At 42.5% G+C, this 71,548-nt stretch overlaps 2 protein-coding genes and 1 non-coding gene across 4 annotated transcripts; 1 reads left to right on the top strand and 2 right to left on the bottom strand.

Moving 5' to 3' along the window:
* Nucleotides 1-3,370: 3,370 nt before the first annotated feature.
* LOC135275539 (small Cajal body-specific RNA 11) lies at nt 3,371-3,500 on the top strand. Its single transcript, XR_010343161.1, has one exon. It is a non-coding gene; the product is annotated as a small Cajal body-specific RNA 11 (non-coding RNA).
* A 4,979-nt stretch (nt 3,501-8,479) lies between these two features.
* On the bottom strand, nt 8,480-19,607 carry AICDA (activation induced cytidine deaminase). Of its 2 annotated transcripts, XM_064377460.1 has the most exons (5): nt 19,507-19,607; nt 13,518-13,665; nt 11,884-12,154; nt 11,092-11,207; nt 8,480-10,609 (listed from the first exon to the last, which is right to left on the bottom strand). In XM_064377460.1, exons 1-5 carry the CDS (start codon nt 19,512-19,514, stop codon nt 10,556-10,558), a joined length of 597 nt encoding a protein of 198 aa, XP_064233530.1. In that variant the 5' UTR covers nt 19,515-19,607; the 3' UTR covers nt 8,480-10,555. The 2 variants fall into 2 exon arrangements, with proteins under 2 accessions (XP_064233530.1, XP_012313810.1); XM_012458387.2 differs by lacking the exon at nt 19,507-19,607 and having other exon boundaries at nt 8,622-10,609; nt 13,518-14,609.
* Nucleotides 19,608-43,524: 23,917 nt separating this feature from the next.
* Nucleotides 43,525-63,081, bottom strand: MFAP5 (microfibril associated protein 5). The gene is made up of 11 exons (XM_064377459.1): nt 63,014-63,081; nt 62,618-62,750; nt 62,034-62,093; nt 60,842-60,877; nt 54,823-54,867; nt 54,141-54,173; nt 52,098-52,133; nt 48,373-48,402; nt 47,086-47,173; nt 46,110-46,183; nt 43,525-44,463 (listed from the first exon to the last, which is right to left on the bottom strand). Exons 3-11 carry the CDS (start codon nt 62,089-62,091, stop codon nt 44,351-44,353), a joined length of 513 nt encoding a protein of 170 aa, XP_064233529.1. The 5' UTR covers nt 62,092-62,093; nt 62,618-62,750; nt 63,014-63,081; the 3' UTR covers nt 43,525-44,350.
* Between the last annotated feature and the right edge of the window lie 8,467 nt (nt 63,082-71,548).

The raw sequence follows: 71,548 nt of genomic DNA, 5'->3' as shown, positions 1-71,548 counted from the left end.
TTGAGTACAGCGGCACAGTCATGGCTCATTGCAGCCTCAATTTCTCGGGCTCAGGTAATCCTCCTACATCAGCCTGAGTAGCCAGACCACAAACACATGCCAGCACACCCAGCTAATTTTTTTTTTTTTTTCTTGAGACAGAGTCTCACTCTGTCACCCAGTCTGGAGTGCAGTGGCAAGATCTTAGCTCACTGCAACCTCCACCTCTGGGTTCAAGCACTTCTCATGCCTCAGCCTCCTGAGTAGCTGGGATTACAGGCACCTGCCACCGTGCCTGGCTAATTTTTGTATTTTTAGTAGAGACAGAGTTCACCACGTTGGCCAGGCTGTTCTTGAACTCCTGACCTCAAGTGATCCTCCCACCTCAGCTTCCCAAAGGGCTGGGATTACAGGCACAAGTCACTGCATCTGGCTGAATCTGATCTTTTAGATGTTGGCTTTTTTTTTTTTTTTTTTTTTTTGAGACAGAGTTTCGCTCTTGTTACCCAGGCTGGAATGCAATGGCACGATCTCGGCTCACCACAACCTCCGCCTCCTGGGTTCAAGCAATTCTCCTGCCTCAGTCTCCTGAGTAGCTGAGACTACAGGCATGCGCCACCACGCCTAGCTAATTTTTTGTATTTTTAGTAGAGACGGGGTTTCACCACGTTGACCGGGATGGTCTCGATCTCTCGACCTCGTGATCCACTTGCCTCGGCTTCCCAAAGTGCTGGGATTATAGACGTGAGCCATCACGCCCGGCCAAGACGTTGGCTTTTCAAGATGAAAAATCTGGCTGATCCAAAGGTAGCAAGTTACCTCAATTGACTGTTCATAGTTACAGATGGACCTCCTTGTTCTATTCTTTCCCTCCTTCCTGCCACTGCACGTGATTAGTCTTCAAAAATAAGTCTTTAACATAGACCAGGCATGGTGGCAGTATTACAGGCGCCCACCACCATGCCCAGCTAATTTTTGTATTTTTACAAAAAAGTTTTAAAATGAAAGTTGCCTGGCCATCAACTTCCGTTTTGAAACTTCCTATAGTATTTTCTACGTGTGCATGGATTGCCAAAGCTTCTTGAAAGCAGAGACTTTTTTTAATTAAAAGTTTTCTTCACATATCTTCATGACGTTGTCACAATGCTATGCACACAGTACAGTTAATCAGCAAATATTTGGAAGAGTGAATAAATAATTAAACTCTATTTCTCATGAAATCTTAAAAATAGTCATTGTTGGCTGGGCATGGTGGCTCATGCCTGTAATCCCAGCACTTTGGAAGGCCGAGGTGGGTGGATCATTTGAGGTCGGGAGTTCAAGACCAGCCTGGCCAACATGGTGAAATCCTGTCTCTACTAAAAACACAAAACTTAGCCAGGCAGTAGTGGTGCTTGACTGTAATCCCAGCTACTTGGGAGGCTGAGGCAGGAGAATCACTTGAACCCAGGAGGCATAGGTTACAGTGAGCTGAGATCATGCTACTGCACTCCAGCCTGGGTGACAGAGCAAGACTGTCTCAAAAAATAATAATACAATAATAAGCATTGTCTCTACTACAGAGTGATTCCCTGTAATGTATGAGAAATGGTGAACATTATAAGCTATTGCAATAGACTAAGCAAGAGTTATTGATGGCTTAAACTAAAGTGTGTCAATGGCTTCCAGCCAGAAGGTACCAGGAGCACACCTGGAGCTGAACACATTAGGTCTATTACTCATTGCAGTGAGGGAGAATACACATCATGGGGAGATATGAGCTACGAGTTGTCTCAGTAAGAGGGTGTTAGAAAGAACCAGTAATAGAATTTGGGCTTTAGTTAGTGTATAGAGTACCCTTGATATAACTAACTTTGGCTGGGTGCGGTGGCTCATGCCTGTAATCCCAGCACTTCGGGAGGCCAAGGTAGGTGGATCACTGGAAGTCAGGAATTCGAAAGCAGCCTGGCCAATATGGTGAAACCCTGTCTCTACTAAAACAAACAAACAAACAAAAATTAGCTGAGTATGGTGGTGCATGACTGTAATTCCAGCTACTCAGGAGGCTGAGGCAGGAGAATCGCTTGAATACTGAAGGCAGATGTTGCAGTAAGCAGAGATCAAGCCATTGCACTACAGCCCGGGTGACAGAGCAAGACTCCATCTCAAAAACACAACAACAAAAAATACATAACTCCATCTTATTAAAAAAGACGCCATTTTACATTTCATAGGGCACTTTGCTGGTAGGAATAACACGTTCCATTTAGTACATAAAAAAAAGAGCTGCATACAACCAGACAAAAACACAAACAAACACACTCTTCCACTATCAGTTCTCACCAAATACTCTATGACTATAAAAAGATTAGGTCTTCAACAACTCAAAACAGTCATCCAAACTGATATTTTCTTGCATTCACTCATGACAAAAACCTGGCATCTGCCACCAAAGACTCTGCCGCCTTAGTCTTCCTACATGACAAGCAAACCACCCAGTCCAAACCTGGACTCCTTTGGTCATCTTCACTCCCACTAAACTAGTTTACTGACCATTTCTCCTAGCTCTTTTTTTTTTTTTTTTGAGATGGAGTTTCGCTCTTGTTACCCAGGCTGGAGTGCAATGATGCGATCTTGGCTCACCGCAACCTCCACCTCCTGGATTCAAGCAATTCTCCTGCCTCAGCCTCCTGAGTAACTGGGACTACAGGCACGCGCCACCATGCCCTGTTAATTTTTGTATTTTTAGTAGAGACGGGGTTTCACCATGTTGACCACGATGGTCTCGATCTCTTGACCTTGTGATCCACCCGCCTCGGCCTCCCAAAGTGCTGGGATTACAGGCGTGAGCCACCGTGCCCGGCCTCTTTTTTTTTTTTTTTTAACGTTAAATGTTACTTTGTTTATTGTAAAATTCTTAACCTATAATATATGGTTGGCAATATTGACTGACTTATAATAAAGTGACTTGAGCCTGTGTGCCTGCGGCTCTGACCACCAAAGAAACAAAAAGTAATTTAAAAAATGGACTCCTTAAGAACTCCGTGTAATTTGTAACTTTTGTGATTAAAATAACAACGACAAAATCCTAACATGGTAAAAACACACAAACATTCATAGACTTGATTATTTCTCACCTTACACCACTCATGACAGTCGGGTGATTTGCAGGGAAGGTCAAATAACATGAAGACTTGCTCTTGATCAGATGTCAGGGAATCAGGTCAATTCTTCTCACCTTACACCACTCATGACAGTCGGGTGATTTGCAGGGAAGGTCAAATAACATGAAGACTTGCTCTTGATCAGATGTCAGGGAATCAGGTCAATTCTGTGTATGAATAGATATTATCTCAGAGAAGGCAGATTAGAACAAGGATAAAGCTGTAATTGGTGAAGAAGTAGCAGTCCCTAGTCCTGGCCTATGCCATTTCTACTCCCCCGTGCTCAGTCCTAACAGGGTAGTCTGGCAGGGCACACAGCAATCTCCCTCTCAGTTTAGGAGGGCTGTCCAAAGAATAGGGCTGGCAAGAGAGTACAATTTAAGATTCAAAGAGAAAAAGTAGCAGTCATTCATTTTTAGCCAAGAGAACGAGTGTTTGATATTTTGTGGGTGACACAGTAACCTTGTTTAATTTTTGTCTATATTTAGAAAAACCTATGAAGAGACTTTACTTTCTCTTGTTTTATCACAGTCTTAGAGTAACTTTTTCTGAGGTTGGGAGACTGTTTATGTCTAATAGGAAAATAATTTGTCTTAGCTATGTGTATCAAGCCAGCTTTCAACCGCCAGGAGCTGCTTTCTTTTCATCTTTCTCAGGGGATAGTAGAAGAGACAGAGAAAAGTAAATTCAAGAGTTATTTAGAAAACAAAGTCTATACGACTAGCTACGTGGGTAGAAATGAGGTCAGGGGAGATTTCTAAGTTTCCGCCTTGCAAACAGAAAGGATGGCTATGCCATTCATTGAGACAGCACCAGCTTTCTATTATCATCTAATTTAATACTTACCAAAAATAGTATTATTATTATTTTGAGACAGAGTCTCACCCTGTCATCCAGGTTGGCGTGCAGTGGTGTGATCATGGCTCACTGCAGCCTCCGCCTCCTGGGCTCAAGCAATCCTCCCACCTCAGCCCTCCTGAGTAGCTGAAACTACAAGTGCACATCACCAAGCCCAGCTAATTTTTGTAATTTTTGTGCAGATGGGGTTTCACTCTGTTGCTCAGGTTGGTCTCAAACTCCTGGGCTCAAGCAAACCACCCTCCTCAGCCTCCTAAAGTGCTGAGATTACAGGCATGAGCCATATTCATGGCTCCTGAAGTGCTGAGATACAAGCATGAGCCAAAGATAGGTGAAATGTTAATATTAAGGACCCATTTTACAGAAGGGAAAGAAATTAAGGCTTCATAGAGGTTAACTATCTAACCCATTGTCACATGGAACCAGAACTCAAATTTAGGTTTGTTTGACTTGAAAGTCTTAGTGACAGGCCAGGCACAGTAGCTCACTCCTGTAATCCCAGCACTTTGGGAGGCTGAGGCAGACAGATCACTTGAGGCCAAGAGTTCAAGACCAGCTTGGCCAACATCATGAAACCCCGTCTCTACTAAAAATACAAAAATTAGCCAGGTGTGGTGGCACATACCTGTAATCCCAGCTACTTGAGAGGCTGAGGCGCAAGAATCACTTGAGCACAGGAGGCAGAGATTGCAGTGAGCTAATATCATGCCACTGCACTCTAGCCTAGGTGATAAAGTAAGACTCTGTCTCAAAAAAAAAAAAGGCATACTGACTTTTAAAATTTTTATATAATTCTGCTATCTAGTTCCAGGCTATTTTCATCACCCTCAAAAAAAAAATCTCAATATTGATTCTTCCTAACCATGAGCATGGAATGTTTTTCCATCTGTTTGCATCATTTCTTATTTCATTGAGAAGTGGTCTGTAGTTCTCTTTGAAGAGGTCCTTTACATTCTTTGTTAGTTCTATTCCTAGGTATTTTATTCTCTTTGTAGCAATTGTGAATGGGAGTTTGCTCTTGATTTGGCTCTCTTTAAGTCTGTTATTGGTGTATAGGAATGCTTGTGATTTCTGCACATTGATTTTGTATCCTGAGACTTTGCTGAAGTTGAGCGGGGGGTAGAGAGTTGGGGTGGGATAACATAGGGAGAAATGCCAGGTATAGGTGACAGGGATGGAGGCAGCAAACCACATTGCCATGTATGTACCTATGCAATAATCCTGCATGTTCTGCACATGTACCCCAGAACCTAAAGTACAATAATATACATATATTTATATAAACAATCTCATACCCATTAAGTAGACACTCCTCATTTCCCCTCCCTCCAGTCCATGACAACCACAAATCTTTCTGTCTCTATGGATTTTCCTATTTTGGACATTTCATATAAATGGAATCATGCAAGGAGTAACTTTTTGTGTCTAAATTATTTCACATAGCACAATGTTTGCAAGGTTCATCCATGTCGTAGCAAGTATCAGCACTTCATTCATTTTTATGACTGAATAAAATTCCATTGTATGGACATACCACCTTTTGTTTATCTGTTCATTAGTTGATAGTGTGCCTGCATTTTGGCCATTATGAATATGCCTTTTTGAACATTCATGTACAAGTTTTTGTTTGAACAAATGTATCTAATTCTCTTAGATATATACCCAGGAGTAGAATTGCTGGGTCATATGGTAATTCTGTGTTTAACTTTAGAGGAACTGCTAACTGTTTTCCACAACTGCTGCATCATTTTATATTTTCATCAGCCAATATATGAGGGTTCCAATTTCTACAGCACTCATGACCGGGTTTGTGTGTGTGTTAGTTTGTTTATAGCCACCCCAGTGGGTATAGTGTCTCGTGGTTTTAGTTTACATGCCCCTAGTGACTAATGATATTGAGCATCTTTTCATGTGCTTATTGACCATTTGTAAATATTTAGAGAAATGTCTACTTAAGTCTCTTAAGTGGCCATTTGGCCATTTTTAAATGAGGTTGTTTGCCTTTTGTTGTTGAATTATAAGAGTTTTCTTCTCTTTCCTTTTTTTTTTTTTTGAGACAGAGTCTTGCTCTATCATCTAGGCTAGAGTGCAGTGGTGTGAACATGGCTCACTGTAGCCTCGGCTTGCTGGGCTCAAGAGAGCCTCCTGCCTCTGCCTTCCATGTATCTGGGGCCACAAGCTCATAGCACCCTGCCCGGCTAATTTCTTTAATTTTTTTATAGAGATGGGGTCTCACCATCTCAGGTTAGTCTTGAACTCCTTGGCTCAAGCAATGCCCCCTCTTCAGCTTCCCAAAGTGTTGGAATTACAGACATTCCCCATTGTATCCAACCTAAGAGTTCTTTATATGTTCTGGATATTAGACCCTTGAGTAGAAAAAATACATAAACTGTTTTTCCCTCTGTTCTCATACCACAGTAACAATCAACACAGAAGACTTCTGTAATCAACGCAAGCAATGTATTCTGCAGCAGATATAAACTGGGTATTCTCTAGTTCAATTCAGATGCTATCTACCTGGACATAGTGTCAGATTTCACAGGTTGAGGGCTCAGTCCCACAAGATCATCCCCTCCCTCCCACCAGTCACAAGTCCAGGCCTCTGGAACATCCGACCAGTCACTTCAAGTTGGGGTTCCCAGGACCTTTGTTGGGTTTGATTAATTTGTTAGCACTGCCCACAGATCTCAGGGAAATACTTATGTTTACTGGTTTATTACAAGGGATAAGGACACAAATAAACAGCCAGAGGAAGAGCTACATAGGGCGAAGTCTAGAAGGATCCTGAGTACAGAAGCTTCTGTCCCCCAAGAGTTGGGGTATGCTACCCCTCCCATCACATGGATGAGTTTGGATTTTTTTTGTTTTTGTATTTTTCTGTAGACATGGATGAGTTTTGTTTACCTTCTTGTGTTTAGTTCTCTGGAAGCTCCCCAAACCCTGTCCTCTTGGACTTTATAGAGACTTCATTGGATAGACATGTCTGAAGCATGGATAACCATGTAGAAATGTGGTAAGAAAAAAGGGTATGATCAAGGCTGGACGCAGTGGCTCACACCTGTAATCCCAACACTTTGGGAGGCCGAGGCAGGCGGATCACCTAAGGTCAGGAGTTCGAGACCAGCCTGACCAATATGGGGAAAACCCGTCTCTAATATAAATACAAAAATTAGCCAGGCATGGTGGCAGGCGCCTGTAGTCCCAGCTACTCAGGAGGTTGAGACAGGAGAGTTACTTCAGCCCAGGAGGCGAAGGTTGCAGTGAACCGAGATCGTGCCACTGCACTTCAGCCTGGACAACAGGCTATCTCAAAAAAAAAAAAAAAAGAAAAGAAAAAGAAAAAAAGATATGATCTAATACCTTTTTTTAGATCATACCTAGACTGGGGAAACCCAGCAAAGTCTGTCTGTTCAGATTCTTCTTGGCCTCTCTGTGCGCCATTCCTTCACCCAGGATATGGGCAGGACCCTCTCTGGAATGAGGGTCTCATGATCTACCATCCAACAAGGTAGGTCAGATTTTGTGTTTGTTTGTTTTTTTTGTTTTTGAGACAGCCTCCTGAGTAGCTGGGACTACCGATGTGTGCTACCATGCCTGACTAAGTTCTGTAGAGATGGACCTGTTGCCCAGGCTGGTCTTGAACTCCAGTGCTTGGGCCATCGGCCTGACTGGGCCTCCCAAAGTGCTGAGATTACAGCATGAGCCATCGTGCCCAGTCAGATTATTTCTTTATAGCCAGTTTTTATATGGAAAGGAAGGGGAATTAGAGTAATAATTTTAGGTTTTATGACAGGTTTGGGGGAAAGGAGGTGCTGGTTTCTATGACTGCCTTGTGAAAAAGAGATTCTAGTTTGTATGGCTGGCCTCAGGGGAGAATGAAGGACCAGAGACAGGAGAGCAAGAGAAGGCCAGAGAGACAGTTGTGCTTCTGAGGCCTAAAGTATCCAATCTTATAACAAATGACTGTAATGAGGGTTAGGGGGGTTATAAGCCAGGAACTATGGGGAAAAAAACAATACATATATAAGCTAGGAACTATGGGAAAAAACATATATATGTATATATATCACAACCCTTATCAAATACATGATTTGCAAGTGTTTTCTCCATTTCTGTGGGTTGTCTTTTCACTTTCTTACACGTGTCTTTTGATGCACAAAGATTTTTAATTTTGATGAAGTTCGACTTATTTTTTTCTTCATTTGCTTGTGCTTTTGGTGTCATAATTAAGAAATTGTTGCCTAATCTAAAGTCATAAAAATTTTCACCTATGTTTCTTTCTAAGAGCTTATAATTCAGGCTCTATTATTTAGGTATTCGATAAATTTTTAATTTTTGTATATAGTGTGTAGTAGAGACTCAGATTCATTCTTTTGCATGTGATATCCAATTAGCTCAGCACCATTTGTTGAGAAGATCATTTTTTCTCCATTGAATGGTCCTCACACCCTTGTGAGAAATTAGTTGACTACAGATGGGTTAACTTCCAGACTCTCAAGTTTATTCCATCATATTGACTTTTTATTTTAACTTCATATCAATCACTTTTATATTATTTTATTTGGTATTTTATGTTCAAAACTTCCAAAATTATTTATCATTTATTTAATTGATTGAAAGTGAGCCAGAAGCAAATTTGCTGCCATAAAAGTTTATTAAAAATCAAGAGAAATGGCTTCATAGCACCATTACTGCAATGTTACAATTACATACATTATTATTAGAATCATTTCTAAAGTTATAAATTTATGAAGCTTTGGGAATCCATTTCAATATTTCAGAAAAGGAAATCATGTTAATAAAAATATCATTAGACACAATATAATATATAAATGAATATATGAAGTAACAATTTTTAATATTTAACTCTTTTACAAACTTCTGTACAATAAGATTAAAATAAGACAATTGTGCATACAAGTTTCCCAATGGATCTGTTCATCTTTATTGCAAGGGTTGCTAGGTCATAACTGCACAGGAATGTGGTTGCTCTGAATATTTTCTCACTATCAAAGACAGTTGTTAGGGACAAACAGGCTCCAAGAGAAACAAATAGGGACCCCTATTGGCTCCTTACATTTCATTGAATAAAGCACAATTTCCTTGCAATGTTTTCCCATTCTTCTTTCCCAAATATTATTTTCTTTCTCTCTCAACCTCTCTCTCTCTCTCTCTCTTTTGAGATGGAGTCTTACTCTTGTCACTCAGGCTGGAGTGCAATGGCATGATCTTGGCTCACTGCAACCTCCGCCTCCTGGGGTCAAGCGATTCTCCTGCCTCAGTCCCCTGAGTAGATGGGATTACAAGTGTTGCCACCACGCCTGGCTAATTTTTGTCTTTTTGGTAGAGACGGGGTCTCGCCATGTTGGCCAGGCTGGTCTCGAACTCCTGACCTCGTGATCCACCCGCCTCGGCCTCCCAAAGTGCTGGGATTACAGGCGTGAGCCACCGCGCCCAGCCCTTTCTCTCTTTTTCTTAAGAGGTAGGGTCTTGCTATGTTGCCCAGGCTGCTCTAAGCCATCCTCCCTCCTCAGCCTCCCAAGCAGCTGAACTATAAGTGTGTGCCACAGTTCCCAGCTTTATCATTAGTTTTGTCACAATTCTCTTATATAGTTAACATAGCTTTGGGAGAAGCATCACACACATACAAAAAATAGCCAACCTTGACCTGATTGGCATTTCTGAGATTAAAAGACCCTGGAGAGACAATAGATTTTTCTCTTCTCAACATTCAAGCAACTCCCTTCTAATTGTTTGCTAATCATGACATGTGAAGTTTGTGGGTGTTTCTAAATTAGGGACTTCCTTAAAAGAGTCTGTGTTTCCAGAAGATTTGCTACTTGAGATATCAACCCATTATTAGGATGTCTTCTTTACAGTCCTCCTGTCCATTTTAAGATCCTTTACTAAAATAGCTTGAAGGTGACCATGCATGGTCTATACCTCCATCCCCACCCAGAAAACCTTCTTTTGTACAAACATAAAAACATGCCTCAGCTGATTAAAACATACAGCACGTGCTTAGATATTAATGCTTTGAAGAGACGGTTTGGGGTCACAATCATACAGATACTCTCATTAGGAAGTTCTACAGATCATGGCCTGATGGAAGAGCTTGTGTTACTTGAAAGTAAACGTCAAGGGAAAAGAGTAGAAAAATCTATCACTAGCACCATTGTCAACTCAAATGATTCAAGTAATAAAGGATGTTGATATAAAAACATTTGATCCTCTCACCATGCTTTTTAGGATCTACCTTCCGCTCTCCTTTTGTCTAAAAGTCATAGAAAACTGACACTTTGGATGCTCCCAAGCCCTGCAGTTCTGTTATTCCCAGTAGGGGACAATGTTGCATTTAAAACTGCACCAGTTGCTGCATGTCCCTGGCTGGGCCTGTGTTCCTTCTCTATTTTCAAGACATAGATCTTTTTAAAGAGTCATATATAAATATTTTTTTCTCTAAACTCTAAGAAGAAAACGAGAGCTGAAGAAGAAAAAGACTCGAAGGATTGTTTTTTATCCACTGTCTTCAGCAGAGATACTTCATCGTGTGTGACATTCCTTGGAAGTTGCTATCAAAGTCCCAACGTACGAAATGCGTCTCGTAAGTCATCAACCTCATACAAGGGCTGTAGAGAAAGAGAGAGGCAAACTGAGTCAATGGCTTCAAAACTGGGTTGGGGATCGACGGGGCCTGGGAGGCTTCTAAACTGAGTGGATGACTTTGTAACATTTTGGAAGAAAGTAAATTGGGAAAGAGGTTTGTTTGTTTTGTTTGTTTGTTTCAAAAAATAAATAAATAAATTTTTTAAAAGGGAGATAAAAGAACAAAAGAATTCTGACCAGGAAGGAAACACAACCCTGAGGAGAGACAGAAATTTAAAAATATGAAACAACAAAAGAAAGAAAAGGGAGAGAAAGGAACCTTAGCAGAGGGCTCTGAATGGTGAAATAGCGGAAGAAAAAAACTGATGTGGAGGAGAAATAAAGTTTTCATTAGATGAAAACCGAGAATGATTAAACAATAAGAAAATATGAGAAATATACGAAGCTCCAGAACAAGACTATACAGAAATAAAGAAAATTTAAAAAGCAAAGAAGCTTCCCTTACCAAAAGGATGCGCCGAAGCTGTCTGGAGAGACGAACTGAATTTTCATGCAGCCCTTCCCAGGCTTTGAACGTTCTTTCACCATTTTCTACAAAAGTATTCCAGCAGTAAAAATAATCTTAAAAAAAAAAATAAATGGTGAGGATATGAGGGTGGAAGGTAATTCAGCTTCCAAATCGAGGGGAAAGAAAGCAAGGCCTGACCCCATTTTCTCATTTCCTCAGGGCCTTGTCTCCGAGCCATTCACTTTTTTTTTTTTTAATTTATTTATTTTACTTTAGGCATTTTTCTCTACTTTTTTTTTTTTTTTTTTGAGACGGAGTCTTGCTCTGTCGCCCAGGCTGGAGTGCAGAGACGCCCAGGCTGGAGTGCAGAGGCGCAATCTCAGCTCACTGCAACCTCTGCCTCCTGGGTTCAAGCGATTCTTCCGCCTCAGCATCCCGAGTAGCTGGGACAACACGCACGTGCCACCATGCCCGGCTATTTTTTGTATTTTTAGTAGAGACGGGGTTTCACCATGTTGGCCAGGATGGTCTCGATCTCTTGACCTCGTGATCCACCCGCCTCGGCCTCCCAAAGTGCTGGGATTACAGGCGTGAGCCACTGCGCCCGGCCTTTTTCTCTACTTCTAATCTTTAATTTCGGCTCCAAAAGTGAACCAGAATCCCCGCCCCCGTCTTCCCCTCAAGCTTCCTCACGGATTGATTCATTCTGCATCGCAATCCGAATTCGGGCTGCTGCACTGCGCCTGCGCGGAGGGTCGCACTGCGCCTGCGCGGAAGGCCCTCCCGCACCTTTGAAGGTCATGATGGCGATTTGCACCCCAGCGCGGTGTAGCCGCCGCAGCCCCTCGGGCTCGGCTTTGCGGTCCTCACAGAAGTAGAGGCGCGCAGTGAAGATCCTCAGACTGAGGTTGGGGTTCCCTCGCAGAAAGTCGGCCACATGTCGGGCACAGTCGTAGCAGGGGCTCCAGGAGGTGAACCAGGTGACGCGGTAGCACCGGCCAGGGTCCAGGTCCCAGTCCGAGATGTAGCGGAGGAAGAGCAATTCCACGTGGCAGCCATTCTGGGAACACAGAGAGGACCCCGCGGAAATTCATTGATTTTATTGCGATTCTGGTAGCCTTACTCGTTCTCTCCTACAGTGATCTTTGAGGATGTTTGCAGCTATTGTCCTCGTGTTACAGAGAAGCGAAGCAACTTGCTCAAAAGAACACACCATTACGTGGAGCTGAACCCTTGGCGGCACTAGTCCTACAGAGTGAAGGAAGGCTATGTGTTTTGGTGTAATGAGGAAGATGAAGTGCGCTGAGTTGGAAGTGGCATGACACTACCTCAGTGAAGATTTGTGTTTATGAAGTTACTGTTTGCACCTTTTGAGAAGAAAAATGACTAGAAGTACCCGTTGATGTGACGTTGTGAAAATATACCTGGACCACTAGGTAGAGGTAGGACAGTTTATGAGGACCAGTTGGGAGGATCTGAAAACAGGAAGTCGATTTGGTAAAGCAGACAGATTGGGTGTTGTAAGAGAAGTAATAGGCACTGCCATGAGAAGTAAATGAAAGCGCTTGGTAATATCAACGCCTTCTGAAATAGAATGTGTCATGTCATCATATAGGAAGGAGACTGGGATATACTCAAACAAATGTAGGCAAAGAAAATTGCATGGTAACGCAACTACCAAACAATGAGCCAGACGATGACCTTCCACCCCATGGATGCTTCACCGAGATTTCACCAAGACTAGATGACACAGCATGTTAGGAGAGAGGAGATACCCACGGGCAGAAGTTTATGTAAACCCATCTGGATTTTGGTGAAGAAGTCTCTTGGAAATGTAATTCTCTCGGGTAGCTGAAAGATCAATTTAATTAATCAATCAGCAGAGGCTTCTCTGAGTTTTCTGGGGATCACCATGTTGAATATTCACTGTCCTACGATTCATGTGAGTAGGAGGGAAATCATTTGGAAAACAGAATTGAGTCACTGTTAATTAATTTTTTCCCAAATTATTCTTCCTGAATTTTCAAAAATGCTAAAGACACAATTTGTTTTTCACATTTAAAATGTTTGCTTGAACAAGCTGATAATACTGTCCCAAATCAAAATGCTTTCAGCTTGATTAATCTCAAAGGCAATTCAGATGCTGAGGAAAGTCGGTGGAAAGTTTGGGAGCAGTTGTTCCTGGTTTTGAAGGAAGGTGTGGCATTAGGGTGCCCAGCATTATTGGGGAGGAATTAAATCACATATTTTGGGCCCTATCTAATATGGGTGCATGGACATGGAAAAAGAAAGAAAAAAGGGATTTGAGGAATGTAATAGAGACGCAAATGAAAAAAGGATGGAAGTAATACCATCAACCGGTGCCTCTAAAAGCACTCACAGTTGACCATTAAACTGCTTGCAAAGCCGTGTTTAACTGATACCTTATTGCGAAGATGACCAAAGTCCAGTGAAAAGGAAGTAGCACTGTCCCGCCTCTTCACTACATAGCACAGGTAGGTCTCATGCCGACCCTTAGCCCAGCGGACATTTTTGAAATGGTAAAGGAACTTCTTCTGGTTCATCAAGAGGCTGTGGGTGAGAGGAGGAAGAGGAAATGCAAGAGAACAGTTCCTCATCTGGTCACTCTGTATTTTCCTTCAACTTTTTAAAGAAATCATTACTTGGGCTAAACCAGAGAAGATTCTCTGGATTCCTCTGCTGAATACCTAAGCCATACCGAGCCCTACTGAGCAATCCGTCATAAACTCCTTTTCCTGCTTATATTTAAGGCCAATTGAGATACTCATCAAGGACCCCGAACCCTTACCCACAAGACAGTTACATCCTGCCTTCTAGATGCTGATGACTTGGAATTACAATTAATTTGTTCTTCAACAAGAAAACAAAACAAAAAATAAAATAAATTTCTTCCTCAGTCCCATAATTATATTTTCAGATTTTTCCCTCCAGCCTCTACCTAAGTGTCCAATTTGTACATCAAACTCAAAATGATCAAAACAATATTCCTCAACTGCCCCCGTCCTAATCTGCCTCTCCTCCTGATTTTGCCACCTCAGGTAAGCAGGCTAGCAACTTGGAACCATCCTTGATTCATTTCTTCTTTCTCAGTCCTCATATTTAATTAATTATCTAAATGTGTTGATTCAAACCCCCAAGTATTTCTTGAATGTATATCTTCTCTGTTTGCTCTGTTCTCTGCTTTGGTCCAAGCCCTCATCTTCTTCCGCCTTATCTGTTGTGCTGGCCTCTTAACTGGTCACTCTGCCTCCAGTCCCTCCAAAATAACATTCTCCACACTGTCACCACCATGATCTCACAAAAACTCAGGTGCACCATGCCATCCCCATGCTGAAGACCCCCGATGGTTCTCTTCTGTCTGCAGAATAAACTCCAAACTCTTTAATGTGGTGTTTAGGCCACTTTTTACAGTTGGACCTCAATCTAAATTTCTCCTTTTTTTTCTTTTTTTTTGAGATAGGTTCCCACTTTGTTGCCCAGGCTGAAGTACAGTGGCATGATCTTGGCTTACTGTGGCCTCAACCTCCCAGGCTCAGGCAAATCTCCCAGTCTCAGGGGATCCTCCCCCATCAGCCTCCTGAGTGGCTGGGATTACAGGCACAGGCCACTACGCCCAGGTAATGTTTGTATTTTTCGTAGAGATTGGGTTTCACCATTTTGGCCAGGCTAGTCTCAAACTCCTCATCTCAGGTGATTCACCCACCTCAGCCTCCCAAAGTGCTGGGATTACAGGCGTGAGCACCTGGCCTATTTTTTAATGTATAAGAGCAATACCCAGCCAGGTATTGCTCCATCTCAAAACAAAAAAACAAAAAAACAAGGCCAAAACTCCATCTCAAAAAAAAAAAAAAAAAAAGAATAATACTTGATTGTTGTCAAACTTGAATACCATGGAAAAATAGAAGAGCTCTAAATTTTAAAATATTAAAGATGTTTTTAATCTAGATTATCAGTGTCTAATAATCATAATTAGACATAGTGTCTAATGACAATGACTGCTAAGATTCTTGTGTTTATTCCTCTTGTCTTTCTATGGTACATATTTACATGATTTGGATTATACTGATTGCATGTGTGATTTTGCACTCTGCTGCTTTTTTAACTAAGCAAAATAATCTAAATATCTTGCTATGTTGTTCCCGCATAGTGACTGATTTCTCCTCCTCTGTTTTCTGGCTCCTAGCAGAGTGTCTTGCATATCAGAAGTACTAACTTGAATAGTATTTGTGGAAATACTCTGGTAACCCAAGCTTCTTTAAAGAAATCAAGAGTCCCCATTGCAGCTGCAAACAGCAACACAAGCTGTACAGCGTGGTTGATAAGAAAGCACAAGTGGTGCCTGGTTTTTGTCCCTAGACTTTACCAGAAATGCATTTATCCGATTTGTGGAGCTAGTGCTGTCACCTAATGGTATGAGGCAGAAGTGCAGAGAATTTGCGAGTAAAGGGATCAGGAATTTGAATAACGTTTGCTAGCAAGAGAATTGAAACTTTTCTTACTCATTACTTTTTCTTACATTGAGGTATAATTTACATACAGTAAACTTCACCCATTTAAGATGCACAATTCTACGATTCAAGGATTCTAATATTGTTGGGTGTAAACACCCCAAATAGCTACTACAGTCAGAATACAGAACCTGCTCACGCCTGTAATCCTAGCACTTTGAGAGGCCGAGGTGGATGGATCACCTGAAGTCAGGAGTTCAAGAATACAGAACCTGAATCACCACCCTCACCCCACCAGAGTTTATTCCTCCCCCTTTGCAGTCCTTCCCCTCCCCACAAGGCAACACTGATTTGCTTTCTTTTTCCCCTTTTTTTGTGGAGAATTGGGTTTCACTGTGTTGCCCAGGCTGGTCTTGAACTCCTGAGTTCTAGAAATCCTCCCACCTTGGCCTCTCAAAGTGGTGGGATTAAGTATGAGCCACTATGCCTGCCCCGATTTGCTTTCTATAACTGTAAGTTACTTTCATTTTCTAGAATTTTGTATGGCATACATTTATCTCCTCCTTCAAGTCTGACTTCTTTCATTTAGCATAATGACTTTGGGATTAATCCCAAAGCAGCTTGTTCCTTTGTACTGAAGGGTAGTATTCTATTGCATGGATATAACACATTTTGTTTATTCATTCACCTATTGATGGGCGTTTGGATAGTTTCCACCTTAGGGCTTTCATGAATAAAGGTACTGTGAACATTCATGTACCAGTCTTTATGTGGATATACATTGAGAATTGATATTTTAATAATGTAATACAGGTGATAGACCCTAACTTTTAAAGTTAACTACCAAAATATCAACCGAATTAAGTCGATCATCTAGGACAGCAGCTCTTTGTAGCTGTCTCAATTAATTCTTTTAGTTTTTCTTATTATTCCTTTGAGGCAAGACCTTGCTCAGTCACCCAGGCTGGAGTGCAGTGGTGTGAGTATGATTCAGTGCAGCCTTGACCTCCTGGGCTCCAACAGTTCTCCTGCCTCGGCTCCCTAGTAGCTGGGACCACAGGCACGTGCCACCACACCTGGCAAATTCTTGAATTTTTTTGTAAAAACAGGATTTTGCCATGTTGCTCAGGCTGGTCTTGAACTCCTGGGCTCAAGCGATCCACCCACCTCAGCCTCCCAAGGTGCTGGGATTACAAGCATGAGCCACCACACCCAGCCATCTGTTTCAATTTAAATATCTCATCATACATGAAGCTTATTGGAAAGCACTTTAAACCTTAGGCAGCAAATTAGATTTATTACCAGTATACACATTATGTAAGGTAAAAATTAGCCATGTTATTTTAAAATTAAAAGTGCATAATTGGCTGGAATCCAAAATGGATACTAGGCCAGATACAAGGGCTCATGACTGTAATCCCAACACTTTGGGAGGGCCAAGGCGGGAGGATTCCTTGAGCCCAGGAGTTCAAGACTGCAGACAAGCTATGATCGCACCACTGCACTCCAGCCTGGGCAGCAGGGTGAGATTGTCTCTAAAAAAATAAAAAATATATAAAACAAAATGAATACTAACAAAGATCCAATAATAATTAGTTTTATTTTAAAATTATAATTTTTTATGTGAATTACCATAGTACCAACCACCATTACTATTACTATATTAGCATATAATAACCCTTTGTATATATATAAGCTCAACACATAATAGGTGCTTAATAAGTACAGAAGAAAAAGAAAATAAATTCACTCTTTGAGGCCCAATGTTAAACAGATTAAGCATCCTCTCTTACCAATAAATTCCTTTTACATTTAACCTACTCTCCTGGGCTGTATAGATGAGAAAGGCAGAGGAAAGTACATCTTTTTACCTGCACCTTGGTGTGTGTGTGTGTGTGTGTGTGTGTGTGTGTGTCTGTGTGTGGAGAGAGAGAGAGCCTGTTACCATAAGGAAGGAAAAGTGTCCTGGAAGTATAGATAAGAAGTATATGGCATAGATAAAGGACTTCAGTGGACTTTTGGGTTCTACTCTACATGAAAATACCATAGGCCTGCACTGTTTCTGCACATGGTACCCGTCAGAGTGAAATGAATTGCATGATCCTAACCTTCCAGTTAACTTCGTTGATCCATTATTTCCCTTCTCTGGTTAGAAGCCTGTTTCCAGCACCCTGTTCTCATGATTTCTCTCCTGGGTAGGAAGGACTTGCCGAGGGAGTGTTTCAGACCTTTGGGCTGACAGCTGCTCTGGACAGCTGTGCTCCCTGAGGCAGAACCCTAGCTGCATCCCCAGCCGGGCAAATCAGAAACAACTGGGTTAAAAATAATCCTGACGAAGTCATTTTGCCATCACTAATGAGCTCTATGGATAGTCTCCTCCTTAATGATGATATTTTTACCTTTTGTCCTGTTGAATTTCATCTTTTCTCCTTTTCTGTCTTTCTCTGAATTTCAACTGCTGGTTTTAACTTTGCTTTGCATTTTACTTTGATAAAACAAGTATTTCCAATGGACCCTTCACCAGGACCTATACCTCAGACTTGTTTTCAAAATCTCACTGTAAACTGAGGAGACATTTGACATTGTTTGCCCTCAAGAAAATTTTCTCAAGAACATTAAACCCTCCATTAAAAATCTTTTTTCTGGCCAGGCTCAGTGGCTCACACCTATAATCCCAGCACTTTGGAAGACTGAGATGGGAGGACCACAAGGTCAGGAGTTTGAGACCAGCCTGGCCAGCATGGTGAAACCCTGTCTCTACTAAAAATACAAAAAATTAGCTGGGCATGGTGGCGTGCACCTGCGATCCCAGCTACTTGGAAGGCTGAGGCAGGAGAATTGCTTGAACCCTGCAGGCAGAGGTTGCAGTGAGCCGAGATTGCACCACTGCACTTCAGCCTGGGCGACAGAGGGAGACTCCATCTCAGAGCAAAAAAAATTTATTCTGTACACTAGGTGTGATGGCTTATGCCTGTAATTCCAGCACATTAGGAGGCCCAGCGGGGAGGATTGCTTGAGACCAGGAGTTAGAGACCAGCCTGGGCAAGAGAGTGAGACCCTATCTTTACAAATATTTTTTAAAAAACCTTTATTTTGTAATGTAAGTTCTTTATAAAGTAATTAAATGGAGGTAAAGTATATGGATTAGGTATTATTCTCATATATTCATAGTAATCATAAATGTAGGAATAGAATAACATCTATGACAACAACTTATCGAAAGCTGCACATAAAGACTTTGTGAGGACCTTAACCAGAGTCACACTTCAGAGGTGAGTTAAGCTATGTCTGAACAAATGGAAAGGGTAGTTAACAGTAAAAGTGCCATTAGCTGCCTAACAGTTGGGTCTTCAACATGAAATAACTTGCTTGAATGAATTTTTCTCCTTATAATGGACACAATCATAGTGACTTTCAAGCAATTAATTTAGAACGTTTGGCATTTCTAAAAAGTACAAATTTTGTTACTATAGCTAAATTATTTTTAACATCTCCCTAGGAAAGTGTGTCTTCAAGTTGTTTTATTGTTGAATACTTACAAAATTATTATGAAAATTACCACTACCGTTTTTAGTACAGTATTGCTATTACCTTTTCGTGATTTGAGTCTCTAAAGATTCGCTATGTTAATATTATTACCATAAATTAGTTTCAACCACGGTGCAAATCTCAGGACAAATCAGTACATTGTACACACTATTTCTTTTGCAAAATGAAAAAGAAATCGAGAGAGGTCGGAAACAGAAAGAATTGGGCTGACAGCATTTAAGATCTTAATAGAAGAAAAGGAGACGGATCCAAAAAATAAATATGCATATTGGCCAAGCTGATCTTATGAGGCAGACAGTTATATGAGAGAAAGGGATAGCTACCAGTCTCATTACTCAGATTTGCTCTGAAAGGAAAGCCAGTGCAACCACCCATGAGGAGACTGCCTCTTTACCTGTCCATAGCGGTGTCCAGACTGTCTTTCTTGGCTCCCTGAAAGTGTCAGGCCAGAAAAATCTTGCCTCAATTAATGATGCTTCTCTGCCTCTGTCTGACAGTGCATTGGCCCTTCACATTCAAATTTGAGCTTGCCTTTTGGGCTCCTCCCCTGACAGCATCACCCCCACCAGGTACCCCAACGGCCTTTCTCCTGATTTGGATCCAGTGAAGATGGGTGGGGCTGTCATAGGCAGAGTCACATGGGTTAAATGATTGAGGGCAGCTCTGCTTGTTTAAGTTCCTTTAGGGTTCCTGCCCTGAAAGTCCAGTCCATGCTCCGTAGCTGGCAAAGATCAGGAGGCAGTAACAATAGACACTTAAATTATAATCATGGTAACACAAAATATCTTTAAAAGCACAGTAAGAATAGTAATATCTATGTAAATAGCATTAAAGATCATTTAACTAGCTTCTTGTGGTGTTGTGTTAAAGAGCATTTAAAAAGCCTCTATTCCCCCATATTCCCACAATATCTCTGAATCTCAGTAGAGACAGGCACTAACTGTTCTTACTTTGCAGTTAAGCAAATGAACTCAGTTATATAGAATTTAGAACGCAAAAACTTTGCCTCTAAACCATGGATTTTTTTCTTTCTGATTGCATTACAAGAATTGCTTGAAGACTAGATATTTACACCAAAGAGTGATTTTTGCATGAGCCATCTTTTTTAGAAAAAAAATCCTTAATTTGGAGTCAGAATCAGCAGCGGTCCTCCAAAGTACAAAAATGCTTAATTCACCAGACCGAATCAGTGTCTAATTGACTGCACTGAATTTGGAAAATAGGCTAAGATCCTCAAATAAAAGACTTTAATTTTGTGCTCTTACAGAACTTGGTCTACTAAATATTTTATTTCTCTCTCCTACTGTAGACCATATGCATTCTGTTTATTCACTCAGTAGACACTTCATGCCTACTGCATAATGGAAACTATGCCAAGTGCTAGGGATGCAATGGTGAGCAATGTAGCTAGGGTCCTTGTTCTCTTCCTGCCTCAAGATTTCGATAGCATCTATACCCTGATGATTCCCAGATCAATAGCCCTAGCTTGGACCGTCTATTTGTCTGTTCTCACACTGCTAATAAAGACATGCCTGAGCCAGGGTAATTTTTAAAGGAAAGAGGTTTTGTTTGTTTGTTTGTTTTTTGTTTTTTTGTGTGACAGAGTCTCGCTCTGTCGCCAGGCGCCAGGCTGGAGTACAGCGGCATGATCTCAGCTCACTGCAACCCCTGCCTCCCAGGTTCAAGCAATTCTCCTGCCTCAGCCTCCCGGGTAGCTGGGACTACAGGCGCACGCCACCATGCCCAGCTAATATTTTTTGTATTTTTAGTAGAGATGGAGTTTCACCATGTTGGCCATGATGGTCTCGATCTCTTGACCTCGTGATCCACCCGCCTCGGCCTCCCAAAGTGCTGGGATTACAGGCTTGAGCCACCATACCTGGCCAGGAAAGAGGTTTAATTGACTCACAGTTCCACATGGCTGGGGAGGCCTCACAATCATGGTAGAAAAGCAAGGGACATCTTACACAGTGGCAGGCAAGAGAGAGCTCATGCAGGGGAATTCTCCTTCATAAAACCATCAGATCTTATGAGATTTGTTCACAAGAACAGCATGGGAAAGACCCACTCCCATGATTCAACTACCTTCCACTGGGTCCCTCCCATGACATGTGGGCATTGTGGGAGCTACAATTCAAGATGAGATTTGGGTGGGGACACAGTCAAACATATCAGACCTCTTCCTTAAACTCATGACGAGTGTGTCCAGCTTCCCTCTCAGAATCTCCATTTGGATGTCTGAGCATCTCAAACATGTCTAACACAGAGACCCTGTTCTCTGCCTTACCTGCGCCTCTTGCCATCTTCCCCATCTCAATAAACAGCAGTACTGTTTTAATTGCTTGGCAAAACCTGGGCAGAGTGTCTCTCAACTCCTCTCTTTCTTTTTAAATTCCATGCACACTCCATTTATAAATCCTGTTGTCTCTGCTTCCAGAATATATCCACAAACTGACCACTCCTCACCGCCTCCAGGTCAAGCAACCTGGGTTATTGCATTTTGCCTCCCAGCTGGCCTTCCTGCCTCTCCCTTCTTCGATTACAGTCTGTTCTCCACACAGCAACTAGAGTATTCATTCTGGAACATTTAAGGTCATGTCACTCCCCTGTCATAACCCTCCATGGCTTCCCATTCCCTCAGTATAGGCCAGCAGCCTGAGACGACCCACAAGCCCTGCTCCCATCTGCCCTGCTTCACCCCTCTGGCTGCATCTCCCTCCATTCTGTCCCTTGCCCATGGAAAGAGCACACACTCCTGCCTCTGCCCTCGAGGGTCCCTCTGCTGAAATGTTCTTTTTTTGTGTATGGTTGTGGCTTACACCGTCATGTATTTTATGTCTTATTCAAACACTCTGTAGTATTTGAGACTTGTCCTAGTCACCATTTCTAAATGTCAACAAAATCTCACCATTCTGACACTCTCTTGCCTCCATCCCCTAAATTATTTTTCTCTTTAGCACTTATCACTTAAAATGCACCCTTAAGTAAACTAAAGACAAGTAAAATAGTCTGTCTAAATTACTATTTTTTGATTAGCCATGAGATTCAAAATGATAATTATAATTATTATTTTGAGGCAGGGTCTCTCTCTGTCACCCAGGCTGGAGTACAGTGGCGTGAACATGGCTGACTGCAGGCCTTGACCTCCTGGGTTCAAGCGACACTTCGGCCTCAGCCTCCCAAGTAGCTGAGACTACAGGCGCGTGCCACCATACCCCACTCATTTTTGTATTTTTTGTTAGAGATGGGGCCTTGCCATGTTGACCAAGTTGGTCTCGAACTCCTGGGCTCAAGTGATCTGCTCGCCTCAGCCTTCCAAAGTGCTGGGATTATAGGCATGAGCCACTGCACCTGGCCTTGTCTAAATTATTATTGCTGAGAAAATTCCTCAGGGCATCAGCAGGATCATACACAGTAGTTGCCTTTGGCATTCTCAGTTTTCTAGGACGGAGCAGAATGGAGACTCTAAAGTCATCTGCAGTGTCCACCAGAAGGTGCAGGCATTAGAAATCTCATCCCTTTAAGTGGTATCCTCAGATGTGAGTTGGGCTTTTATCATATTTCACCCATTTTTCAAAAGAATAACACACAGATACACACAATTGGGTTGTTTTATAGTTTTCTATAAAAATGGCATATATTTAAGGTGCACAACATGGTGTTTTGATACCCATAATGAAATGGTTACTACAGTCAAATTAATTAAATTACCAGTCTCCTCACATAGTAACCTTATATGTGTATGTGTGTATGGTCACCGCACCTGAAATCTACTGTCTTTGAAAATTTCCAGCACATAATTTTTTATTTTTTGAGACAGAGCCTCGCTCTGTTGCCCAGGCTGGTGTGCAGTGACATGAGCTTGGCTCACTGCAGCCTTGACCTCCTGGGTTCAAATAAGCCTCCCACCTCAGCCTCCCAAGTAGCTGGGACCACATGTGCACACCACCACACCTAGCTAATTTTTGTTTAGTTTTTTGTACAGGCAGGGTCTCACTATGTTGCTCAGCTGAACTCCTCAGCTCAGTCAAACCTCCCATCTCAGCCAAAGGGCTGTGATTACAGGTGTGAGCCACTGCGCCTGGCCCAATACTATATATATACATATATATATACACACTCTGTCTCAAAAAATATATATATATATTTGGGTTTTTTTTGAGACAGAGTCTCACTCTGTCATTCAGGCTGGAGTGCAGTGGCGTGATCTCGTCTCGCTGCAAACTCCACCTCCCAGGCTCAAGCGATTTTGCTGCCTCAGCCTCCCGAATAGCTGGAACTATAGGCACATGCCACCACACCCGGCTAATTTTGTATTTTTACTAGAGACAGGGTTTCACCATGTTGGCCAGGCTGGAATATTTTTTAACTATAGTCATCATGCTGTATAATAGATCCCTAGATTTATTAATCCTGTATAACTGCAACTTTGTACTGTTTGACCAACATCTTCCTATTTTCCCTACTTCCTCATGCCTGGTAACCACCATTTTACTTTCTTTTTTTGAGATGGAGTCTCACTCTGACACCCAGGCTGGAGTGCAGTGGCATGATCTCAGCTCACTGCAACCTCTGCCTCGCAGGTTCAAGCGATTCTCCTGCCTCAGCCTCCCAAGTAGCTGGAATTCCAAGCATGCACCACCATGCCCAGCTAATTTTTCTGTTTTTAGTAGAGATGGGTTTCACCATGTTAACCAGGCTGGTCTCAAACTCCTGGCCTCAAGTGATCCACCCACCTTGGCCTCCCAAAGTGCTGAGATTACAGGCGTGAGCCACTGTACCTGGCCCAGCATTTTACTTTCTGCTTCTATATATTAAATTGTGTAAGACTCCACATATAAGTGAAATCATGCAGTATTTTTCTTTCTGTGTCTGACTTATTTCACTAAGCATAATGTCCTCCAGATTTATCCATGTTGTTGCAAATGGCAAGATCTCCTTTTTTAAGGAGGAAGAATGTTCTTATTCTGTTATATATATACCACATTTTCTTGATCCATTCATCTGTCGACAGACACTTAATTTGTTTCCATATCTTGGCTATGGTGAATAGTGCAGCAGTGAACATGAGAGATAGCTCTTCAAGGCACCAATTTCATTTTCTCTGGGTATATACCCAGAAGAGGGATTGCTCAATTTGGTAGTTCTGTATTAAAATTTTTGAGGATCACCGGGCGCAGTGGCTCACGCCTGTAATCCCAGCACTTTGGGAGGCCGAGGCGGGTGGATCACGAGGTCAAGAGATCGAGACCATCCCGGTCAACATGGTGAAACCCCGTCTCTACTAAAAATACAAAAAATGAGCTGGGCATGGTGGCGAGTGCCTGTAATCCCAGCTACTCAGGCGGCTGAGGCAGGAGAATTGCCTGAACCCAGGAGGTGGAGGTTGCGGTGAGCCGAGATCGCGCCATTGCACTCCAGCCTGGGTAACAAGAGCGAAACTCCATCTCAAAAAAAAAAAAAAAAAAAAAAAAAAAAAATTACTGAATCATGGTCTCTCAAAATTGAAGGAATTTTAGTGTTTGTCTGGGCCTATGCTTTGCAAAATGGGACACGCCTATCTGGAGATCTGCCTATTTTTTGAGGGTGGAGCAATCGCTCAAGGATAAGTGGAAGCCACAGGATGGGTATGCCATGCTTTCCTGGAACATAAACGTTTTTCAAAAATTAGAGGAAAACACTATTTTTATTTTTTAAAATATTTAGAGAAGAATATAATATGGACATTAATTTCTTTATACTTATGTATTTTCCCCACTTTTTTTTTTTTTTCTAAGACTGAGTCTTGCTGTGTCACCAGGCTGGAGTACAGTGGCACAATCTCAGCTCACTGCAACCTCCGCCTCCTGGGTTCCAGCGATTCTCCTGCCTCAGCCTCCCACTTAGCTGGGATTACGGGTGGGCACCACCACGCCTAGCTAATTTTTTAATTTTTTGTAGAGACGAAGTTTCACCATGTTGGTCAGGCTGATCTCTATCTCCTGACCTCGTGATCCACCCGCCTGAGACTCCCAAAGTGTTGGAGTTACAGATGTGAGCTACCACACCCAGCCTGTCTTTTCCCCAGTATTATCTTCTACTCTCATGTGAGAAGGAAAAGGCCTCAAGATATGGAAGACTTCAAAAATCGAAAGAAAAACAAACAAACAAACAAACAAACAAAAATATGGAGGACTTTAACAATTTTTATCTGCCCCTGTCTGCAAAGTAAACCTACATGTAGCAGGCCCACCAATGTGTTTGCTAATGCAACATCATAAAATTTTAAAGATAAAACAGATTCCAAGTAAATTGAGTGATTTGCGATTGTACCCTTAGATGCTCAGCATTTCTTAGTTTACTCTTCTTTATAGACAATTTAATGTGGAAAAAAAAACTGAGAAACAATGATTCTCTAATTCTCAGTAAAAAGAGTGAATTCTTGCTAAAACTTTCTAAATTGTGGTCTCCTACAATTTTTTTTTAAGACAGGTTCTTGCTTTGTTGATTTATTGCTCAGGCTGGAGTGCAGTGGCGCAATTTCAGCTCACTGCAGCCTCTACCTCCTGGGCTCAAAAGATCCTCCCACCTCAGCCTCCCGAGCAGCTGGGACTAGAAGCATGTGCCACCACTCTTGGCTACTAGGCTAGTCTTGAACTCGTGAGCTCAGATGATCCGCCTACCTAAGCCTCCCAAAGTGTTGGGATTACAGGCATGAGCCACTGCACCCGGCCTCTCCTATTCTCTTGTACAAACCCAGTGTAGTTGGTCCTCTATATCCATGAGTTCCACAGCCTTGGATTGAAAATACTTGAAAAACAAACAAACAAAATAACGATTAAAAATAATATGAATTTCGGCCGGGTGCGGTGGCTCACGCCTATAATCCCAGCACTTTGGGAGGCCGAGACAGGTGGATCACAAGGTCAAGAGATCGAGACCATCCTGGTCAACATGGTGAAACCCCGTCTCTACTAAAAATACAAAAATTAGCTGGGCACAGTGGTGCATGCCTGTAATCTCAGTTACTCAGGAGGCTGAGGCAGGAGAATTGCTTGAACCCAGGAGACGGGGGTTGCGGTGAGCCAAGATCGTGCCATTGCACTCCAGCCTAGGTAACAAGAGTGAAACTCCGTCTCAAAATAAATAAATAAATAATAATATGAATTTAAAAAACAATGTGGCATAACAACTATATAGCATTGACATTGTATTAGGTGTTATAAGTAGTCTAGAGATAACTGAACATGTACGGGAGTATATGTGTAGGTTATATGCAAATACCATACCATTTTATATAAAGGACTTAAGCATCCTCGGATTTTGGTATCTGAGGAGTGTTCCTGGAACCAATCAATCCCTCATGGTTCCCAAGAGACAGCTGTACCAGGACATGCATCTTCCACTTTGTGGCATGTGTTCAGAGGAAGAAGAGAATCATGATAGAAGCTGTAATAATCAAAATAATTGAAATATTCAAAAGCTTCATGATAGGCAGTGCTTGATTGAGACTTTGATGGATAGAATTAGAACATTTGTTTACCATTTGAATAATAATGAATAGAAAATATTTGACTATCCATTTGTCTTCATTGATGATGGGGCAGAGAATTCTGGGAAGGGAGTATAGTGTAATGAAACCAGCATGGTCTTTGAAGACAGAGAGACTTGGGCCCAAGATCTGGCCTTTTTATTTTTCTTTGAGACAAGGTCTTACTCTGTCACCTAGGCTGGAGTGCTCTGGTGCAATCATAGGTCACCACAGCCTCCAACTCCTCAGCTCAAGCAATCCTCCCACCTCAACCTCCTGAGTAGCTGGGACTACTGACATGTGCCACCACACCCAGCTAATTTTTGTATTTTTTGTAGAGACAAGGTTTTGCCATGTTGCCCAAGCTAGTCTCAAACTCCTGGGCTTAACTGATCCATCTGCCTTAGCCTCCGAAAGTGCTGGGATTACAGGCGTGAGCCACCGCACCCAGCAGATCTGGCACTTTCATTTAGGAAATGCATGGCATTGGGAAAGAATTCTTTCCTCACAAAGTTATCCCGACAATTTTCTTAGCTATTGTGTGTGAATATGAAAGCATAGCTTCTGGAATATGTAAAATATGCTTAATAAAATTTCTCATCTCTCCAGGTGACAGGAATAGCATGAGCTTGTTGTCCTCACAATCTTGCTGTTCCTGTCATCTTCTCTCCAGGTGACAGGAACAGCAGGATTGTAAGGACTTGCTTCCAACAGTTTGAGCTCAGTCTGGTTTGAGTGGAGGCTCATGGTAAAGCTATGATGACGTAAAATTGGGATGTTATTCATATTTCATATAAGCTTCTTAAGGAAAATTCTAATAAAATCCAGAGCTAACTAACTTACATATAGCTATAAAATTCTTTGTTAAGGAAACATGATTTGTCCAGCATAAGATAATACTTTATTTCTTAGAAAGCAATATTCCCTATTCATCTTGCTTCTTCTAAAGGAAGGAAAATCATATCTCTTATAATTACAGAAGTATTTTCTATTTGGGGAGATTTGGAGTTAGTGAGACTGAAAAACAGTTTTGTGGGGTTTCATTCAGCTATTAGTTATTTTCCTTACTACTCTCTTCCCTCACCAATTTCTATTGAAAAACCACAGCACAACCTGGCTAGTTCATTTTTAACAAAAATAACATGACTTGGAAATTGTGCTGCTGGTGGCTAAGTTTTGCACATCTGGACTTCACCATTAATCCTCACCATGAGAAGCACAAGGTGAGGTTTCATTATGGCCACTATGTGAAGCCAAAATGGGGACTTCCCCTGGGAGTCTCCAGGGTGTGCACTGCTGTGTCTGAGGCCAGCATGCTCCAGCAGTGACTCCCCAGGCCACTATTTTTGGAAACCCAGCTAGATTGTTCAATATGATACTTTGCTGTTTTTAAAAGAGCTCAAAAAGGAGTCTGTGTGAGTGAAAGTGTGATTTTTGGAGTCCTTCTACTTCTGCATTCCCCGATTTTTGTTTTTCTCAGTTTACTGCCAGCCATATTACAGAACTTCTCTGGGGTATGAAGAAGTTGAGTGACAGGCTTTTATGCGTGTACAGGAATTACTCATTCAACTTCTGCTGTGCAGCTGCCCAGGACTCTTCAAGGATGAGAAAACAGTAAACAAGAATGTATCAAAAATCTAGGACTAGGCAAAAGGCTGAAACAAAAGAATTTTTAATGGGAAAATGAGCTAAGGAAGCTTTGCTGATCATGCACATGTAAAACATAGAACAGAGTAGTGGGAAAAGTTAGGTTTTGTAATCTAACACATAGAGATTCGAATTCTGTTTCTACCATTTCCTATCCATCCTCCTCCTCCACATTTCTTTGACTGTATTACCTAATGTTATATGTTTCAGTTCCTCCATGTATAAACTGTGAACAAATAATAGTGATAATAGCTAACCTTTATTGTGTATTTACTTCATGGAAGGTTCTGTACTAAGTGCATTGCATACAGTATCTCATTTATATCCAAGAGGTAGGAATTATTATTATTTTTATGTTCAGGCATGAATACTGGGGCAGCTCAGAGGTGAAACAACTATTTTGCAGGATAGCTAAAGATAACATAGGCCAGTCATGGAGTCTCATGCCTGGAATCCTAGCACTCTGGGAGGCTGAGGAGGGTGGATCACTTGAGGTCAGGAGTTTGAGATCAGCCTGGGCTACATAGTGAGACCCTGACTTGAAAATAATAATAACATAAACAAGTGTCTCAGCATGTTGCCTTGTACACAGAAGTTACTCTATAAATAACTGTTTTTATAAAATCTTATCTTACAATAACTGGTATATTTAGATGAGATATTTCAACACCATACATCTGCAACCATCTGATCTTTAGCAAACCTGACAAAAACAAGCGATGGGGAAAGGATTCTCTATTTAATAAATGGTGCTGTTGAAAACTGGCTAGCCATATGAAGAAAACAGAAACTGAACCCCTTCCTTACATCTTATACAAAAATGAACTCGAGATAGATTAAAGACTTAAAAGTAAAACCCCAAATCATAAAAACCCTAGAAGAAAACCAAGGCAATACCATTGAGGACCTAGGCATGGTCAAAGAGTTCATGACTAAAACACCAAAAGCAATGGCAACAAAAGCCAGAATTGACAAACAGGATCTAATCAAACCAAAGAGCTTCTGCACAACAAAAGAAACTATCATCAGAGTGGACAGGCAACCTACAGAATGAGAAATTTTTGCAATCTACCCATCTGACAAAGGTCTGATATCCAGAATCTACAAGGAACTTAAATTTACAAGGAAAAAAACATCAAAAAGTGGGCAAAGAATATGAACTGACACTTCTCAAAAGAAGTCATTTATGCTTCAAACAAACACATGAAAAAACCTCATCATCACTGGTCATTAAAGAAATGCAAATCAAAACCACAATGAGATACCAGCTCACACCAGTTAGAATGGCAATTATTAAAAAGGAAACAACAGATGCTGGCAAGGATGTGGAGAAATAGGAACACTTTTATACTGTTGGTGGGAGTATAAGTTAGTTCAATTGTGGAAGACAGTGTGGTGATACCTCAAGGATCTAGAACTAGAAATTCCATTTGACCCAGCAATCCCATTACTGGGTATATACCCAAAGGATTATAAATCATTCTACTATAAAGACACATGCACATGTATGTTTATTGAAGCACTATTTATAATAGCAAAGACTTTGAACCAACCCAAATGCCCATCAATGATAGACTGGATATAGAAAATGTGGCACATATACACCATGTAATACTATGAAGTCATAAAAAAGAATGAGTTCATGTCCTTTGCAGGGACATGGATGAAGCTGGAAGCCATCATTCTCAGCAAACTAACACAGGAAAAGAAAATGAAGCACTGCATGTTCTCACTCATAAGTGGGAGTTGAACAATGAGAACACATGAACACAGGGAGGGGAACATCACATATTGGGGCCTGTCAGGAAGTGGAGGGCAAGGGGAAGGAGAGCATTAGGAGAATACCTAATGCATGCAGGGCTTAAAACCTAGATGATAGCTTGATGGGTGCAGCAAACCACCATGGCACATTTATACCTATGCAACAAACCTGCACATTCTGCGCACGTATCCCAGAACCTAAAGTAAAATTAAAAAAAAAAAAAATAACCAAAATTTCCTTCTTTCTACTTCAAAGCTTCCCTTTGGAAAAAAAAAAAAAGAAGAGATATTTCAAAAATATAAATTGTGACAATCAGCAAATTATCTGCACCCATGGTTCAAGGTTTTCTGATTCGTAATGAAATATGAGTAGATTTATAGTTCTCACATTTTGGTGTGATTGGGTGCATAAAATTGCAGATTCCACTAATTTTTATTCTACGCAGCCCAGGGCTCTGCCTATTTGAAAAACATACCAATAACTCATTCCAAAGCTGGTGGTCAGTTTGGAGCCAAACTTTGATAAATATTGGCCTAGAAGATCTCCAAAGTTTCATATAACTCTAAAATGACTATTCCATATATATATATATTTTTTTTTTTTTAACTGTCATGGGGTTACAGGGAAAGGAGGGCATTTTTCAACAAATTGAAATGCCAGGGAAAATTAGAGGTGCTCCAAATCACATGGAACTCTTTACAGTGGTTTTTTCTCTCTGTGGGTAGATACATTCCAAAGACCAAATTCCATATTAGTTGTTTGCTCAGAGATGCAATATAAGGACTGATATGATTCCAAAGACTAGTAGAGTTCATCTTGACCCAAATAGCTCTAAAATGGGCAAGGGACAGTTCCTGAGGATAGTACAGCGTATTAGAAACAACATATTATCTGTAGAATTGCCATTCTTGTCTCTAAAGATATTTCTTTCTAGAGAGTCTCAAAGTCCTGGAACCATGTTGTCAAATTCTTCCTCCTTGGTTCTCTTTTTCTTTTCGGGTCTACACTGATGATTGCCTTTCTTTTATGATAATTTATTTAGTCACTACCAATCAAAACACAACCCCTCTGGATTTTATTAAAATCACTGTCCTTCATGAGGTTTGAGAAGCAGACTAATTGACATCAGCAGCTCCAAATTATTTAGTTCACACTCCAGCCTGGTTTTCCCTCCACACAACCCCTCACCCTTTTATTCCCACCCATCACCAACCCACACCCTCCCCTCACCCATCCACACATTGGCTAAAAGTACCAATCAATGAGGGCCTGCCTTTTCACTTTGTTACCAGAGGAGGAAAGGAAGAGTCAACCATCTCAGCACAGTTAGAAAACAACACTACTAACCCACTCAGTACACGCCAGCACTTTGGGTAGTTTATTCAGCCTGCCCCTACCTCCATGAATTCAGGTTACTTTAGATCTTCATCCATAGGTTCCCTAAAGGAGGTATGACTACAGCAAAAATTAAGTAAAATCAAAATTCTCCTATTGAGACAATTTTCCTGGATATGATGTGTAATTAGTGATTTATGCCCCATGCAAATAATCCTAAAATCTTGATTAAGACAGACTAGAAAAGTAACATTGTGGGCCGGGAGCAGTGGCTCACGCCTGTAATCCCAGCACTTTGGGAGGCTGAGGTGGGCAATCAAGAGATCGAGACCATCCTGGCCAACATGGTGAAACGCTGTCTCTATTAAAAAAATACAAAAATTAGCTGGGCGTGGTGGTGTGTGCCTGTAGTCCCAACTACTAGAGAGGCTGAGGCAGGAGAATTGCTTGAACCCAGGAGGCGGAGGTTGCAGTGAGCTGAGATTGCGCCACTGTACTCCAGCCTTGCACCTGGTGACAGAGCAAGACTCTGTCTCAAAAAAAAAAAAAAAAGGTCACATTGTGTATAATTTCATTTTTATGAAAATATCTAATTTGGGGCCAGATGCAGTGGCTCATGCCTGTAATCTCAGCACTTTGAGAGGCAGAGGCAGACAGATTACCTAAGGTCAGGAGTTCGAGATCAGCCTGACCAACATAGTAAAACTCCATCTCTAAAAAAAAAATACAAAACTTAGCTTGGTGCGGTGGTGCACACCTGTAGTCCCAGCTACTTGGGAGACTGAGGCAGGAGAATCACTTGAACCCGGGAGTGGAGGTTAAGCCAAGATCACATCACTGCATTCCAGCCTGAGCGACAGAGTAAGACTCCATCTCAAAAAAAAAAGTATTTATATGAAAATATGTCTAGGATAGGTAAATCCCTAGAGGCAGAGAGCAAACTGGTAGTTGCCCAGGGGCCAGAGAGGAGACTAGGACATTCCTTCCTACTTAAGGAATGTGAGGTTTTCTTTTGGAGATAGGAAAAGTTTTGAAAATAGAGGTGGTAGTTATACAACTCTGTATGCACTAAACACCACTGAACTGTACACTTGAAAATGGTTAATACTGTGTCACATAAATTTCACATCAATTTTTTAAAATCCTGATTAAACTCAGAGACTTCTAGGGACTGAAGAACCAGAAAAAGAAACAAGGGATTACTGGGTTATTCTCTCTTTAGGTATGCTATTAGTTTGCATGATGAGAGGAGAAAGTCCATAAATAAGAGGTGACAACTGCTCTGGGACCAAGGAGAATAAATAATAGATATGGGAATGGGAGGAAAGGGCCCAGGATGTCAGTGGAAAGTTAACTTGACCAAAACCTAGGCAGCAGGTGTGTGGAGGGGAACTAACGTCCGTGACCAGGTGTATACTTTCCTTGAACAGGAGAACACACGATGAATTTATAGTATAATTTAAGGCATTACTTTATTATTTATTATCAAATATGATAAAAACCTGAAAAGAAAACAAGAAAATGAATGTCATTGTAGGAGGCAAAAGGTGTTATTAAAAGCAGAAAGAAACTACTTGAGCAATAAAGAAGTGACTCTATGTTTCAAATGCAGAGACAATGTCTTAGTTAACTTTGGAATCCCACCACTGCCCCAGGCACTTGGTGTTCAAAAGTTGTTTGTTGACTGAAGGATAATGGTTCACATTTACATAGAGTCTATGTACCCGGTGCTACTCTAAACCACTTAATTCATTTCATCTTGCAGGAGCCCTAAGAGTTTTCTATTATGATCTCCTTTACAGATGAGAAAAGTGAGGCACAGAACGGTTCGAATCATAATGGCGGTGTGGAGACTAAAGTAACTCCATCTTGGATGCTGAAACACCATGTTGACTTCTGATTAACCCCCACTTCTGGCAATACCTCTAAGATTTCTACTTTATCTACTGTTAAGAGCACATATTTACCATAAGTCTAGCCCCTAGATCAAAACAACCTTGATGTTATCATGTACAGGCACTTACTACTAATCCTGCCCCTGAGCAAATTATAGGCTGTGATGCAGGTAGCACTCTTGCCTTTCCCTGAGGGGTCAGCTGCAATTGTCCTACACATCCCTTCTGAAGCTCCTATACTCTCTCCCTACAGTATGTAAGCCCTGGGTCTCAGGTAGGGTAACAGCGAGGGGATCCACCATCTTGCAGACGCCTGGGACATGGCTTCTGTTTTTAAGTTCTTATTAAATGCTACTTTGCTACGAAACCGGACATGGCTGCCTCTTTATTTGGCGTTTCAGCTCCTCAGCCTTTGGGGGAGGGTTTGCATAGACCTGCTCACCGTAGAACAGGTGGAGTCAGGATGTGCACCCATATAGTCTAGCTCCAGAGTGTGTGCTGACACATAGGCTATCTTTCTGAAGGAGTTGGTCAAAGAAATCAGGATAAAGAGAAAGACTGATGAGCCAGTAAACACACTGATTCTCCACCCTTCTGAAAAGAGGAATAATCGGAACCTCTCTGACCTTTCCCAGGTTCTTGTTTCTGGTCAGATTCATGTCTAACAGCCACTGGGTGGGTCTCCACAGAATTCCTGGGTAGTGTATGTGGTCAGAAGAGACACCTGTGCTCTGCCGCAACGTCTTTGGTTTTGTTTGTTAGTGAGACAAGAGTCTCACACCCTTTGTTGCCCAGGGTGGCCTTGAACTCCTGGGCTTAAGGAGTCTTCCTGCTTCAGCCTATGGAGTAGCTGGGATTATAGGCAGGAGCCACCACACCTGGTTTCTCTGCCTCAGCTCTGAATAACAGAGCACTTCATATCCAGTGGGCAAAAAAGCATTATGCACCTTGAGGTAACAAGAAAACAAATAAGCAGGGCCATAGCCTCTAGTTCTAGTTTCTAAAATAAATAAAACCTTTAAGCCTCCTCCATAAGTACTGACTCTCTGATGAAAACAACTGCATCTCTGACTTTGGCGATGGCAGTCTCTGAAAGTGGGTAATAATCTTTGAGGATATGAGAACCACACACACACACACACACACAAAAATCTGGCCGGGCGCGGTGGCTCACGCCTGTAATCCCAGCACTTCACGAGGCCGAGGCGGGTGGATGATGAGGTCAGGAGATCGAGACCATCCTGGCTAACACAGTGAAATCCCATCTCTACTAAAAAAAAAAAAAAAATTAGCCTGTAGTCCCACGCCTGTAGTCCCAGCTACTCGGGAGGCTGAGGCAGGAGAATCGCGGAGGTTGCAGTGAGCTGAGGTCGCGCCCTTGCACTCCAGCCTGGGTGACAGAGTGAGACTCCGTCTCCAAAAAAAAAAAAAAAAAAAAAAAAATCTGGCAGATTGTGGTGGTTTACAACTATAATCCCAGAACTTTAGGAGGCCAAGGCAAGAGAATCACTTAAGCCCAGGAGTTCAAGACCAGCCTGGCCAAAATAGCGAAACCTCGAAATACAAAAACAATTAGGTGGGCGTGGTGGTGCATGTCTGTAATCCCAGCTACTCAGGGGGCTGAAGCATGAGCATCCCTTGAACTTGGGAGGCAGAGGTTGCAGTCAGCTGAAATTACACCACTGCAGTCTTTAAAAATTAAAAAACAAAAAACAAAAACCAGGGGCCAGGCGCGGTGGCTCACACCTGGAATCCCAGCACTTTGGGAGGCCGAGGCAGGTGGATCACGAGGTCAAGAGATCGAGACCATCCTGGTCAACATGGTGAAACCCCATCTCTACTGAAAATACAGAAAATTAGCTGGGCACGGTGGCGCATGCCTATAATCCCAGCTACTCAGGAGGCTGAGGCAGGAGAATTGCCTGAACCCAGGAGGCGGAGGTTGCCGTGAGCCGAGATCGCGCCATTGCACTCCAGCCTGGGTAACAAGAGCGAAACTCCGTCTCGGGGAAAAAAAAAACCCACCACGAACAGATAAACAGTAAGTCTAGTGACTTTGGGAATCTAATATGTTTCTCTTTCAGTAGGTTATATTTTTTATCCCAGTTTTTCTAAGGTCTAGCCTCCCAAGCAAACCTTTGGCAAGCAAGTAAACTAGTCCTTTGTCTTGGTGTCTTCCTTTCACAAACGAGTGAATATTAAACTAAGTTTTACAACTTTTAGAAGTTTTAGAGTTTAAGACTCCAGGCATGGTTCTGCTGCACCGAAACTTTGTGAACTTGGTCAGGTATTATTAAGCCTTTTTCTCTGCCTGAAAAATATGAGTAATAATACCTCTGCTTCCCATTGTCTCACGGTTCTGGAGGCTGAGAAGTCCAAGAGCATGGTGCCATCATCTGATGAGAGTCATCCCATGGCGGAAGGACAGAAAGTGCAAGCAAACTGGTGAGGCAGAGAGAAGAAATCAGACAAAACACTTTTATTTTAAACCCAGTCTCATGATAACTAACCTACCCCTGCAATAACAGCAGCAGTAATACATTCATGATGGATTTGCCATCACCTAGTCACCTCTTCTCTTTTTTTTTTCCCAACCCCACCCCTCCTAGTCACCTCTTTTCTTTCATTTTGTTTTTCTTTTTTTCTGAGATGGAGTCTCACTCTGTCATCCAGTCAGGAGTGCAGTGGTGCAATCTCGGCTCACTGCAACCTCCACCTCCCAGGTTCAAGTGATTCTCATAGCTCAGCCTCCCGAGTAGCTGGGATTACAGGCACCTGCCACCACACCTAGCTAATTTTTGTATTTTTAGTAGAGACAAGGTTTCACTATATTGGCTGGAGTTGGCTGGTTTTGAATTCCTGACCTCAAATGATTTTCCTGCCTCAAGCCTCCCAAAATGCTGAGATTACAGGTGTGAGCCACTGCGACTCTCCTGCCTCAGTCTCCCAAGTAGCTGAGATTACAGGCATGCACCACCACTCCCGGCTAATTTTGTGTGTTTAGTAGAGACGGGGGTTTCTCCATGTTGGTCAGGCTGATCTTGAACTTCCGACCTCAGATGATCCGACTGCCTCGGCCTCCCAAAGTGCTTGGATTACAGGCATGAGCCACCGCACCCAGCCCCTAATCACCTCTTAAGTCAACATGAGTTGAGGGGACAAACATTCAAATGATAATAATGGTGTCCCAGGATTCCAAAGACCAAATCTGGAATAATTCCAATTTTTAAAAAGTTTTATTTTAAAAACATTGTTTTACAGACAGGATCTCACTCTGCCACCCAGGCTGTTGTATGGTGGTACTATCATAGCTCTACTGTAACCTTAGCCTCTTGGGCTCAAGCAATCCTCCTTCCTCAGCATCCACAGTAGCTGGGACTACAGGGGCAGCTACCATGCCAGGCTAGTATTTTAATTTTTTGTAGAGACAGAGTCTTGCTATGTTGCTCAGGCTAATCTTGAACTCCTGCCTTGGTCTCCCAAAGCGTTGGGGTTACAGATGTGAGATACAGAGTTTGGCCAAAAAAATTTTTTAATTGAATTTAAATTATGACCAGGAACAGTGGCTCATGCTTGTGATCTCAACTCCTTGGGAGGCCGAGGTAGGAAAATAGCTTGAGACCAGGAGTTCAAGACCAGTCTGGGCAACATAGCCAGACCCCCATTTGTATGAGAAAAAAATAAAAGGCGAGGAGTAAATTTAAACACACTTTAGGCCAGGCATGGTGCCTCACGCCTGTAATCCCAGCACTTTGGGAGGCCAAGGTGGGTGGATCACCTGAGGTCAGGAGTTCAAGACCAGCCTGACCAACACAGTGAAGCACTATCTCTACTAAAAATACCAAAAATTCATCAGGCATGGTGGTGGATGCCTATAATCCCAGCTACTCAGGAGGCTAAGACAGAAGAATTGCTTAAATCTGGGATACAGAGATTGCAGTGAGCCGAGATTGAGCCATTGCACTCCAACCTGGGCAACAAGACCAAAAATCCATCTCAAACACACACACACACACACACACACTCTCACACTCACACACACTTAAAACAGTAGAGAAACTAGTATTGGTGGTATTGCACACTTTTTGCAAGTTTCCTACTCACTGCTAACCAGCAAGGTTCATCTCATTCTGTTACAAGGGAAAGAATGGAAGATCCAACCTACTCAAGAACAGTCTAAGAGAAACCGATCAGCTTAAGTAGAAAAAAAATCCTCTAGTCTTATTATCTACTTAATAGTCTTACTAAACCTTTGAACCCATAATCTTGCTAATTCTCAGAACCACCCCTAAGCCAGGTATATTGCCACCAGTTTACAGTTGAGAGGCAATCTGCTTAGCATCACACAAGTAGTGAGTCCCAAGTCTGGACTGGCACTGAAACAAGTGCCAGTTATTTGAAATTAAAATGAACAGGATGATGTAAGTGTTGCTTTTATTATACCTAGAACCATGTTAATTTGGGGGTCTAGATGACCCACGTATCAATGATGTGAGCATTTCTTTTAGTTTCTACATGACAAGAGAGAAATTATTCTTGCCCTATCTCATTAGAATATATTGTCATTCTTAATGTTAATGTTACACACAATGAGCATATTTGTTTGACTTTCTCAAGTTATAAATTAACTTTCAGCAAACTGGTTATTAAGAGAAACTACATTAAAATCAGTACATGTTGAAAACAAAAATGACAAAATACTCACATAAGATAATAAATGACAGCTTCTTCTTCTTCTTTTTTTTTTTTTCTTGAAACTGAGTTTCGCTCTTGTTACCCAGGCTGGAGTGCAATGGCACTATCTCGGCTCACCGCAACCTCCGCCTCCTGTGTTCAGGCAATTCTCCTGCCTCAGCCTCCTGAGTAGCTGGGACTACAGGCACGTGCCACCATGCCCAGCTAATTTTTTGTATTTTTAGTAGAGACAGCATTTCACCTTGTTGACCAGGATGGTCTCGATCTCTTGACCTCGTGATCCACCCGCTTCGGCTTCCCAAAGTGCTGGGATTACAGGCGTGAGCCCCCACGCCCGGCCCTAAATGACAGCTTCTTAATTGGTTTTTAAGAGAAACTAGTTTGCTAGAAGTTAATTTATAACTTGAGAAAGTCAAACAACTATGCTTATTATGTTGCCACTATCTGACGAAGGTTGAGATAGCTCTCACATAACATAATAACTCATAATTAAAGTACAAGTACTTTCCATAGTTTCCACACATTAGGAAATGGTTTACAAAGATGCAGTTGATACCTTAACACCCATCAGTCTCTTCAATATAATACAGATTATTTTCCATAAAATGAATTTCCTTATACTTATGCTCAAAACTTATCTATTCTGGGCCGGGCGCGGTGGCTCACGCCTGTAATCCCAGCTCTTTGGGAGGCTGAGGCGGGTGGATCACGAGGTCAAGAGATCAAAACCATCCTGGTCAACATGGTGAAACCCTGTCTCGACTAAAAATACAAAAAATTAACTGGGTATAGTGGTGCATCCCTGTAATTTCAGCTACTCGGGAGAATTGCCTGAACCCAGGAGGCGGAGGTTGTGGTGAGCCGAGATCGCGCCATTGCGCTCCAGCCTGGGTAACAAGAGCGAAACTCCGTCTCAAAAACAAACAAACAAAAAACAAAAACAAAAAAAACAAACTTATCTATTCTAGTTTGGTTTGGGGGTTTGTTTGTTTGTTTTTATGGAGGAAGGAAGAAGAGGTGAATCTCCTACAAATTTATGAGATCATCTTGAATCTCTATAGATCATTACATAAATGTAGCCAGGCCTGTACAGTCAGGACAGGAGAAAGGAAAAGGGAGGGAGAAGAGAAAAATGCCAGAGGTAGAGAAAAGAACTGCAGGACCCACGGGTTAGGAATAAACTAGAACCTAACTCTAAGTGATTGGACAAGTTGAAAAATAACACAAAATCATTATCAGCTATTAAAAAAAAAAAAACGAGGGTTTGAGGTAAAGTCAAGTCCGATTTGTCAACAGGAAGCTGTGGGCTCTGCACCTCTATTTATACAAACGTTTGCTTTTTCCATCTTCGGTTCTGCCCAGAATTTGTCTTGACTGCTGCTTCTGGCTCTGCTTGACTGGTTTTAGAGAAAAAAAAAAAAAAGAAAGAAAGAAAGAAAAAACACAACTGTGGCCACCTGTTCCTCTCCTTACCACAGAGACACTTAACAAGTCACTTTCCCTGATGTTTGGTTGGTGAAAATGCTCAAAGATAGAAGGGCTTCCTTTTTTTTTAATCAGAGTATTGTGGTTTTAATCAAGGCCTCCCTGAGCTGACAAAGCTAAAGGACAGTCCGGCCTCTCCTCCACTGTGCTCCTGGTGTCTTTCCATTTTACCCTAAGTTTCCCACACTTCCCAAATTCCCTTTGAATTTACAATTTGACAATTCCCATCTTTTAGCTTTCCGGCTCCCCCACCCTGGTGTCAGCCTGCTGTCACTCTCTCATCCCCCTAACTCCTGGTCTGGTGCTCTTCCATCTTTCTTCCCGCTTCTTTTCAGATTCCTTTCCTTCTTCACTGTATTACAGCAGCTTCAGTAGAAAAGGGAGTGGGATCTTAGAGGTTTCCTGTGCCTTCTGACCAGGGGTAAAGTGGTTGGTTAGACATCTAGGTTTGGCCACAAGTACCCCGAAGCAGAGAAGGGAGGAGCTTGTGTCTAGCAACATATACTGCTGTATATGTCATCAAAGTAAGACTCAGAAGTTGGGAGACCAGCTGGGGTTTGCACTCCTTGCTGTGAGTCAAAACAATACTGAGAAGAAGTGTGCATAGAACTCTATTTAGTGAGTAGGACACACAGTTGAATTTCCAGAATGTGTTCATTTAAGGAGAACAGAGAATTTTCTTGAATCATAAGCATGGAATATGGAAGAAGGCTCAGAGTAGAATCAACTCAATCCGAGAAGAGAAAATAAGGGTGAATCTTTATGAGTAGGTAGATGAGGCCACTATCTTCAGGATACCGGGAAGGCATTCAATACCTAATGATATTTTTACTAAATTCATTAATTCTAACATTGAAGATCCATTATTTCAGTTTAGAAAATGGCTTTTCAGGCCGGGCGTGTTGGCTCACGCCTGTAATCCCAGCACTTTGGGAGGCCAAGGCGGGCGGATCATGAGGTCAAGAGATAGAGACCTTCCTGGCTGACATGGTGAAAACCCATCTCTAAAAAAAAAAAATTGCTTTTTATTAAAAGCCCAGCTGAATTTTTGTATTTTAAAAAACAACTCTTCCAAATCTTTTTTTTTTTTTTTTTTTTTTTAGATGGAGTCTCACTGTTGTTGCCCAGGCTGGAATGCAGTGGCACTATCTCGGCTCACTGCAACCTCTGCCTCCCAGGTTCAAGTGATTCTCCTATCTTAGCCTCCTGTGTACCTGGGATTACAGGCACCCACCACCACACCTGGCTAATTTTTTTTGTATCTTTAGTAGAGACCAGGTTTCATCTTGTTGGCCAGGTTGGTTTTGAACTCCTGACCTCAGGTGATCCACCTGCCTCAGCCTCCCAAAGTGCTGGGATTACAGGCATGAGCCACAGCACCCAACCCCGCATCTTCTTTAAAAAAAAAAAAAAGAGAGAGAGAGAGAGAGTAAAAGTTTTCCAGATTCTTTCCTGGGAGGGAGCAGGAGAGGAAACAAGATTATCAGGGACCTGAGACGGAACAGGGTAAACAACAACTAAGGGAGGTAATGGAATTTCCGCCAGTGGGGAGGGTACGAAGGGAAGCAGCTGGGACCAAAAACAACCACCTGAAACTTGATCTGGGACCTCCCTCTCTCAGTGGAAAGTCAGAGGGGGAAATAAGGCTTTGTCAGGATGTGGAAAGGATGGAAAGAAGGTTAGAATTTGTTTTACATAATAAGAAGAGTTTAGGCCGGGAGCAGTGGCTCACGCCTGTAATCCCAGCACTTTGGGAGGCCGAGGCGGGTGGATCACGAGGTCAAGAGATCGAGACCATCCTGGTCAACATGGTGAAACCCTGTCTCTACTAAAAATACAAAATATTAGCTGGGCATGGTGGCGCGTGCCTGTAATCCCAGCTACTCAGGAGGCTGAGGCAGGAGAATTGCTTGAACCCAGGAGGCAGAGGTTGCGGTGAGCCGAGATCGCGCCATTGCACTCCAGCGTGGGTAACAAGAGCGAAACTCCGTCTCAAAAAAATAAATAAATAAATAAATAAATAAATAAATAAGAAGAAGAGTTTAAAAGCGTAGAGAACATAAGAACGATGAGAAATGGCAACACAGAAATTTGATCACACAGAAGAGAAGTGAGTAAAGCATGAAACTTCACCAAGCAAGACTGTCACACTTGCAGGGGACAGAAAAGAAAAACAGGGCCACATCTGGAGGAGTATAAATACATTTGGAGTGCTGGGGAACCGATAGTAAAGTTGGGGAGTGAAGGAACGAATAGAAGATAGCATAAGAGAGACATTTGAGCGATATTGGTATTCTTTTTTTCTTTTTCTTTTTTTGTTTGAGACAGTCTTGTTCTGTCACTCAGACTGGAGTGCAGTGGTGAGATCTCAGCTCACTGCCACCTCCGCCTCCCAGGTTCTTTTTTTTTTTTTCGAGACGGAGTTTCGCTCTTGTTACCCAGGCTGGAGTGCAATGGCACGATCTCAGCTCACCGGAACCTCTGTCTCCTGGGTTCAGGCAATTCTCCTATCTCAGCCTCCTGAGTAGCTGGGATTACAGGCACGCGCCACCATGCCCAGCTAATTTTTTGTATTTTTAGTAGAGACGGGGGTTTCACCATGCTGACCAGGATGGTGTCGATCTCTTGACCTCGTGATCCACCCGCCTCGGCCTCCCAAAGTGCTGGGATTACAGGCGTGAGCCACCGTGCCAGGCCAATACTCATTTTTTAAAGCGGAATAAAAGTGCATAAATTCGTGCCTTTTTTTTGTCAACATAAAAGAAAAGAGGAAAAGAACCAGAACAAAAGACATTTTATTCTGAGAAATAAATTGGGAAAAAGTATTTTTAAATGTTTAATTTGGAACATACATAATACTGAAATTGAGGTGCTGTCTGATGGAAATGTTGCAATGTGGAGTAGGAGGGTCAAGTTCATGAAGAGATTCTTAAAATGATTCTTGAAAACTGTGCCTACAAGATTTCTCTAAAGTGGCTACAATATGCATTTAGTGTGTCTGTCTAAATGAGTACATTTAATTCTAGAGACTGTAAGGAGTAGAGATTATATGCTTTGGGGCTTTTTCTAGCATTTCTTTTTAATCAGTTGTACAGATCCCATTAAACTAAATTGTTTCTTAACAGCAAGAATCTGATCATTTAACTAGTTTTCTCAGCAATATAAAAGGAACACAACCTCCACTGTCATATGTAACTTGTATCCTAGTTCCTGTTTGAATTCCATTGGTTTTTATAGAAAATTATGGAGTTTTTCAGACAGAGGATTCATAATATATAATTTGTCATTTGTTATAATGATATTTTGTTCTGTTAAATTGTGGATTGCTATCCTTACCTAGGATAAAGCAGATATGGTTGGTGTGAATTAGACTGTACCTAAGCTTCAAGAAATATGAATAATGCATTAAATCCAGAGAGTCATAGAATTAAAAGAAATCTCAGAACTACGAATATATAAATATTTTTTATTTTATTTTTTTGAGATGGACTCTCGCTCTTGTCACCCAGGCTGGAGTGCAATGGTGCAATTTTGGCTCATTGCAACTTCTGCCTCCCAGGTTCAAGTGATTCTCCTGCTTCAGCCTCCCAAGTAGCTGGGATTACAGGCTCCCGCCACCATGCCCAGCTAATTCTTGTATTTTTATAGAGATGGGGTTTCACCATGTTGGTCAGGCTGGTCTCAAACTCCTGAACTCAAGTGATCCACCTGCCTCAGCCTCCCAAATTTCTGGGATTACAGGTGTGAGCCACTGTGCCTGGAAGAACTAGTATAAATTTAACCTTCTCATTTTAAAGATAACATTATACCAGGACCTAATGAAGGAAAATGACTTATCCAAGGCTACCTGGTGACTTCTAGAGCCAGTATAAGAATGTGGGTTGTCTGAATATTGTGTTTCTTTCACTCTTTCATATTAACCATTAGGCACACTTTCTGTCTGCCTATTAAAATTCAAGTCTGAATGCCCTTCTTAGCCCCAATTAGGATATTGTGGAAGCCATTTGCATAGTAATTCTACTGTGCACTTGGTAAGTCATGAGGATGAACGAAGTCGCAACTCAAAGAAATGCCAAACAATGGTATGGTTTCACATGAAGCTGTCTAATTTACTTTGTGGAGGTGGGTTAACCCCAGTGCCACCATAAACGAATCAGTAAATGAGACTTACTTTCCAGCCTTACTTCCCAACTGGACAACTGCATGAAAAATTGAATCAGGAATTATGAGTCCAAGTTCTATATCTGGCATAGTCCTCATGCTTTAGCCTCAGCCTCTGAGCTTAACAGAAGACATTTTGGGTCCTATATGTTGCTAGTAGGATTGTATAATTCTTAGCTGTGTTGCAGAATCTTCCAGGACTATAAAAATTACCATGATCTGTCTCATAAGGAATACTTGCCAGCCAAATTTTCAGGCAAGCCAGCAAAATAGTTAAAATAAGAGTAAAGAGGAACATGTAAATATGGGGAGTTAATCTAGGAAACGCTTGTGAGGAAAATAAATGAAGTTATATGGTTAGCTGAAATAGACAAGGATAACTTCTTCAATCCTAAGATCTATATCAGACAGATTCAATAGTAAAGATAATTAACCTAAAGTTTATTCTCCCTTGAAATTGTACATAGAATGTTTGTATTTAAGCCATATATAGTCATCATCTATTCGTCTATGATATTGAGAAGCAGCAAATTTATGCAATAATATAGACTTTATATTTTAAGTGCAAAAAAATGAGATAAATGTTATCAGTTTGGGTGAAAAATTAGAGAGTAGGGGTAAAGTTGGGCATTGCAAAAGGATTGGTTTAAGAAATACTGTCTATAGGTTAGCTGTCAGTGGTTAAAGAAGAAGGAAATTCTCCTTCCTCTCACCCACATATTTTTTCTTCTTTCCTCTTTTTCGATGATCACAGACCATTGGGTTTCTGCAAATCCACATTTTCACAGGGATTAAGTAGGAAGTAATTGGAGCGACGGAGTCTCCTAGGGGGCAGACCAACCATCTGACGGCAAAGTTCATCTAGAAGAGAAGAAGGACATGAAGGGAAGAGAATGCAGGAAGATAACAGAGGCTCTTGTTTTAAGGAATAGAGAAAACTTTGCAGTGTGGTGTAGTGTAAAGGTTGGAGAGAGAAAGATCTGGGTTTCAACCAGCTCTGCTACTTACTCTAGCTATTTACTACTTCCTAGAAAGTTTCTGAAATTTTGTAAACCTCACTATCCCTTTCTGTAAAATGAGAATTAAAATACCTACCTCAACAGTATATTTCTGAATATTAAAATGAAATCATGTATGCAAAGAACCTAGCACAGGTGACCAGTAAATGTTAGTTTCCTTTATATATTCAGCTGCCAATTCTTCTAATCATGGATCTATTAAATAGAAAAATGAGGTCCAATCATTCGTTATACATTTACATGCTTACTATGGGCAAATAGCTAACTTTAGTAAATCCCCTGAGATACTTGAAAGTGCCTAGAGTCCCAAATACTCATCCTCAATCGCAAGGTGCTTCCCTTGCAGGTGGCTTGCACAAAGCCAATGGGGGCATACAGCAAGTTTCCTTCTGCGAAGTTAACTACAGCTCTTACTCAGGAGCTCAGCGCAAAGCGGGCTGCAGAGTCAGAAATGGCTTTGTCTGTGGTGTCTTCACCAACCACAGCCATCATTAGGGGCTGGCCACGGGGAAAGTGAGAGGTATCTTTGTTCCCACCACGTAAGGTCTATAACCACACGTTTTGGGCCCTTGTAATTGGTTCTATAACATCTTTCTACCTTCTTCTACCTGAAATGTCACAGTAAGAAATGTACATTGTTCCCGGAATTGGTAAACTATTTATAACGTAGCTGATTTCTAAATGTCCCATCTATTTTTTATTTATAGCCCCTATCCAAACCTTATTGCCTCCAAATTAGTGCGTGGGCATGTGCGTGTGTATGTTTTATTTTTATTTTTATTTTATTTATTTATTTATTTTTAGAGACGGGGTCTCGCTATGTTGCTCAGGCTGGAGTGCAGTGGCTATTCACTGGCGCGATCCCAGTACTGATCAGCACGGGAGTTTTGACCTGCTCTGTTTCCAACCTGGGCCGGTTCACCCCTCCTTAGGCAAGCTGGTGGTCCCCCGCTCCCGGGAGGTCACCGTATAGATGCAGAACTTAGTGCGGACACCCGATTGGCATAGCACACTACAGCCCAGAACTCCTGGGCTCAAGCGATCCTCCCACCTCAGCCTCCCGAGTAGCTGGGACTACAGGCATGTGCCACCACGCCCGGCTGTTTTATTTTTAATTATGAACATGGTTGCGGACTAGCAGTGTTTATTATCTATAATGGCCGATTTGAAATTTTCCCTAGAACCCCAGTGAATGATCTTTAAAACAGCTGGAGTGTCAGAAAGCTCTCTAAATAAGAGACACTGTGGGGTTACAATCTAGTAGGAAAGGGATCTAGGGGTACTTTTCTTAGGGTTGTGTTTCTATATCAGGCACACGGCTTTACATAGATTGTTTATTTGGGATAACTTCCAGCAGGAGCTGATGGAATCTAAGGGGATAGCCTAAACCCCTTCTCCAATACCAGACTTTGGATATATTCATATCATGTCCCTATTTACCCCTCTCATAACTACTTCTCCCCAATAAACATCCAGACATCATCTTACCTTTCATAGCTTCGTGTTCCTTACAGACAAGACGGGAGCAGATCTCCTTGTTGACAACGTACATACGTCGAAACCTGCAGACGTCCCAATGTCATAGGCAAGGAAGGAGATGGAAGAAAGCCTTGAGAGAAGCACTAACCTGGGTCTGGGATGCCTCTTCAACTCTCGTATTCCCCACTTTCCCCTATCTGCTCTTCCCCAGATGGATTTCCTTAAGTATTTCAGACATTTTCCCCACACACACTGGGGGAAAATAAGGGAGGGAATGGTATTAATTACTCTTCTATTTTTTAAATTTTCATTTCAATAGTTTTTGGTTTTCATTTACATAGATGAGTTCTTTAGTGGTGATTTCTGAGGTTTTGGTTCACCCCTACCTGGCAGTGTACACTGTACCCAATATGTAGTCTTTTATCCCTCATCTTCTCCCACCCTTTCCCCTGAGTCCCCAAAGTCCATGATATCATTCTTATGCTTTTGCCTTCTCATAGTTTAGCTCCCACTTATAAGTGAGAAGAGACAACATTTGGTTTTCCATTGTTTACTTACTTCATTTAGAATAATGGCTTCCAGCTCCATCCGAGTTGTTGCAAAGGCCATTGTTTTCATTATTGTTCTTAGTGACACTTTGCCCACTCCACCTAGAGTCAGGCTTAATATTCCTCCCCACTATTTTCTACCTTAGAGTTGGGTTGCTTCTGCCTCCTTCTATCAGGTAATTAATGGAGCATGCCAGTGTTGCCCTCGTGACTCTTCTTCCTCCAGCCCTCACCTTCACTTACCACTTGCCTATTCTTTGTATACCTCAGTCCAGACTCCAGGTTCTGGTTGGCACATTCAGGAATAACTAGGAGGGTTGTGCTAACAACTTTCGCCCCGTTAAAGTTTGCAATTTCATAGCGGGTGCTCATTAAATAGTTACCAACACAAAAATACTACCATGGAAGATGTTTTTTGGCATTCTGGGATCCCTTACCTGATGAAGCATGACTGATGAATGCATAGTTGAATTGGCCGACGCACAGAGTAGAGCCTTGTGCAAGTAAATTTCTCATCCCAGCACTCTGAAGAACCCAACACAAAAAATAAGGAGGTCCAAATAGAAGCAGCATAAACAAAGGATTAAAGGAATTGGGAAAGAGAGATAGAGTAGGAAAAAATACAGAGTAATCTCTGCAGAGAATCATTATAAATTGGGCTACATCCTTTCTGCTCACCAAAAACAGAGCAAGAAGAAATTGACTAAATGAAGTCTACTTGGAAGGAGAAGTGGATAAAATAATCTCTGGGAGCACTTCTAGGGATAAAGTCTTTCTAGGATTATCCAATATAAAATAGGCTGGGTGCAATAGTTCATGCCTGTAATTCCAGCACTTTAGGAGGCTGAGGCGGGTGGATCACTTCAGGTCAGGAGTTTGAGACCAGCCTCGCCAACATGGTTAAACGCTGTCTCTACTAAAAATACAAAAATTAGCCAGGAGTGGTGGTGCACGCCTGTAATCCCAGCTACTTGGGAGGCTGAGGCACGAGAATTGCTTGAACCTGGGAGGCAGAGGTTGCAGTGAGCTGAGATTATGCCACTGCACTCCAGCCTGGGTGACAGAGCAAGACTACATCTCAAAAAAAAATTTATACATATATATATGTATAAAATGATGAATGCATTGTTGAAATGTACATATATGTACTCTGTGCATCAGCACAACTATATATTATGTACATTTATATATATTATATACAATTATATCTATTTATATATTATATATTTAATATATATATTACTATATATATATTTATACATAAAATGTAAATGCTGATAATCCCATTCTGAAAACATAAAATTTCTTAGGCAGGTTGCTATTTCTCTGTTCCAGTAGTTTTCAACCCTAGCAATATAGCAGGATTATCAGTACATTAGGAAAGCAATTTTAACATGATATCTATGGTAATATGGAGTCCTTGCAGTTAAATTTATTTCACTTCCCAAGCCACTAACCACCAAATAAAGTCCAAGGGTATTTTAGGGAGAGGGCTATCTGGGGACCACGCAACATTCATTCCATTCTTTCCTCATGATTTTTATGAAAGACGCTCATTTAAAAAAAAAAAAAGGAATAAGAAAGCGAAGAATACTAATACTAATACTCTGAGAAATAATTGGAAGTAAACTAGAAAATGTACCAAGTACCCCCCAAAAAACAAGGAGATAAGGAATCCACAGGAAGAAAAAAGGCGTAAGATGACATGCAAGTGGCAATCATACCTGCAGTGGCATTTTTATCACCAGGGGAGGCTGAAAGGCAGAAATTTTATTCCATTATTACCAATTCTAGAAGTTACTACCGATGTAATTGCCATGCTGCCTCCCTTGGGTCCTGCTTGGAGTCCCGTAAATAGGGAGCAAATTAATGTATAATTCTTAGCAACTTCTAAAAGAAAACCTTATTGGGCTGATTTGCTCCACAAAATTGAAGAGATTAGGAGGTAGGATGGGAATTTTTTCCTTTCTCCTTTCCTTTCTAAAGAGTTGAGAAATTCAGTGTATTGTGAGTATCTCTGTATTGTTGACAAGAAGCAAATTTAGTAGGAACACAAGCCAAAGAGCTGTATGCCCAGAGGAGCGTCTTTTAGAACTTAGGAGAGAAAAGATTATTATCCTGTACAAGCTCTTCCTTAAAAGGGAAATTTTATTTTCTGTAGATTACATACATCATCATGAATTCTTCTGATAAATGTTGTTGGGTAAAGAATAATGAGGGTCAGCTGGGCATGGTGGCTCACATCTGTAATCCCAGCACTTTGGGAGGCCAAGGCGGGTGGATCATTTGAGGTCAGGAGTTCAAAACCAGGCTGGCCAACACGGTGAAACCCCATCTCTACTAAAAATACAAAAATTGGCTGGGAGTGATGGCTCACACCTGTAATCCCAGCACTTTGGGAGGCCAAGGCAGGTGGATCATGATGTCAGAAGTTCAAGACCAGCCTGGCCAACACAGTGAAACCCCGTCTCTACTAAAAATACAAAAATTAGCTGGGCGTGGTGGTATGTACCTGTAGTCCCAGCTACCTGGGATGTTGAGGCAGGAGAATCACTTGAATCTGAGAGGCAGAGGTTGCAGTGAGCCGAGACCATGCCATTGCACTCCAGCCTGGGTGACAGAGTATGACTCCATCTCAAAAACAATAAATAAAAACAAATAAAATTTTTTTAAATACAAAAATTAGTTGGGTGTTGTGATGTGCTCCTATAATCCCAGCTACTTAGGAGGCTGAGGCAGGAGAATTGCTTGAACCCAGGAGGCGGAGGCTGCAGTAAGCCAAGACCATACCATTGCATTCCAGCCTAGGTGACAGAGGTAGACTTCGTGTCAAGAATATTGAGGGTCATCCTAACCTAGGAGCAAATTTAACATGGGCCTTGTTCACAGAATGAAGAACAAGTCAAGGAGTTAGATGAATCGACTAGTCAGGGGTGTTACCAGGGAAAATGTCACTGGAAGTGTTGCAAATACAATACTAGGAAGTATGTTATGATATCTCATTTATCTCATGGTTTTAAGCCAAGTCTATATGCTGATAATTATCAAACCATATTTTCAATCCCATCTCTCTCCTAAGCTCCAGACCTATAAATCCAACTGCCATTTTATGGAAGAGTTCTTGAATTTTTCAAAGATCCTTCATATTCAACGTATCTCAAACTGACTTAATTATCTTTCCCTTCACCAATTCTATTCTTCAGTGAATGAGACCAACATCCACCCAGTAGCTACATCTAGTCATCTCAGCAATCTGCTCTCCCTTATAGCTCACATTTGGTTCTCACTATCTCTACCTTGATTCAGGCCAGCTTCTATTTATTTATTCATTTATTTATTTATTTATATACAGACGGAGTCTCGCTCTGTCTCGCAGGCTGGAGTACATCAGCGTGATCTCGGCTGACTGCAACCTCCATCTCCCAGGTTCAAGCAATTCTCCTGCCTCAGCCTCCTGAGTAGCTGGGATTACATGTGCATGACGCCACACCTTGCTAATTAACTCATGTGCCAGAATCTTTTATTGGCAACACTGCAGCAGTAGCCTTGCTGGTTTTCCCGCTTCCAGGCAATCATGGTCAAGTAAAGTTATCCACACTGCCCTGGGAGTACAATAGCGGATGTGGAGGTGGGGCATGATCTTCCCAATGCACAAATCTAATTATAATCCTACTTTGCATAAATGTCTCTCTGGTTGGTTTTCATGTCCACCATACACTTTTTAATTTATATTGTCTTCCTTACCTAAAAGCTCTTCCCTCTTCTATCCACTTGATTCACTTCTACTCGTCTTTCAGGAAGCAGCTTAGTCAAATATGCCCTCCAGAAAAAGCCTTTTCTCACCCCTAGCACTGAACCTAGCCAAAAACTCTTTCTGTGTCTTCCATAACTTCTCTTGCTTACCCTAATTATAGAATTTTGTGAAACTGAATAAAGTTGTCTATCTTGTATATTACACGAAAGATGTCTAATAGAAGAAAATCAGTTTTGTTCACTTTTATATCCTTGGCACCTAGTAGCAGGTTTTCGATAATGATTTATTAAAAAATAATCTAGCTACCTATAATCTCAGCACTTTGGGAGGACAAGGAGGCAGATAACTTGAGGTCAGTTCTCAAGTTTTAGTAGAAACTTGTATTTTAATAGCAACCCTGTCTCTACTAAAATACAGAAAAATAGCTGAGCATGGTGGTGCATGCCTATAATCCCAGCTACATGTGAGGCTGAGGTTGCAATGAGCTGGGATCGTGCCATTGCACTCCAGCCTGGACAATAGAGTACTCTGCCTCAAAACAAACAAACAAACAAACAAAAATGTAGCTTCTCTCTCCTTTTCTCACTTCCTACCACTTGGCCCATATAGTTTTTTTCTCTAGCTGTCCAAAAAAAAAAACAACAACAACAAAAACCTCAGTTTCCCTCATGGGCCAAACTCCCTTTGCTTTTACATCTTTATTTTATTTTATTTTGAGACAGAGTTTCGCTCTTGTTGCCCAGGCTGGAGTGCAATGGTGTGATCTCGGCTCACGGCAACCTCCGCCTCCCAGATTCAAGCAACTCTCCTACCTCAGCCTCCTGAGTAGCTGGGATTACAGGCACGTGCCACCATGCCTAGCTAATTTTGTATTTTTTTAGTAGAGACGGGGGTTTCTCCATGTTGGTCAGGCTGGTCTTGAACTCCCGACCTCAGGTGATCCGCCTGCCTCGGTCTCCCAAAGTACTAGGATGACAGGCATAAGCCACTGCACCCAGCCGCTTTTATATCTGTAAACATGCTGTTCCCTCTGGCTGGAATGTCCATCCCCTCCTTGACCTCCTGGTTTTCTTCAATTCTTCTTTCAAAATTCAGCTGAGGCTGGGCCCACTGGCTCATGCCTGTAATCCCAGCACTTTGGGAGGCCAAGGCAGGTGGATCACCTGAGGTCAGGAGTTCAAGACCAGCCTGACCAACATGGCAAAACCCTATCTCTATTGAAAATTTAAAAACTAGCCAGGCATAGTGGTGGGTGCCTGTAATCCCAGCTACTTAGGAGGCTGAGGCAGGAGAATTACTTGAACTCAGGAGGCAGAGGTTGCAGTGAGCCGAGATAGGGCCATTGCACTCTAGCCTGGGCAACAAGAGCAAGACTCCGTCTCAAAAAAGAAAAAAAAAAAAAAGTTGGTCAAAGCAGGGGTTACTTCTAACCCTTATCTTCCAGAACATGTGTTTATACTTTTATCTTGCCTTTACCCATCAAGTCTTGAAACTTGAGAGAAAGATTAGCACAGTTCCTGCTTGTTGGGTGTTCAACAATGTCATCAATTTGAATTGAACTACTGGAAAAATGTGCCATGTAAACTGTCATCCTGTCTATTTAGGATCCTTTGGCAGCTGCATATCATCCAGAATGGACTCTGGAGAAAGCCTAGAATGGCCCTGATGGCCCTGGTGTACCAGATCTGCACTCACCCAAGTCATCTGTGGAAGGTGCAATATCAGCCAGAACTGAAAAGACACAAAACAGCAGGTATGAGGAGAGCTTCGAATTGCAAACATAAGGCAGAGTAAAAGGGAGAATGCAGATACCATGGAAAGGGCAAGGCTATGGCTGGGTTTGTGTTTTGTGTATAACAGGATACAATTAATTGAAATAATTATGAAACTTTTTAAAGAATATTAGTCCTAGGCCGGGTGCAGTGGCTCATGCCTGTAATCTCAGCATTTTGGGAAGCGAAGGTGGGCAGATCACGAGGTCAGGAGTTTGAGATCAGTCTGGCTAACATGGTGAAACCCCATCTCTACTAAAAATACAAAATATTAGCCGGGCATGGTGGCATGCCTGTAATCCCAGCTATTCGGGAGGCTGAGGCAGGAGAATTGTTTGAACCTGGGAGGCAGAGGTTGCAGTGAGCTGAGATCTCACCACTGCACTCCAGCCTGGGAGTCAGAGCAAGACTCCATCTCAAAAAACAAAACAAAACAAAAAAAGAATATTAGTCCTGGGTGGGGTGCAGTGGCTCACATCTGTAATCCCAGAATTTTGGGAGGCTGAGGTGGGTGGATCACTTGAGACCAGGAGTTCTTTCAGACTAGCCTGTCCAACATGGTAAAACCCCATCTTTACTAAAAATGCAAAAATTAGCATGGTGGTGGGTGCCTGTAATCCCAGCTACTCAGGAGGCTGAGGCAGGAGAATCACTTAAACACAGGAGGCGGAGGTTGCAGCAAGCTGAGGTTGCGCCACCGCACTCCAGCCTGGGCTACAGAGCTAGACTCTGTCTCAAAAAAAAAAGGCAGGGCACAGTGGCTCACGCCTGTAATCCCAGCACTTTGGGAGGCTGAGGCGGGTGGATCACGAGGTCAAGAGATCGAGACCATCCTGGTCAACATGGTGAAACCCCGTCTCTACTAAAAATGCAAAAAATTAGCTGGGCATGGTGGCGCGTGCCTGTAATCCCAGCTACTCAGGAGGCTGAGGTAGGAGAATTGCCTGAACCCAGGAGGCGGAGGTTGCGGTGAGCCAAGATCGCGCCATTGCACTCCAGCCTGGGTAACAAGAGCGAAACTCTGTCTCAAAAAAAAAAAAAAGATAGAAAAAAAAAATCAGCACTGTCACTGTGACAACACTTTCACAGCATCTCTATCCAAAGATAAAAGCAGGCTGGGCGAGGTGGCTCACGCCTGTAATCCCAGTGCTTTGCGGGGCTGAGGCCAAGTGTTCAAGACTAGCTAGGCTGACATGGTGAAACTCTGTGTCTATTAGAGATACAAAACTGGGCCGGGCGCAGTGGCTCACGTCTGTAATCCTAGCACTTTGGGAGGCTGAGGCGGGTGGATCACGAGGTCAAGAGATCGAGACCATCCTGGTCAACATGGTGAAACCCCATCTCTACTCAAAACACAGAATCAGCTGGGCACAGCGGCTCATGCCTGTAGTCCTGTTAGTCCCAGCTACTCAGGAGGCTGAGGCAGGAGAATTGCCTGAACCCAGGAGGCGGAGGTTGAAGTGAGCCGAGATCGCGCCATTGCATTCCAGCCTGGGTAACAAGAGTGAAACTCCGTCTCAAAATAAATAAATAAATAAATAAATAAATAAAACTTAGTCGGGCATGGTGGTGGATGCCTGTAATCCCAGCTACTCAGAAGGCAAGGAAGGAGAAGTACTTGAACCCTTGAACCCAGGAAGTAGAGGTTGTCACGAGCTGAAATTACGCCACTGCACTCTAGCCTGGACAACAGAGTGAGACTCCCTCTCAAAAACAAACAACAACAACAACAACAAAGATAAGGGCCGGGCGCAGTGGCTCACGCCTGTAATCCTAGCACTTTGGGAGGCCGAGGTGGGTGGATCACCTGAGGTCAGGAGTTCAAGACCAGCCTGGCCAACATGGTGAAACGTCATCTCAAAAAAAAAAGATAAAAGCACAGAATAAATTCAAGAGCTGGAATAAATATTGTGAAATTAACAAGAACTATGCCATTTTTTTTAAAAAAGCCTACGGTAAATCTCACCTGTTTCATCTGTAGCGGGATCATTCACCAGATCTGCAAAGACACATGACAAGGAATGAAAAAAATTTCAGTTAGGAAAAGTAGCTAAGGAAAGCAGGATAAAGGGATGTTAATCTCAAAGGATGCAAGAAAGGCTGAAGCAAAAGCATGTGGACTCAGGCAGATGAGGGACTATCACAGAAAGAAATGGAAGAGAGAATAAGATTGGGCATGGGTGGCTGGGCACTGTGGCTCACGCCTGTAATCTCAGCACTTTGAGAGGCCGAGGCAGGCAGATCACAAGGTCAGGAGATTGAGACCATCCTGGCTAACACAGTGAAACCCTGTCTCTACTAAGTATACCAAAAACATTAGCCAGGCGTGGTGGCACGCGCCTGTAGTCCCAGCTACTCGGGAGACTGAGCAGAAGAATCGCTTGAACCCCAATGGTGGAGGATGTAGTGAGCCGAGATCGCACCACTGCAATCCAGCCTGGGTGACAGAGTGAGACTCTGTCTCAAAAAAGAAAAAAAAGATTGGGCATGGGTACAGAGATGCTGGCATCTAAGGTGACATCAGAGCTCTGCATGAGCTCAAAGCATTCACCAACACTTTTAAAGTCTTTATTTTTCTTTCTATAGACATGACCCTCAATCCATCTATCCCAATAAAACAGCAATTTTTTAAAAAAAGTGTAGCTTACTAGGATCTTCTGTGAACGTTTCTGGAGTCACTGGAGTCACATCGTCTGAAAACAAAATTAGAAAGCATTTTCTGAGAATCTCTGTCCCCTGCCACCCTTGCACTTCCAATAAGTTAAATTGTGTAGCATAGTGCCCAGCTGAGTTGAGTATCCCACAATTGTTTTTCCTTGATTGCTTACTACAATCGCAATCCATTGATGACTTCTTTGCAATACTTATTTAAAATGAAATTGGCTATACCAAAGACATTGCAATGCTGACATTCATAATTCTGATATCATTGGGTATAAATTTGCTGATATGCTTTTGAGTATTCATAAAAGGTAGTATTAATTTTTTTTTAAAAGCCTCACTCTGTGACCCAGGCTGAAGTACAGTGGCCAATCTTGGCTCACTGGAACCTCCATGCAGGTTCAAGTGATTCTTGTGACTCAGCTTCCCGAGTAGACGGGATTATAGGTGCACACTACCACACCTGGCTAATTTTTGTATTTTTAGTAGAGACAGGGTTTCACCATGTTGACCAGGCTGGTCTTAAACTCCTGACCTCAAGTGATCCACCCACCTTGGTTTCCCAAAGTGCTGGGATTACAAGCGTGAGTCACCGTGCCCGACCGTGTTGATGGTTTTCTGATGCTCATTGAGAAGTGAGGTGAAAATGTAGAGGGAAAATGCCAATGTAAGTAGAGAATGGTTTGCATTTGATCGTTGGAAAGTAAAGGCAGGAGGAAAAGAAATAAAAATGGGGGCAAGGCGTGGTGGCTCACGCCTATAATCCCAGCACTTTGGGAGGCCGAGGCGGGTGGATCACGAGGTCAAGAGATCGAGACTATCCTGGTCAACAAGGTGAAATCCCGTCTCTACTAAAAATACAAAAAAATTAGCTAGGCATGGTGGCGCACGCCTGTAGTCCCAGCTACTCAGGAGGCTGAGGCAGGAGAATTGCCTGAACCCAGGAGGCGGAGGTTGCCGTGAGCCGAGATCGCGCCATTGCACTCCAGCCTGGGTAACAAGAGCAAAACTCCGTCTCAAAAAAAAAAAAAAAAAAGAAAAGAAAAGAAATAAAAATGGTCGAGGTCTTAAGGTGGAATCTATTATATTAGGATAAACTGAGAAAACTATTTCTGAAACTGCAAATAACAGCACTTCCTAAAACCAATGGTGTCTACTTTAAAAATCAAAATAACAAAACAGCATTAATATTTATTTTTTAATTTACATATAAATTATATTGTATGTATTTAAGGTATCCACGGTGACATTTTGATAGACGTGTATAAAGTGAAATGGTTACTACAGTCAAGCAAATTAACATATCCATATCCTCACTAGTTTTCTTTTTTGTATGTGTATAATAAGAGCACCTGAAATCTACTCTCTTAGCAAATAACATTTAAATATTTAGCAAACAGGCCCAGTGCAGTGGCTCACGCCTGTAATCCTAACACTCTGGGAGACCCAGGCAGGCGGATCATCTAAGATCAGGAATTCAAGACCAGTCTGGTCAACATGGTGAAACCCCATCTCTACTAAAAATACAAAAATTAGCCAGGTGTGGTGGTATGCACCTGTAATCCCAGCTACTCAGGAGGCTGAGGCAGGAGAATCACTTGAACCCGGGAGGCAGAGGTTGCAGTGAGCCAAGATTACACCATTGCACTCCAGCTTGGGCAACAAGAGCGAAACCTCGTCTCAAAAATAAAATGAAATAAAATAGAATAATAAAAGAATAAATAAATATTAAGCAAACATTCCATCGGCCATTACCCTTCAATGTAAATAGCTTATATTCATAATCCATTCTACCCACTAGGGGTCAGCAGAGTCACATAGTTTCCTTTAACTTTTTTTTTTTTTTTTTTGAGGCTGACTCTCGCCCTGTCACCCAGGCTGGAGTACAGTGGTGGCATGATCTCGGCTCACTGCAACCTCCGCCTCCCGGGTTCAAGCAATTCTCCTGCCTTGGCCTCCTGAGTAGCTGGGACTACAGGTGTACACCACCGTGCCCAATTAGTTTTTGTGTTTTTAGTAGAGATGGGGTTTTACCATGTTGGTCAGGCTGATCTTGAACTCCTGACCTCAGGTAATCTGATCACCTTGGCCTCCCAAAGTGCTGGGATTACAGACATGAGCCACCACGCCCAGCCTGACTTCTTTTTTCAACTTCAGATTATATTAATAAATATCAGGTGTACATCTGCTGAGAACATACATTTTTATAAAGCATGTCAGAGTTACAGATAATTGTAAAAAAAGGTAAAATACACATAAAGCATTTTGTAGGAGTTTCCCTTGCTTACCTCATCCTTTTTTCTAAATTCCAGATAGAAATTCATCATATTTGGCCGGTCTTTGGTGGCTCATGCCTGTAATTCCAGCATTTTGGGAGGCCAAAGCATGCAAATCACTTGAGGTCAGGAGTTCAAGACCAGCCTGGACAACATGGTGAAACCCCATCTCTACTAAAAATACAAAAAATTAGCTTGGCATTGGTGGTGTGTGCCTGTAGTCCCAGTTACTCAGGAGACTGAGGCAGGAGAATCAATTGAACCCAGGAGGTAGAGGTTGCAGTGAGCTGAGATCGTGCCACTGCACTCCCGCCTGGGACAGACCAAGATTCTGTCTCAAAAAAAAAAAAAAAATCATTAGGTTTGACCAAAAAAGCCTCTTAATATTTAACACTCATTAGAGGCTTTATTCTTTATTTTTTATTCTTTTTATTCTTTATTCTTTATTTTTTTTTTAAGCCAAACATCATTGATTAGGAGAACAGTCTTTAATAAAAGGAATCCAAGTCTGTTCCAATACCACAGGATATTTGAAAAACCACTAACCTGAATCATTCTAGAGACTGCAAGAGAGGAGTAGAGCTTCTCCTGGGTGTACCCCAATCCTCAGTTCCCTTTCTCTAGAGGCCTAGCTACATTGCAGTCCAGCTACTCACAGAAACAGGAGCAAAGCAATGGGAGAACAGAGGGCTTAAGAATGTATCCTAGCTGTCTCTGGGATTTCAGGGCAGAGTACTGCTTTTCTGCATATACCTCAGTTTAACCAACTTTTCCAAGAGCTATCACCATACAAATACTTTATCTAGTATTCATGAAGTTCTCTTAAGAAATATTAACTTTTTTTTTTTTGAGACGGAGTTTCACTCTTGTTACCCAGGCTGGAGTGCAATGGTGCGATCTCGGCTCACTGCAACCTCCGCCTCCTGGGTTCAAGCAATTCTCCTGCCTCAGCCTCCTGAGTAGCTGGGACTACAGGCGTGCGCCACCATGCCTAGCTAATTTTTGTATTTTTAGTAGAGACGGGGTTTCACCATGTTGACCAGGATGGTCTAGATCTCTTGACCTTGTGATCCACCCGCCTCGGCCTCCCAAAATGCTGGGATTATAGGCGTGAGCCACCGCGCCCTGCCATATATTAACATATTTTCTTTTCCTCTTCTTTTTTGAGATAGAATCTCACTCTGTTGCCCAGGCTGCAGTACAGTGGTGCCATCATAGCATATTTGCAGCCTCAAACTCCCAGCTCAAGCAATACTTCCACCTCAAACTTCTGAGTAGCTAGGACAACCGGCAAACCACCACACCTGGCTTTTTTTTTAAAAAAGGACAAGTTCTCAGGCCGGACACAGTGGCGCAGGCCTGTAATCCCAACACTTTAGGAGGCGGAGGTGGGTGGATCACCTGGGGTTGGGAGTTTGTGACCAGTCTGACTGACATGGTGAAACCCCGTCTCTACTAAATACAAAAATTAGACAGGTGTAGTGGCACATGCCTGTAATGCGAGCTATTTGGAAGGCTGAGGCAGGAAAATCACTTGAACCTAGCAGGCAGAGGTTACAGGGAGCCAAGATCATGCCATTGCACTCCAGCCTGGGCAAAACTCCATCTCAAAAAAAAATAAAAAGAGAGAGAGAGAGAGAGGGTATCACTATGTTGCCCAGGCTGATCTCGAACTCATGGCCTTAGGTGATCCTCTCACCTCAATCTCCCAAAGTGATTGGTATTAGACATAAGCCACCACACCAGGCAAGACAATTCATCGTACTTTATGATATTTCTACTAGAAAAGCATCTAAAGTCATAATACAAGACTGGTTTCTAACCAGTTCAGAAAAATGGATTCCGATTTTCAGTTTTTCTGGTGCTGAAATCTGATCTAGATTCAGAAACTCTGGGATTCAGATATTTTTACCAACAGAAAAAAAATATTTTTATATTTTTATTTTCTGTACCAGGACCCACTGCAAGAAAATTATATTGTACCATACCCTGGTATACATATATGGAAAACTCAGAGAAGTTCTATTAAAGTTTTATGAAATAAAACTTTACTCTTGCAAAGCACATGCAATGCATCCTGGTATATTTGTTTTGGTCTTTCTTAATTCATTTTAAAAACTAATACCAGCTGTGACCCCCTAAATTGATTTTATGACCCTATTAATAGGTTGCATACTGTAGTGGTCTGTCCTCTAACTCTCCTGGGCTCGGAGAAATAAAGAGATAAAATTATAATTATGTTGAATGCCTTGAGGCAGAATGGACTTTTCTTCATCAAGCTGAAGGAAATGGTCCTTTAGGAGTCACACTTTTGGGATTTTTGTTATGGAGAATGGTGTGAGCAAAAAAAAAAAAAAAAAAAAAAAACATAAAAAGCAGAAAAACCAGAAAAATACCTTTTGGATTTTACCTGGTTGTGCTACAATTTCACTTAGTACTGACATGACTTCTTTTTTTCTAATTTTTTTGAGTTTTTTTTTTCTTTTGAGTCAGTCCCACTCTGTTGCCCAGGCTGGAATGCAATGGCACGATCATGGCTCACAGCAGCCCCAGCCTCCTAGGTTCAAGCGATTCTCATGCCTCAGCCTCCTGAGTAGCTAGAACCACAGGCATGTGCCACCACACCAGACTAATTTTTTTTTTTTTTTTTTTTTTTTTTTTTTAGACGGAGTTTCGCTCATTACCCAGGCTGGAGTGCAATGGCGCGATCTCGGCTCACCGCAACCTCCGCCTCCTGGGTTCAGGCAATTCTCCTGCCTCAGCCTCCTGAGTAGCTGGGATTACAGGCACGCACCACTGTGCCCAGCTAATTTTTTTTTGTATTTTTAGTAGAGACGGGGTTTCACCATGTTGACCAGGATGGTCTCGATCTCTTGACCTCGTGATCCACCCGCCTCGGCCTCCCAAAGTGCTGGGATTACAGGCTTGAGCCACCGCGCCCGGCCTTTTTTTTTTTTTTTTTTTGAGACAGAGTTTCACTCGTTACCCAGGCTGGAGTGCAATGGCGCGATTTTGGCTCACCGCAACCTCAGCCTCCCGGATTCAGGCAATTCTCCTGCCTCAGCCTCCTGAGTAGCTGGGATTACAGGCACGCGCCACCATGCCCAGCTCATTTTTTGTATTTTTAGTAGAGACGGGGTTTCACCATGTTGACCAGGATGGTTTCGATCTCTTGACCTCGTGATCCACCTGCCTCGGCCTCCCAAAGTGCTAGGATTACAGGCTTAATTTTTTTTTTTTTTTTTTATGAGATGAGGTCTCCCTGTGTCGCCCAGGTTGGTCTCGAACTCCTGGCCCTGCTGTCTCAGGGTCCCAAAGTGCTAGGATTATGGGCATGAGAAGACTTTTTACCCTGTCTTTCATTTTTCCACAGTTACATGGAGTAAGGAATGATTTTTGTAAGGACTAATGGCATTTTCTGAATAAGACAGGAGATGCATAGAGAAGAGTAAAAACAGAAATGGGCATAGAGGAGATATTGGGAAGGTGTTTCAGTAGTCTAAAACCACACACACAAGAAGCTTTTATGAATGGGATAACAGGATTGTGGAAACTCATGAAGTTGATCCTATTTCTCACACTTTGGCAATGCATCTCTGTGTTGTAGGAAAGATACTTTTTTTTGGCAGCAATAGATAAGCAGGAAGTATTCTTTAACTCTATTCATCTACATTTTCCTAATAAGAACCCCAACAGAACCCCTATCCAAGGGTTCACAGGGTTCACCTACCTCCTCGTTGGCTGTTGACCCCCAGGAGTATCCAATCTGTAGCAAAGGAAAGAGAAAAGAGATGTGAGTGACTGCAGCTCTATACCTCATAACTCTTTTATTAGACAAATCAGAAAACGATGGAGATGGGTACACTTTATCTTTGTGACTTATTCCTATATAGCTCAATATAAAATTATTCAGACCATTAGTGCTATGAACAAAACCAACAGGAGTAGAAACACTTCAGAAAGACAAGTTCCTTCACTGCTGTGCGTTTGGTTGGTTAAAAAAAAAAAAAAAAGACAAGTTCCTGAGAACAAAACCCTGCTGCCCTCTTACCCACATTCCTGTCCAGAAATGGAGTCCAGCTCCACTGAGAGGCCCAGCAGCCCTTCTAGTGTTTCCTGCCTTCTCGCCCCACGGCTTCCCCGCTAACTACGCTAGTGAACAAGGCAGAAGAATTATTTTTCTCAATCTGCATTGGAAGAAAAAGAAAAAAAATAGAGTAGGACATCTTTAAAGCCTAAAGTTCACTTTCTGTGGCCCATCTTCTAGCCAGATTCTGGAAAATCTGTGAAGATGACTTTTCTCTTGTGTGTCAGTATGGCATATATTTTTTGCATGCACGTGTATATACCTGCATGTATGCTGGTACTAGAAGATATATTCCCACTGTTCTTCTTCAAAATTTCAATTTAGTCCTGCTTCTTTTTTTTTTAACAGAGACGAGGTCACACTATGTTGCCCAGGCTGGTCTCAGTGATCCTCCTGCCTCAGTTTCCCAAAGTGCTAGGAGTACAGGCGTGGGCCACCACGCCCAGCCCAGGCCTAGTTTCTTACTAGGTAGTCCCTCTGTGTTTGTGTTTGCATTTGTGTATCAGCCTCTTTTTTGCTTTGCAATTTGTTTGCTCATTTATTTACATATGTGACCCTCTTTGGGTGGTTAACATGCATTTGTGTGTGTCTTAGTTGAACCTTAGTTTCATAACTCTCACGAGGCCTTTCCCCTAGTCCGAAGTCTTGTCACATTCCTGCCCATTTTTCCTTAACACAAAATCTGTTATTTTCTTCTCTCTTATATGAATTCCAGAGCTCCATACCAAGCATCTCCACCGCTATTCCTCTTCGACCTCATTCCATCCCACCTCCTGCCACACACATGTATAGCTGGGGAGTTGAGGGTTTAGGGAGCAAAGAAGAAAGGACTCACCAGAGGGGATGATGAATGCAGCAAGAAACAGCAGCACCCTGGGTCCCAAGAGCAGCATATCTACAGGGGTGGTAGGCATAGCAGAGAATGTGATGCTCACAGGCACATCTGCATTTCAGCGCCAGGGGAAGATGCCTCTGGGTCCCTGTCTTTTTGTCTTCCCAGGAACTTTCTTCATTTTCCCTTATGACTCAAACCTTTTCTTTCTTTTCTTACCTTTCACCTAACATTCATTTCTCCCTCATATCTGTTCTTTGGTCACTTACCATTATTCTTGCTCTTATTATTCTCTTCTACTAAGTCAGAAGAAATTTTACATTCTACACGGTCCGTACTTGGCCCTACCCTTTGGCCTCTTTCGCCCCTATGTCAAATCTTCCTTTCTCATATGATTGTCTTTTTCATATCATCTGCTCATCTTGGCGTCTCCTTTATCTGAATTGCATGGTTATTTGGAAGTCTGCTCAAGTCTAAGTTCAGTGACATTCTCCATTGTCCCTCTCCAGACCTTTCACACACACACACACACACACAGACACACATTCCCTCCATCTATTTAGAGTTTTAGGTACCACACAACTCACTGTCTATGGTGTTCTGCTCTTTCCGCCGAGTCCTTTGGCTGCTGAATGTCTCTCTCCTCTTATGCTGTTCTTACTTTGGCTGCAGAATGATGTGAACAGAGCCACTCCCTGGAAATAACTTCGGATTTGGCCTCTGAAACAATGAGATGAGGGAGAGTGAGAAAGCCAGGCTAGGCGTAGAATGCGTGTTACTATCAGGCTGGGATGAGAAGGGGGATGGGAATTCGCAGTCGCTCACACCCTCATTCCAAACGTTATGACCACACTGGTGAGAGCTCTTGCTGCTCCCTGGAAGGGTTGGCCCCAGCTCGTGTATGGCCTTTCTTCCATCAGCCTATTTTCCCTCCTCTCACGATCTGGTCCCAGCTCCCCTTTTTTCCTGGCTTTCCTTCTTACCTAAAAGTTCCTTCTTATCCTTGCTGTTTCTCTCCCTCTCTGGCTATCTTCCTTTTTTTTTTTTTTTTGAGACTGAGTTTTGCTCCTGTCGGACTAGGCTGGAATGCAATGACATCATCTCGGCTCACTGCAAACTGTGCCTCCTGGATTCAAGCGATTCTCCTGCCTCAGCCCTGTATCTTCCATATTTGAGTCATTCCTTCATCCCTGTGGGAAGTAGAAAAGTTCCTTTTTAAAGTTTCCTTTCTTGTTAAAGAATAAGTGTGCTAATAACTTTGTTAAGCCCTATCCTATGTAGTTGTTAGACATGCCACGCTTACAGGCACGTAGTACATTCTATGTCCTTGTACTTTAACCAAGATATCTGTGCTGGATGTGGTAACAGGCATGTCCCAGCTTTCCATTGCTTTTACCTGTTTAAAAAAAGTTTTAAGTTGTTAGCCAATCGGGTTTTAGATTGTGAGGTCTGACTCCAGCCAACAGAGATCAGTCACAGCAGTAAAGACGACCCCAAATGCGTAAGAAATACATTTGTGTGTTTCCCTTTGTTTTTTCTGCTCTCATAGCACGATGGCTAGTGAGAGTACCCTGTGTGTTTCCCTTTGTTATTTGTACTCATGTAGCATGATGGCTAGTGAGAGTACCCTTCCTGCAGTCCAGGAAGTAAAAATTGCTTTGCTGAAAGATCCTTTGTCTCAGTGCTAATTTTTCTTTGCAGCACTGAGCATCTATTTCCAACATCTATTCCCAACAATCCCTCTTTTTCACTTTCTTTTTCAATATTCATCTCGTCAACCTAAGAAATTCCTTTTTATATCTGTATTTCTTTTTCACCTCTGTCTCTTCTTGACTTACACATTTAGACTCTTCCTGGTTTTTTCCCTGGGAATATCCTATGCATTCTCACAACCAAGAAAACACAGATACCATATGAGTTTTGTCCAAGAGGAAGGCTGGCTATCTTAGGGTTATAAAAAGTTGAGGATGCCGGGCGCGGTGGCTCATGCCTGTAATCCCAGCACTTTGGGAGGCTGAGACGGGTGGATCACGAGGTCAAGAGATCAAGACCATCCTGGTCAACAAGGTGAAACCCCGTCTCTACTAAAAATACAAAAAATTAGCTGGGCATGGTGGCACATGCCTGTAATTCCAGCTGCTTGGGAGACTGAGGCAGGAGAATTGCCTGAACCCAGGAGGCGGAGGTTGCGGTGAGCCAAGATCGCGCCATTGCACTCCAGCCTGGGTAACAAGAGCGTAACTCCATCTCAAAAAAAAAAAAAAGTTGAGGACATTTTCAGAACTCTCCAAATCATTTTCAAATGTAGAGAAGTTCCATGAGAGGAGTGCTAGCCTCACTCTGTCTTTTGGCTTTGTTTGAGCTTACCTAAGAATCTTGGTTTCTGCGATCTTAAGGATAAAATGCTATCAGATGCCCAAAGAAAATTGAAAAGCAAGGTTATTGTGTTTGCCTTATATACTACCAATATTTTTCCTTAGATCATGTAATGTGTAGATAACACTTTCTCTGATCCAGGAATTTTTTTTTTTTAAGATAGGGTCTTGGTCTGTTGCCCAGACAGGAGTACAGTGGCATGATCATGGTTCACTGCAAGTTTGACCTCCTGGACTCAAGCGATCCTCCTGCCTCAGTCTCCTAAGTCGCTGGGACTACAGGTGTATGCCACCATGCCAGGCCAATTTATTTTTATTTTTTGTAGAGACAGGATTTTTCCATGTTGCTCAGGCTCAATCAAGGAATTTTAAAGACTTTGTATTTGTTCTTATTCATCGTGACTCTAGCGGTTAAACCACTAAAACATTCCCACTTTAGATCAAGAGCAAACTTGAATTACAGAAAAACAAGTCTAAGGAATAATGGACCTTGTATGCCATAGAAATATGTAAGTTTCAGGGGCCGGGCGCGGTGGTTCACACCTGTAATCCCAGCACTTTGGGAGGCCGAGGCGGGTGGATCATGAGGTCAAGAGATCGAGACCATCCTGGTCAACATGGTGAAACCCCGTCTCTACTAAAAATACAAAAAAAATTAGCTGGGCATGGTGGCGCATGCCTGTAATCCCAGCTACTCAAGAGGCTGAGGCAGGAGAATTGCCTGAACCCAGGAGGCAGAGGTTGCAGTGAGCCGAGATTGTGTCATTGCACTCCAGCCCGGGGAACAAGAGCGAAATTCTGTCTCAAAAAAAATAAAATAAAATAAGAAATATGTAAGGTTCCAATTATCTGTTAGCTCCTTTAGTCTCCCTGATGAAATAAATTAGAGAAGAGTACAGGTAGACAGACAGCAGTTAGTATTAATAAATTACAGACTAGAAGAAAAAAAGGGGGTATGATGGAAGGAAAGAAGACTAGTTGAGAGGAAGAAATAAACAAATTGCACTTTGTAAGCACCTCTGGGACCTCCGAGGGAGCTGTAAGTGCTACATCTCTGAAACACATGGAATCTGGTCAGTCCCCAGAACAATCCGAGTGCTACGCCCAGCTCTTCCTGATCTTCCTGCCCAGAACTTGCTTCTCTCCCATCTGCTCCACAATCACGGGGGCTGAGGCTAGAAAACAGATGTGATTCTAGTCTAGGGAGAGTCAGGGAAAGAAAAGGGTGTGGGGAGAAGAAACAAAAAAGCAGATGCAAAGCAGGACATAGCTAAGGCAGGTCATAGAATGGAGAGCCTAGAGCAACAATCAAGTTTTCCATGAAGCTCAGGCAGAGGCAGAGCTAGACTCAGGCCAGTCATTTGGCGGGGAGACCAATGACCTCAATGTTCTGGCCTGGCTAGAGGAGAGCCTCCCCAGGCAGTGGGAGGGGCATTCTCCTGGGGGTGTAGGAGGTAATCTGGAGTTGGGGCAGTGAAAATAGGAACAGAGTGCTCAGAGCAGGGCTAAAGCAGAGAATAGGCAGAGAGTAGCATCCTAGAAGGAAAGGAGAGATGGTGAGGCAGGAACTGGCAGAAGAGCAGGACAACCATATATTGTTGTTGGGTTTTCGAGACGTTTAAGAATGTAGTTTGTGCCGGGTGCGGTGGCTCATGCCTGTAATCCCAGCACTTTGGGAGGCCAAGGCGGGTGGATCACGAGGTCAAGAGATCGAGACCATCCTGGTCAACATGGTGAAACCCTGTCTCTACTAAAAAATACAAAAATTGCTGGGCATGGTGGTGCACGCCTGTAGTCCCAGCTACTCAGGAGGCTGAGGCAGGAGAATTGCCTGAACCCAGGAGGCGGAGGTTGCAGTGAGCCAAGATCGTGCCATTGCACTCCAGCCTGGGTAACAAGAGCGAAACTCCGTCTCAAAACAAACAAACGAAAAAAGAATGTAGTTTGTGGCTGGGCGCGGTGGTTCACGCCTGTAATCCCAGCACTTTGGGAGGCCAAGGCTGGTCGATCACAAGGTCAGGAGATCGAGACCATCCTGGCCAACATAGTGAAACCCTGTCTCTACTAAAAATACAAAAATTAGCTGGGCATGGTGGTGGGCACCTATAGTCCCAGCTACTTGGGAGGCTGAGTCAGGAGAATTGCTTTAACCTGGGAGGCAGAGGTTGCAGTGAGCCGAGATTGTGCCACTGCACTCCAGCCTGGCAACAGAGCGAGACTCACTCTGTCCCCCAAGCTGGAGTGTAGTGGCAGGAATTTGGCTCACTGCAACCCTCACCTCCTGGGTTCAAGTGATTTTCCCAGTTCGACCTCCCTAGTAACTGAGATTACAGGCACCCGCCACCACACCCAGCTAATTTTTGTATTTTTAGTAGAGAAGGGGTTTTACCATGTTGGTCTGGCTGGTTTCGAACTCCTCACCTCAAGTGATCTGCCCACCTCAGCCCCCCAAAGTGCTGGGATTACAGGTGTGAGCCACCACACCTAGCCAAGGTTGGTTAACTTTTTCATGGCAACTACGGTGGGCCCTTTATTCTACTACAGTTCTGCATTTGTTTACAGAGCCCGGGTTTGGATCCCCAGGCTTACAGATCTTCAGATTTGCTTTTCTCTGGGTGATTTGGTCAGCCTCTGTTCCATTGTGCATCAATTGATCATTTAATAAATCAGCACCAATGGTCAGAAATGAGCAAATGCTATCCAGAGTTACAAGTCCATAATTTTCTGGGGTTCTTTTTTACTTACTGGGTAGCAGTCTATACTTCCATCCTACATAGGATGGATCTCCTGAGGGTAGACAACACATTCTCCAGCAAAAAGAAAGCCCTTCATGGGATTGACTGGCAGGTGTAGGAGTGACTTAATGAAGGCAATCTATGTTTGAGTTACCCAGGAAAATTTTAGTTTTTATAAAACGTCTCTGAACGATGGGCAACATGCGAAGGAAGAGGAGAGAGGCAGAGATGTGAGAGGTCAGGCTGGCTTTATTCATCTGTTTATCAGCTTGTAAAGAATACACCCACTAGCTGAAGGCCTCTGGGCAAATGTACGGAAACGTTATTACTATAGTCCCATCCAACTAAATTAAATCCAGGAGCTAAACACACACAAAAAAAATTCCCCATAAAAGGAGGGAAAAAAAAGGGGGAGGGTTATATGAGGCAGGGAGGGCAAGGAGAGGGAGTGGTGTGTGTAGAGGAATGAAGCAATGAAGTAGTAACAGCCAAACACAAAAGATGGACTTAGATGCCAAAATACTTATGTCCTTAGGAAACGTAGGCTAGGGAACACTTGTTTGTCCATCAAAATCCAGCCTAGACGTGGCTTCCTGCCAGAAACTTTTCCTGGTCCCCTCTGCTTCTGAAGAGTTCATCATTCCCTCTATGAAACCAGCTCTTTATTTGTATAATTACATAATCCACTTTATTAAACTCTTTTACATAACTTTAATCCCTGTGAGGCTGTGTTTATTTTTCTTATTTTTTTATTTTTTGTAGAAACAGGGTCTCACTGTGCTGCCCAGGCTGGCTCAAGTGATCTGCCTGCCTTGGCCTCTCAAAGTGCTGGGATTATAAGCGTGAGCCAATGCCCCCAGCCTAGGCTGAGTGTTTCTTGATGGCAGATGCTGTCTTACTCTTCTTTAGCTGACATAATGGTTAGCATATTAAAACTCAAAATCTGCAGCCTGGGCAACATGGCAAGACCCTGTCTCTACAAAAAAAAACAACAAAAAAAAGTTTTCTTCTTTTGAGATGACGTTTCACTCTGTCAACCAGTCTGGAGTGCAATGCAAGATCTCAGCTCACTGCAACCTCCACCTCCAGGGTTCAAGTGATTCTTCTGACTTAGCCTCCCAAATAACTGAGATTACAGGTGCCCACCACGATGCCTGACTGATTTTTGTTTTGTTTTTGTTTTTTCGAGATTGAGTTTCGCTCTTGTTGCCCAGGCTGGAGTGCAATGGGGTGATCTCAGCTCACTGCAGCCTCCACCTCCTGGGTTCAAGCGATTCTCCCGTCTCAGCCTCCTGAGTAGCTGAGATTACAGGCATGTGCCACCACACCCAGATAAGTTTTTGTATTTTTAGTAGAAACAGGGTTTCAACATGTTGGTCAGGTTGGTCTTGAACTCCTGACCTTGTGATCCACGTGCCTCGGCCTCCCAAAGTGCTGGGATTATAGGCATGAGCCACCACACTTGGCTTAATTTTTGTATTTTTTTTTTTTTTTTTTTTGAGGCGGAGTTTCACTCTTGTTACTCAGGCTGGAGTGCAATGGCGCGATCTCGGCTCACCACAACCTCCGCCTCCCGGGTTCAGGCAATTTTCCTGCCTCAGCCTCCTGAGTAGCTGGGATTACAGGCACTCGCCACCATGCCCAGCTAATTTTTTGTATTTTTAGTAGAGACGGGGTTTCACCATGTTGACCAGGATGGTCTCGATCTCTTGACCTTGTGATCCACCCGTCTCGGCCTCCCAAAGTGCTGGGATTACAGGCGTGAGCCACTGTGCCCGGCCAATTTTTTAGTACAGATGGGGTTTCACCACATAGGCCAGGCTAGTCTTGAACTCCTGACCTCAGGTGATCCACCCACCTCAGCCTCCCAAAGTGTTGGAATTACAGGCGTGAGCCACCGCGCCCAGCAAAAATTGTTTTTCATTAGTCAGGTGTGGTGGCATATGCTGTGGTCCCAGCTACTCAGGAGGCTGAGGTGGGAGGATCACTTGAACCCAGGAGGTCTATGCTGCAGTGAACTATGACTATGCCACTACACTCCAGCCTGGGCAACAGAGTGAGACCCTGCCTCAAAAAAAAAAAAACAAAAACTATCTAAATGTGGTCAATTGAATTGAATTGAGATGAAGACTTGAAATAGGAACTTTCTATTTCTGAAATACTAACATTTAAAAACTTAGTCAAATACAAGGGGGTAGAGGATAAAGTTTTAGGGAAGTAAGCAGTTTGAGACCATACATGGAGTTCAGCAAGCAGAACAAGCAATATTGAAGTAATATGGGGGAAAGAGAGCAAAAAGGAACAGACTCCTCCAAATCAGAAAAATGCGGCAACAGCTAGTCTTTTTGTTTTTTTGTTTTTTTGAGACGAGGTCTCACTCTGTCACCAGGCTGGAATGCAGTGGCGCGATCTTGGCTCACTGCAACCTCCCTCCCCAGTTCAAGCGATTCTGCTGCCTCAGCCTCCTGAATAGCTGGAATTACAGGCACGAGCCACCACGCCGAACTAATTTTTGTATTTTTAGTAGAGACGGGGTTTCACCATGTTGGCCAGGATGGCCTCAATCTCTTGACTTTGTGATCCTCCCGCCTCAGCCTCCCAGTGTGCTGGGATTACAGGCGTGAGCCACTGCCCCAGCCCCCTGCTAGTCTTAAAATAAAGGAATTTTGTTAGTACAACTGTAAAAGTTATTGCATGTAAAACATATACAACTTATATCTACAATAATTAGTGCTTCTGTCTCATCATTTTGCTTTGTGTAAATTTTTTGATGGCACTGGTAGTCGGTCTTACGCTGTTACAGTCATACTTTCTTGACCATGCAAATGTAAAATGTTTGATCCAGGTTTAAGATTCTGCTCAATTTCCTGAACCCACAGAAAAAAGATTTAAATCAAAGAATAAAACTGGCTACAGACAAACAAAATAGGACAAGTTCTAGAAATTCATTCATTGGCTGGGAGTGGTGGCTCGTGCATGTAATCCCAGCACTTTGGGAGGCCGAGGTAGGCGGACTACCTGAGATTCAGAGTTTGAGACCAGCCGGACCAATACAGTGAAACCCTGTCTTAAAAAAAAAAAAAAAAGGAAATTCATTCATTCATTCATCTTTTCATTCTACCTGCCAAAATAAAAAATTATATATATGGTTTAAAAAAGGAAAGTTCAATGTATATAATTAATAACGAATAATAGCTTATGTAATTATTTATTAAGCACATCTATAAAATAAATATATAGTTTCGTAGGTTATATGTATTAATATTAGGCAGGTTGTAAGAGAGCCTCAGTGATCCCCACCTCCTGTTTTGTTTTGTTTTGTTTTTGAGATCGGGTCTCTGGGCATAATAGTCCAAGGAAAGAAAAAAATGACTTTTTTTTTGAGACGGAGTTTCGCTCTTGTTACCCAGGATGGTCTCAATCTCTTGACCTCGTGATCCACCCGCCTCGGCCTCCCAAAGTGCTGGGATTATAGGCGTGAGCCAACGCGCCCGGCCAGAAAAAAATAATTTTTTTTTTTTTTTTTTTGAGACGGAGTTTCGCTCTTGTTACCCAGACTGGAGTGCAATGGCGCGATCTCGGCTCACCACAACATCTGCCTCCTGGGTTCAGGCAATTCTCCTGCCTCAGCCTCCTGAGTAGCTGGGACTACAGGCACGTGCCACCATGCCCAGCTAATTTTTTGTATTTTTAGTAGAGACGGGGTTTCACCATGTTGACCAGGATGGTCTCAATCTCTTGACCTCGTGATCCACGCACCTCAGCCTCCCAAAGTGCTGGGATTACAGGCGTGAGCCACCGCGCCCGGCAGAATAAACAATTTTAAGAGATTGAGTCTCTTTCTGTTGCCCAGGCTGCAGTGCAGTGGCGTGATTTTGGCTCACTGCAACCTCCACCTCCCAGGTTCAAACAATTCTCATGCCTCAGCCTCTTGAGTAGCTGAGATTACAGGCATCAGCTACCACACCCAGCTAATTTTTGTATTTTTAGTAGAGACGAGTTTTTACCATGTTGGCCAGGCTGGTCTTGAACTCCAGAGCTCAAGTGATTTGCCCCGCCTTGGCCTCCCAAAGTGCTGGGATTACAGGGTGAGCCACTGTGCCTGGCCTCCCACCTCCTGTTCTTCATGTGTGATGCTCCCCACTTGAGTTTGGTCTGGCCTTAGGGACTACTGGCAAATAGACCATAGCAGTTGTGATGGGGTGTGACTTCCCAGATTATGTGACAGAAAGACTCTAGCTTCTATATTTGGGGCTCCCCCTTGCTCTCCTGCTTTCTTTTTCTTTTCTTTCTTTCTTTTTTTTTTTTTTTTTAAAGACGGGGTTTCACCATGTTGGTCAGGCTGGTCTTGAACTCCCAACCTCAGGTAATCTGCCCGCCTTGGCCTCCAAAGTGCTTGGATTACAGG

This window comes from Aotus nancymaae, unplaced genomic scaffold (genome assembly GCF_030222135.1).
Source record: "Aotus nancymaae isolate 86718 unplaced genomic scaffold, 86718_ANA_hifiasm-v0.15.2.pri h1tg000016l, whole genome shotgun sequence".
Classification (NCBI taxonomy): Eukaryota; Metazoa; Chordata; class Mammalia; order Primates; family Aotidae; genus Aotus; species Aotus nancymaae.
This window is presented reverse-complemented; position numbering and strand designations above follow the sequence as displayed.

Bases quoted from the DNA above. Each gene is read 5' to 3' on its own strand.
- AICDA (XM_012458387.2), bottom strand. From the start codon at position 13,712: ATGAGGAACTGTTCTCTTGCATTTCCTCTTCCTCCTCTCACCCACAGC. The intron at 12,155-13,517 runs GTATCAGTTAAA...CTGTGTTCCCAG, and splicing joins TTGGTCATCTTCGCAATAAG to AATGGCTGCCACGTGGAATT. The intron at 10,610-11,091 runs GTAAGGGAAGCT...CTTTCTCTACAG, and splicing joins AGCTTCGGCGCATCCTTTTG to CCCTTGTATGAGGTTGATGA.
- MFAP5 (XM_064377459.1), bottom strand. From the start codon at position 62,091: ATGCTGCTCTTGGGACCCAGGGTGCTGCTGTTTCTTGCTGCATTCATC. The intron at 54,174-54,822 runs GTAAGCTACACT...GTGTCTTTGCAG, and splicing joins AACGTTCACAGAAGATCCTA to ATCTGGTGAATGATCCCGCT. The intron at 46,184-47,085 runs GTAAGGGATCCC...GGACGTCTGCAG, and splicing joins CATCAGTCATGCTTCATCAG to GTTTCGACGTATGTACGTTG.